Source organism: Leucoraja erinacea, chromosome 1 (genome assembly GCF_028641065.1).
Source record: "Leucoraja erinacea ecotype New England chromosome 1, Leri_hhj_1, whole genome shotgun sequence".
Taxonomy (NCBI): Eukaryota; Metazoa; Chordata; class Chondrichthyes; order Rajiformes; family Rajidae; genus Leucoraja; species Leucoraja erinaceus.
The window spans coordinates 77450272-77522360 of record NC_073377.1 but is presented as its reverse complement, the minus strand read 5'-3'; positions in this window follow the sequence as shown (position 1 = coordinate 77522360).

The window sequence follows — 72089 nt, the reverse complement described above, 5'->3', positions numbered from 1 at the left end:
CTTGATTTTCTCTCTCTCTTTTATCTTTTGTTAATTGGTTTCAGGTATAAATACAGAATTAAGTCCGTTTTCACATAACAAAGGGTTTTAAATTGTGATTCATTTCTGATTCTTGAAGGAAATTTTAAATCTCCCCTTCATACTTGAAATTTATATTCTTCTGTGCTCTCTCTCTCTCTCTCTCTCTCTCTCCTCTCTCTCTCTCTCTCTGTTTCTCTCCCTCTCTCTCTCTTCTCTCTCTCTCTCTCTCTCTCTCTCTCTCTCTCTCTCTCTCTCTCTCTCTCTCTCTCTCTCTCTCTCTCTCTCTCTCTCTCTCTCTCTCTCTCTCTCTCTCTCTCTCTCTCTCTCTCTCTCTCTGTCATATGAGGAAAGATTGGAAAGACTGGGCTTGGATTCACTGGAATTTAGGATGAGAGGGGATCTTATAGAAACATATAAAATTATACAAAACTGGACAAGCTACATGCAGGAAGAAAATTGCCAATGTAGTGTGTGTCCAGAACCAGGGGCCACAGTCTAAGAATAAAGGGGCGGCCATTTAAAACTGAGATGAGAAAAAACATTTTCACCCAGAGAGTTGTGAATTTGTGGAATTCTCTGCCACACACTGCACTAGAGGCCAATTCACTGGATGAATTCAAAGACATTTGGATAGGTATATGCATGGGAAATGTTGAGAGGGATGCGGGCCAAAAAAGGGATAAATGAAACTAGCTTAGATGGGTCGAATTGGACGTGTTGGGCCGAAGGGCCTGCTTCCATGGTGCATGACTTTATAACTAAGACCTTTCCTCTCTCCCCCTGTACATTCTACACCATTCTAAAATGTTCTAGTTCTCACAATAGAAACATGTGTACAGGTTCTGAAGCAAGCTACCATCTCAGGGTAAGTCCCTTTGTGGTGCAAGTTTTATTTTCACTTGGAATAGATTTCAAGAGTCAAGAGTCAAGAGTCAATTTAATTGTCATTTGGACCCCTTGAGGTTCAAACGAAATGCCGTTTCTGCAGCCATACATTACAAACAAATAGACCCCAGACACAACATAATTTACATTTTACATAAACATCCATCACATTGCTGTGATGGAAGGCCAAAAAAAAACTTATCTCTCCACTGCACTCTCTCCCCCCCCCCCCCCCCCCCGATGTCAGAGTCAAAGTCAAAGCCCCCGGCTGGCGATGGCGATTGTCCCGCGGCCATTAAAGCCACGTCGGGTGATGCAAGGTCGCACACCGGGTCTTGATGTTGGAGCCCCCGGCAGGCGATCGCAGAGTCCCGCGGCCATTCCAAGCCGCGCGGGGCGGTGATGTTAGGCCCCGCTCCAGGAGCTCTTCGACCCCGCAACTCGGGCGGGAGAAGTCGCCGTTGCAGGAGCCCTGAAAAGCGGTCTCCCTCCAGGGACCCGCGGGCTCCCGGTGCCGCCGTCCGCAGACCCGCAGTTGCAGCCTCCGAAGCAGCAGCAGCAGCAGCAGCAGCAGCAGCAGCAGCAGCAGCAGCAGCAGCAGCGCTCCACCCGCTCTGGACTCGGCCAGCTCCGCAATGGTGAGGTGAGTCGGCACCAGATTCCCCAACGACAACGGAGACCTGACAAGAAAAGGTCGGGTCTCCTGTGCAGGGAGAGATTTAAAAGTTGCCCCCTCCCTCCCACCCCCCCCCCCACACACACCCACCCGAACAAAAAATAACAAAAACTACGTATAAACATAGACAAAAAATAATAAAAACGCGGACGGGCTGCAGAGGCCGCTGCTGACGAGAGTCGCGCCGCCTACCGGAGATTTGACAATATCCAAAGAGAAGAATCCTTATAGCAGATGAGCAGAGGACTTTTGTATCTTCCACCAGAACTGAGTTCAAGGGACAGGTCTCTAAGGTATAGGCTCAGTTTGGTTATCAACTCCACCCTTCAATCTCCCCCATTCACTTGCTTCTTAATTAAGGAGCATACATTAAACTGTTTTGGAATTGTGGGGAAAAAAAATCCACAAGGACAGCAAACTCTTAAAGGTTGATTATGTTAAAATGACTTCCCACAGTCATAGCTGCCTGAGATTAATTAGATGTTTCATGAGGGTTTGAGCTCTCCACAGGCACTAGGTGTACCCCAGCAAAGTAATTAATTTCACAACTGCACATTTTCATCACCGAGACATCCATTAGTGCATCATTACAATTAGTATTCTTTAATTAAACTAAAAAATGCCATTCTCGTCAGATTTAATGTTACAATGCAGATTTTCAACCTGGTTCTCTGAGGACATAACATGCAGCTGCTATGGAAAACATAATGGCCCATCATTTGCTATAGCATAGTATCTAATGGGCTCTGCTGTTCGTCTCCTCTTTGTACATTCAGCATTTGAAAGTTTTTGCAATGAAAACTTGCCGAAAGTGTAAGCTAAAAATGGTGCAACAAGGGAAAAGGGAATTCCGTGAAGGGAAAATAACTTTGAAACTGTGATTACAAGGTGTTCAGGCAGTGTTAGTTTAGAGATTAGTTTTATTCAGCGATGCAGCAGGAAACAGGTCCTTCGATAGACCAGATCCACGCCAACCAATGATCGCCCGTACACTAGTTAGCCCAGTGTCACATCCTACACATCAAGGATGTATCAAGCACTGTATCTCTAAACTAAACCAAACTAAGGACAATTTACAGAAGCCAATTAACCTACAAACCTACACGTCTTTGTAATTTAGGAGTAAACCTGGAGAAAACCCATGCGGTCACAGGGAGCACATGCAAACTCCATATCGACAGCACCCGTTGTCAGGATCAACATGTGTCTCTGGCATGGTAAGGCAGTAACTCTACCGCTGCACCACTGTGCGATGTGTGTGTGCATATACTTAAAAACTGGGATTTTAAGTTGGCAAATTGAGCATTCCAGGCACTGATATAGTTCCATTGCTGCAAGGCAAGTACAGCACATGGCATTCATGTCCCAACGTAAACCTAAATACACAAATAATAGCATGTCTGTGAGTAAAACATTTTTTTTTTTTAAATCCAACTGCCTTTTACAATTTAAAACGTGAAATACAAGTAACTTTTCAATATACATACTTAATGAACAACAATAAATTTTGTCTAGTAAGTGTAGAAACAAAGAACTGTAGAGGCTGGATTACAAAAAAATACCCCATCACTTGTGGCATTTTTGTCTAGTAACCAGTTTTCCTGATAAAGCACCTATCCACATTCTCCAGAGATGCTACCTGACCTGCTGAGTTACTCCAGCATGTTGTGTCCTTTTGTGTATTGACCAGCATCTGCAGTTCTTTGTTTCTACTTCCTGATATCTGGATCCCAACCCAAAACATCACCCATTCCTTCTTTCTAGAAATGCTGGTTGTCCCACTGAGTTACTCCAGCTTTTTGTGTCTATCTTCATTTGAAACACAACTATTTAGGTTTAGATGTACTGTCAATCTGTACTATTGTCAAGTGTACTGAGGTACAGTGAACTTTTTTTGGCATGCTATCCAATCAGATCAGATAATACAATACATAAATAAAAAATTATCCAAAAATACATAAATATATGAATATTCACATAATCAAGGTCATAGTGTCCCTGTTATTTTCCTTCAAGTATAGATTAACCTTGACCATCTATCAATCTATCTATTTTACTAAAAGTCTGATCACATCCTGTTGTTCTGTATTTTCATTTTAGGAAAAACGCTGCCACTTGCGGCTGTGATTTTTGGCCATCTTACTCAGAGTCCCCTGCGCTGCACAGAAGAGGATTTTCCCATCAATGAAGAATAAAAGAGTTACTAGTGTTTAAAAAATGTTGAGATTCTCTCTACTGAAGGCCACGCCCCTTCCGGAGGGACTATATAACCCGAAAGTGTTGAGTGCCTCAGTCAGTCTCTGCAGGATGGGGGAGCGAGTAGGTCACGTCTCTCATTCTGAGCTGTGAATAACACTGAGCACATGTCTACAAAACTGTGAATGTGGTTTTACTTAATGTGGTTTGAAAATGAAAATTTGGTTGGTTTGAAGTGAGGAACTGTAAATGGCTGTTGTTGATTGTGGTTGGTTTGTGTGAAGCACTGCAAATGGCTGTTGTGATGGTGGTTGGTTTGAAATGAAGCACTGCAAATGGCTGTTTTTGGTGGTGGTTGGTTTGAAGTGAAGCACTGCAAATGGCTCTTGGTGGTGTTTACTTGACAACTTCCTGTTTGCATTTTATATTGATTTTAGATAAAACGCTAACACTTATGGCTGTGATTTTTGGCCATCTTACTCATTCCCCTCCACTCATCAGGTGCATAGGATACTTCCCATCACTAAAAGTGTTATTAATGCTTAAAAAATGTTGAGAATCTCTCTCCTGTCCATTGTGAAGTGAAGGCCATGCCCCTTTTGGTGGGAGGGGGAGGGATTATAAAACCTGGTTATAAAAAGTGTGGGTGTGGCAGTCTCTGCAAGATGGGGGAGGAAGAGGTCACGACTCTGTGTGAGTTGTGATTCAACTGAACACACTGAATGTCTACTGAACTGTGAGTGTGGTGTTCATGTGGTGTCTTGTGGTGTTGTGTGCGGTTTTATGGTGGTTTCATCCTGCTTGAAATGGTATAAAATTGCATTTGAATGTGGTGGCCTTGCTCCCTGCATGAAATGGTATGAAACTGCATTTGAATTTGGTTGCCTTGCACCCTGCTTGAAATGGTATATAACCATTTAACAATTACAGCACGGAAACAGGCCATCTCGGCCCTACAAGTCCGTGCCGAACAATTATTTTCCCTTAGTCCCACCTGCCTGCACTCATACCATAACCCTCCATTCCCTTCTCACCCATATGCCTATCCAATTTATTTTTAAATTATACCATCAAACCTGCCTCCTCCACTTCCACTGGAAGCTCATTCCACACTGCTACCACTCTCTGAGTAAAGAAGTTCCCCCTCATGTTACCCCAAAACTTCTGTTCCTTAATACAGAAGTCATGTCCTCTTGTTTGAATCTTCCCTATTCTCAAAGGGAAAAGCTTGTCCACATCAACTCTGTCTATCCCTCTCATCATTTTAAAGACCTCTATCAAGTCCCCCCTTAACCTTCTGCGCTCCAGAGAATAAAGACCTAACTTATTCAACCTTTCTCTGTAACTTAGTTGTTGAAACCCAGGCAACATTCTAGTAAATCTCCTCTGTACTCTCTCTATTTTGTTGACATCCTTCCTATAATTGGGTGACCAAAATTGTACACCATACTCCAGATTTGGTCTCACCAATGCCTTGTACAATTTTAACATTACATCCCAGCTTCTATACTCAATGCTCTGATTTATAAAGGCTAGCATACCAAAAGCTTTCTTTACCACCCTATCTATATGAAATTCCACCTTCATGGACTATGCACGGTTATTCCCAGATCCCTCTGTTCAACTGCATTCTTCAATTCCCTACCATTTACCATGTACGGCCTATTTTGATTTGTCCTGCCAAGGTGTAGCACCTCACATTTATCAGCATTACATTCCATCTGCCATCTTTCAGTCCATTCTTCCAAATGGCCTAAATCACTGTAGACTTTGGAAATCCTCTTCATTATCCACAACCACCCCCTTTCTTGGTATCATCTGCATACTTACTAATGCAATTTACCACACCTTCATCCAGATCATTGATGTACATGACAAACAACAAAGGACCCAACACAGATCCCTGAGGCACCCCACTAGTCACCTGCCTCCAACCTGACAAACAGCCATCCACCATTACACTCTGGCGTCTCCCATTCAGCCACTGTTGAATCCATTTTGCTACTCCTGCATTTATACCCAACAGTTGAACCTTCTGAACCAACCTTGCACGAGGAACCTTGTCAAAGGCCTTACTAAAGTCCATATAGACAACATCCACTGCTTTACCCTCGTCAATTTCCCTAGTAACCTCTTCAAAAAATTCAAGAAGATTAGTCAAACATGACCTTCCAGGCACAAATCCATGTTAACTGTTCCTAATCAGACCCTGTTTATCCAGATGCTTATATATATTATCTCTAAGTATCCTTTCCATTAATTTGCCCACCACTGAAGTCAAACTAACAGGTCTGTAATTGCTAGGTTTACTCTTAGACCCCTTTTTAAACAATGGAACAACATTCGCAGTACACCAAACCTCGGGGACTATTCCCGTTTCTAATGACATTTGAAATATTTCTGTCATAGCCCCGGCTATTTCTACACTAACTTCCATCAATGTCCTAGGGAATATCCTGTCAGGACCTGGAGACTTATCCACGTTTATATTTTTCAAAAGTGTCAGTACTTCTTGCACTTGAAATTGGATTCCCACAGTCTAGTATTATTACAAAACTTTGATCTTGGATGTTTATTTTTGGAATTGCTTGTTTGCCTGCTTGCTTGAACTTGTTCTTTGATTCCTCGAAAACCCGACGAGGTAACGGTGAATTTTTTACATATTCCGGAAGAGATTTACCTCATGTGTTCAGAAATCCCCGCATCTGAAAATTTGATCCATATTTCCCCAGTTTTGTTCGGGAAATAATGTTCATAACAACTAAAATTGTTCCCCAATCTGACATTTTTTAAATCTAACGTGCTGAAGCGAGCTGGATGATGTCACAATGCCTCTGCTCCACGTGGCAAGCTGCACAGAATTTCTCTCTCCCCCTTCCTCTCTCTCTCTCCCCCCCCTCTCTCTCCCTCCCTTTCCCTCTCTCCCTCCTCTCTTTCTCCCCCTCTCTCTCTCCCTCTCTCACTCCCTTTCTCCCCCTAGCTCCCTCTCTCCCCCTCTCTCTCTCTCTCTCTCTCTCTCTCTCTCTCTCTCTCCCCCCCCATCCCCCACCCTCCATCCCCTCCACCCACACCCTCCCTCCCCTAAACCTTCCCTCCACCCTCCTCCCCTCCCCTCCACCCCTTCCACCCCTAGCCCCTTCTCCTCACCCTCTGCTCCTCCCCTCCCCCCACTTCTACCTTCACCTCTCCCGCTCATTTCACCACCTCTCCCCCATCCCTCTACTTCCCCTACACTTCCCCCCTCCTTTCCCGCTCACTCACCCATCTCTCTCCCTCTCTCCCCCTCTCTCTCTCGCCTCTCTCTCTCCCCTCTCTATCTCCCCACTCTCTCTCCCCTCTCTCTCTCTCTCTCTCTCTCTCTCTCTCTCTCTCAGCCTCCCTCTCTCTTCTCCCCCTCTCTCTCCTCCTCTCTCTCTCATCCCCTCTCTCTCTCCTCCCTCTGTCCTCCTACACCCCCTCCACCCTCCCCCTCCCTCTCCCCCTATGTTGACCTCGCTGTCATTGTCCATCCTGAAAAGGACGCATGCTTCCTGTAACAATCAGTGGAAGCCATCACTTGTCGCAATAGATGATGATGGTAGCAGGATTAGCTCAGGATACTTCCAGTTTCCTGCCCCGTAATGGTGGGCACTACTGCTATGGGGCCATATAGACGATGATGTAAAGAGATATGAAAGATATTCCAAAAAGTTACGATGATAATGAAAATAAGCCATTGTTTGTTGTTTGCTGTTTGTTGGGTGAAAACGAGAAGCTGGCACGACTTGTTTGAGGGAGGGATGGAGAGAGAGGGAATGTCAGGGTTATTTGTAGTTAGAGAAATCAATATCACAGTATGAATACAACTACCTCCTCCAGCAGCTTGTTCCACACACTCACCACCCTTTGGGTAAAAAAAGTTGACCTTCTGGTTCCATTTAATCTTTTCTCCCTCACCTTAAACCTATGTCCTGTGGTTCTTGATTCCCCTATTCTGGACAAAATACTCTGTGCATTTACCCGAATTATTCTTCTCATGATTGTGTACACCTCTATAATATCACCCCTCATCAGCCTTAAGGAATAAAGCTCCAGCCTGCTCAACCTCTCCCTATAGATAAGTCATTGTCCTGGTAACTAATCTCCTGTACTAATGTCGAGTCCTGTTCTATGTCCTATTTTATATGTTCTAGGTAAGAACTGGGCGGCACGGTGGTGGTACGATGGCTTAGTAAAAATGTAAAATGTACAATTATCCCTAGTGCGCGTAGGATAATGTTAATATGCAGGGATTGTTGGTCGGCGCGGACTCAGTGGGCCAAAGGGCATGTTTCTGTGCCGTATCTCAAACCACATTAAAACTGGATAAATAAGAGGAAGACCAGTTAATGTGGGTAGATAATAATATGAAATTGCATTTTCAATAAGATTTATTAAGATCTTATTAACTGGCAGAGCAGGCTTGATTCTTGCTCCTAATTCATTTGCTTGTATGAATACTCAGTAGCTCAGAAGCCCAAATAAGGACAAAAAAGAAAACCAGCAGGATCTACCATAATGTCAGGTAACTTGTCTACTGCAGGAAGCAGAGTCACACTGATCTTACTGAGTGGCCATCTAAGAGGAGGTGAGGTATTCCCAGTGTTGTATGAATCATGACATTTACTCAAATGATTTCAGCAGGCGACTATTAGCACTTACATTGTTCTCTCTTTGAGGCCTAATGGGATGGAAGCACTTATATTATTTACAGATTTTTTCTTCACAGCTAAAATAAATCTAAAAAAATTAACCCATCAGGTTTTCTAGATGCCGCAGTTCACATTTATCTACTGCAAAGAACATAGAACAGTACAGAGCAGGAACACGCCTTTTGGCCCACAATGTGTGTGTGGAACATGATTCAAAGATAAACTAATCTAATTTGCCTGCACATGATCCATATCCTCCATTCCCTGCATATTCATGTTTAGTGTCTATTAATGTCAGATCTGTGGATAAACATTGACAACAGTGGCAAACTCATGGCTTTTGTAGTCTGAAGCATTCCCAAGATATAAAAGGCCTTTAGACCCATATGACTGAAGAAGGGTTTCGGCCCGAAACGTTGCCTATTTCCTTCGCTCCATAGATGCTGCTGCACCCGCTGAGTTTCTCCAGCCTTTTTGTGTAACCTTCATGTTTAGTCAGTTTAGAGAAACATGCCTTTCAGCCCACCGAGCGCGCCAACCAGCAATCCCTGTATATTAACACTATCCTGCACACACTAGGGACAATTTACATGTATACAAGCCAATTAACCTACAAACCTGCATGTTTTTGGAGTGTAGGAGGAAACCAAAGATCTCGGAGAAAACCCACGTGGTTATGGGGAGAATGGACAAACTCAATACAGACAGCACCCATAGTTAAGGCAACAACTCTACCGCTGCATCACTATGCCACCCACTATTCAAGTTATGTCTATCCAAAAGCTTGTTAAATGCCAATATCATCAGCCTCCGTCGTCATAACTAACATTTGTTACCAGAGACCCACCTCCCACTATGCAAATCTATTAATGTCAGTTCTGTGGATAAACATTGACAACAGTGGCAAACTCATGGCTTTTGTAGTCTGAAGCATTCCCAAGACATAAAAGGCCTTTAGACCCATATGATCAAACATACTTCAAACACTTATGCAATGTATGACATTTGATTTCATGGCGACTCCCATGTAAATGACAGAAAATAAGAATAATGCACTTAAATAGATAGTGGAGTGTGGATGGAAAATCTTTTCCAACGAATGTTCATGATATCGAAAGACAACCTGTGGAATTGCTAACAGCATTTGTATGGTCACTGAAGAAAACTAAATGGTTCCGCTGGTAATACGAAGAGAGATCCCAGCCAAAGATGGAAGGATAGTGTAACCCTGAACACCTCTGCTCAGTCTGCCTAGGCTTACCTGATCTCCCAGTTGCTAAACACTTTAACACCCCCTCAAATGCCCATATGGACCTTTCTGTCCTGGGCCACCTCCACTGTCAGTGAGGTCCAAAGCAAATTGGAGGAACAACACTTCATATTTCGCTTGGGCAGCCAACAGCCCAGTGGTATGATATATTGATGTCTCTACCTCAAGTAACTGCTTTCCCTCTCTCTCCATCCCTCCCCATCCTAATTCTCTGACTTGTTTCACTGTCCTCCTGATTAAATGTTACTGTTTGTATGCCTTGTTCTCACCTTCCCCTCAGTTTACAATGAACCATTCTACATTTTCTTTGAACAGTGTCTCCTTTGATCTGTCGTTTTCACACCGTACCCTTGCATATCTCTATGTCTTCCTCTCTCCTGACTCTCAGTCTGAAGAAGGGTCTCAACATGAAGCATCACCCAATCTTTCTCTCCTGTGAGATACTCCAGTATTTTGTGTGTACCTTTGGTGTGATCCATGGTGCCCACAGCATGGTCATACACACTAAAAATGAATAGTAAAAAGCTGGGGAACAGCAGGCAAAAGCAAAGTGTGGGTTCAATAAGATATGGAGATAGCAGCAGCATTAGCAGCTGTTGCAGGAAAAAAAAAAACATATGTTTATCACTGATCAGCCTTTCTGAGGGCCTTGCTTTAATGATTGATTTCAAAAATAAATGGTGACTCAAAAGTTTGTGGGTTTTTTTGCTTAAAACAATACAGAAGTTGTGCCTGTTCATCCATCTGTGAACTGTTGGGCTGGGAATTTATATAACGCTGCGCCTGCAAAAAGGGAATAGACATGCAGGCTTCTTGCAATGTCTGGTACAGAAATTAGTTGTGATTCAGCTCGCTGTCTATATCAACCATATGGCAGTTTTAGATAGCACTGTTTATTTCTACCAGGAATACTCTGTTCTTTTCTAGCTATGACCTTATTTGCCCTTGCGGGTCCTCACTTATCTCTTGTCCAGAGTCAGAATCAAAACAAGTAATTGGTGGTAACTAGAAGAACCGCCCTTTCAGGTTCTTCAAATACATCCCCTTGCTGGTGGGCAGAGTCCTAGGCTTATCTACTGTTCTTTGAGACAACAGAGCTCTGCATTGCTACACGCTTTCTGAATCCCTCATTCATAATTCTTTAAGGCTATCTTAAAATGCATTAAAGTCAGCCATAATCATGTCATAAGCATGAACTTTGACAGCTCAGTTGAGTCAGTGTTTGCTGAAAGGATGAGGCACATACTGCTCCTGAGCTTTGAAGCAAGAAAACAAGGGAATATGCAAAAGATAAGCATGTTGTTTGTGGTGCAACATCCCCCCCCCCCAGAAAAAACTTGCACTTCTATGTGGTGCCTTTCATGTTGTCGAGATGCTTAGAAATGGCCAATTAATTACGTGGGTTGCAGTGAATATTTTACAGGCAATTACATTAACCACTTTACAGCAATGTCCCATACACAACAACCAGACATAATTAGATCTGCTGGTGGAGAGATGAGTATTGCCCACTTTACAGGAGATCTCTCATGCAGAGAAAAAAGTGGTAAGACGCATCAGGATTCATGAATTTTAAACTCTGAAGTGCGGGCTTGCATCTGAAGATGAAAGTTAAATTGAAGGAGGTCAGTTTCTGCAATTAGAAGTTGCCTTGATATAAAGGTCAGACCAACAGCAAAAAGATCAGCACTTGAGAGCCTGTGATTTCGTACTGCATTATCATTTTGATGAATTAATCAAAAATTGAGTGAAGTAAACGGTGCCTGCTGCTGTTAATCTGTATGCTTACTTACTTCTTTGTAAAATGGGCTGTGTCATTAAAACTGGTCTGGTTTGTGACACTGAGGTCAACCAAGCTGCTGGAAGATCACAGCGGCATCTTCTGACAATATATGTGAATGGCATAAAATGTTGCCCTGCCACATGAGTGGCCAATTGTTACACCTTTTCACTATGTTATTAGAGATCAAGAAGATAAGGCTAACTATGAAATAGTCCGTGGGTAGGAAGGAACTGTAGATGCTGGTTTAAACCAAAGATACACAGTCTGAAGAAGGGTCTCGACCCGAATTGTCACTTATACCTTTTCTCCAGAGATGCTGCCTGAACCGCTGAGTTACTCCAGCTTTTTGTGTCCATCTATGAAATACTCCAGATTGACTATACCACCCACACTGAAGACAAATCTCAGGCAAGCACAAAGTTTTGCAACAAATCCCATAATGGCGGCTAAAATTTAAGCCAGTGTGCAATGTCTTGCTGACATTGAGGAAGAGGTTAGTGTTCTGATTCCTTGTTACTAAGTTATCTATCTCCTTTCTGTACTCCGTCTCATCATCTTGATACTAGTCCAGAAACTTAACCATTATATGATCATACCTCTATGTTAACATAGAAACATAGAAAATAGGTGCAAGAGTAGGCCATTCGGCCCTTCGAGCCTGCACCGCCATTCAATATGGTCATGGCTGATCATCCAACTCAGTATCCTGTACCTGTTACATGTTATACTTTTTGTCAAATGATATACATCTATTTGTATAATTACACATTGTTCTGCACTGTAAAATATCAGTCTTAAGACCCTGTCCCACTTTCCCGAGTTACTCACGAATTCTCCCACATTATCCCCTTGATTCGAACTCGGAGAATTATGGTAATAACCATTCTTAGGTACTCGGGGCTATTTTTTTTAACTCGTGGACATTTTTCAACATGTTGAAAAAACGTCCCGACTTACCTGATGCCCCCAGTTCCTACGGCTGGCATTAGGAGCCGCTATGAAACATCTATGGACTCCTACGGGCTCGCTACCGACATTACCCGACATTCCCCAAGTTCAAATCAAGGGGAAAACTCGGGAGTTCGTAAGTAACTCGGGGATGTGGGACAGGGCCTTTAGTCTTTTCAATTTTATTTGCAAACTATTAGATCGTCTCACAACCGTGCTCTATTCACAATTTAATATTTTCCACATTTTCGTCTCCAGATTATTGATAAAATGAATAAGAAGGAGATCCTTAGAATAACCTTTGTGACATAACTCTTGAGATGCAGTCACATTTAAACTTAATTTTCCTTCCAGTCCTTTAATCATGCAGAGATTAATCTCATGATATCAACCCTGACACCACCAGATTTAATTTTAAAGCAAAATGGCATTTTATTGATAGCTTTTCTTTAGACAATTCAATTAAGTAGCATCCAGGGTATCTTCAGGATCTATTGCTCCAGCGACTTCTTAAAAAAAACCTAAATCTAATTTGTCAAATATGACCTCTATTTTCTTAAGCCCTGTTGAGTGAAACCTTATTAGGCCTGATACTCTAATTGATCACTAAGAAGATTTTCTATTAATTTTCAACCGCTGTGATTAAGCTCATAGTCTATAGGTATCCTGTTGTGACTTTAATCTTTTTTTTCTTAATAAAGGCACCACATGTACCTTCAACACTTCCTCAGTTCTCAGCGAATCATTAAAAATTGCTTAGTAGGACAGCACCGATAATCGTTGTCATTCTTTGAGTGCCAGGATAAATTAAATGTAGCACTGAATTGAATTTTTTTTTTTTTTTTGAATTTCCTTATTGTCATTCAGACCTTACGGTCTGAACGAAATTTTTGTGCCTGCAGTCATACATACAATGATACAATAATAAACAACAATAAACACAAATTAACTTCCACCACAGTGAGTCCTCCAAACACCTCCTCACTGTGGTGGAGGCAAAAATCTTAGGGTTGTAGTCTCTCCCTCTGCTCCCTCTGCGCTGAGGCGATTCCCCACCGGGCGATGGTATAAACAGTCCCGCAGCTCACCGAACCCCGAGAACGGGCCGTTTCAAACACTGCGGCCGGGGTGGTCGAAGCCGCCGCACCTCCAGTCCAGCACACGCAGCCGCCGGCCCGCGGCTGAACCCAGGACTCTGGACACCGCCGCCAGAACGTCGTCCCAGCCACCGGACCGGATCGCCCTCACGTGAGTGCCGTTTCTCCCTCGGGCTGGGCCACTCCAGCGGGAGTGCCGTTTCTCCCTCGGGCTGGGCCACTCCAGCGGGAGTGCCGTTTCTCCCTCGGGCTGGGCCACTCCAGCGGGAGTGCCGTTCTCCCTCGGGCTGGGCCACTCCAGCCCCTCACCATGCCGCTCTCACGGGAGCACCGTTCCATCCCGGGCTGGGCCGGGAGCGAGCCCAGGACAAGTCCTGTCAGCTGCCTCCAGAGTCCCGAGGTCGCCGGCTCCGCTAGGCCTCAGCGTAGACGGAGAAGGGGGATACGACAAAAAGGTCGTATTCCCCCCAAAGGGAGTGACAGCAGCCCCCGTTTCACCCCCCACCCCCCCTCCCCACATAAACACAGCCTAAAAACCAAAAACATAACTAGACAAAAACGAAAAAAAACAATACAAAAAAGTAAAAACCAACGGACTGCAGGCGAGCCGCTGCTGCCAGGGCAGCGCCGCCACTTCCGGAAAATAACTGGTGATTATTCTAACTGAATATCTTTATGTTTGCTGACATTAGTTCTCTGGAGAAATGTGAATAACTCATTTGGATTTTATTTGTAATAATCCAACACCTTCAATTTTAAAAAGTGAATCAATATGCATCAATTCATTTCTGTAACCCTGCCTTGGCTTCCATTAAAAGGTTGGCCTTTGTGGTTTGACATGTGGACCAATGAGACCGATAAACCTATAAGACATTAGACCTATACTTAGTGTTTTGATGTATCACCGTTATCTAAAAATGGCTTGCAAAAAGTCAAACAGTGCAAGAATTAATATGGGGGTAGAAAAAAACATTGACAAGCACACATTGCAGCATAAGTGCACTGTCATCTGTTTCTGAAACCCAATTGACTTCAATGGAATTACATTTTGAAAATGGGGAACCATGTGTATAGTTTACTTTGGGCTGAGTCATGCAGGTCTGGATTTGTTTTCAAATACTGAAACTTCAGTATGCATCAGATTTGTACATGAGTGCTGCCAAATGCTATCGTGGGACAGGGGCCAACGCAAGGAGTCCAATCTTGTTGGGATTCCCCAGTATCTCTCTGATTCAACACGTCCAATGTACCCTCAGTCTGCAGTCCTTATTGATTTCAGTGGGAAATACTGTGAATTTAACAATGTTTCTCAATCTCTTAAAAAATAACCTCAGCATTTCTCTTTTATTTCTCACCCAAGTGGATAACCTTACATTTTCCACCTTGCAGTGCACCTCGCCTACCCACAATTTACACACCCAACTTGTATATATTCCCCTGAAAGCCTTTTGCATCCTCCTCCTTATTCACATTCCCACTTCATGTCATTTTAGTTTAGTTTTGTTTAGAGATACTGTGCAGAAACAGGCTCTTCGACCCGCCGAGTCCACACTGACCAACAATCCATGAATACTCGCACTATCCTACATACTAGGGACAATTTACAATCTTTACTGAATCTACAAACCTGCACATCTTTGGAGTGTTGGAGGAAACCAAAACACCCAGGGAAACCCATGCAGTCACGTTAAGAACATACAAACTCCACACAGACAGCACTCGTAGTCAGGATTGAACTCGGGTCCCGGGTCGTGTCGACCATGCTGCGAGTATGTGTCGAGGGCAAACTCGCCAGAACTCGCGGATTAGGTTGCTGCAGTGGGACAGCCCCTTTTGCCCTCGACTCATACTCGCAACATGGTCGACACAAGGTCCTAGGAGGTCTTTGTAACTCTCCTTCATGTTCGAGAGTACTGCCCGCGTACTCGAGGCCTCAGCTAGGTTGTCGCGTATTTTTCAACATGCTGAAAAACGCCCGCGAGTAAAAAATCGTCGCTATGGAAAAAAACAATTTTTTTTTACTCGTAGGTTTAGTCGAAGTAGGTCATAGTAGGTCAGCATGTTATTCATAGGTAATCAAGGGTAGTCAAAGGTAATTGAAGGTAGTCATAGATAGTCTTCAACATAGTCGAAGGGAGGTCGTCTTCACTCTCCACTATTCGGTGTCCAATTTTCCTGAAGCTAGTTGAAGCTAGTCTTCAACATAGTCGAAGGAGGTCGAAGGCGGTCTTCTATATTTCTATATAGTCGAAGGAGGTCTTCAACATGACACTTTTTCAAACTCTCCTAAACTCTTCTAAACTCGCCAATTAGGTCGCCGCGGTGGGACAGCCCCTTAAGTATTGTTACTGTTCCTGTCCACCACCACTTTCTCTGACAGGTCATTCCAGATAGCAACTATTCTTTCTGCTGTGAAAAATATTCCCATTATCCCATCCCCCCCCCCCCCCCCCCCCCCCCCCCCCACATTAAAGCAATGTTCTTTAATTTGAGACACCGTTATGATGGGAAAAAAACTATACCTCATTATTTTATAAACCTTTTATCATGTTACCTCACAGACTTTTTTGCTCCAAGGAACAAACCCAGGCCATCCAGTCTCTCCTGATGGTGACCATAATGGTACAAAAAACACCATATTGTGAGCCTAACCAATATCTTGCATCGTGTACAGGTGAAAGATGATGCCCCAACTCTTGTAGTCTGTGCCTTGGCTGCTGAAGGCAAGCATGACATATGGCATCTTCACCACCCTGTCTACCTGTGTTGCTCCTTTCAAAGAACTAGATTTGTGTATGTCTACCTTTCTCACCTCCAATGCCCCTCTCCCCAGGCCCTGTCTTTCACTGTTAATCTCATGCTATGTTTACCTTTCCATGATGCATAATTTTGCACTTTTATGAGTTAGGCTGTGTGTGTGTGTGTGTGTGTGTGTGTGTGTGTGTGTGTGTGTGTGTGTGTGTGTGTGTGTGTGTGTGGGGTGTGTGTGTGTGTGTGTGTGTGTGTGTGTGTGTGTGTGTGTGTGTGTGTGTGTGTGTGTGTGTGTTGTGTGCGTAACTAACTCCCAAAATGCATCACCACACTTGTCCCAATTAGTATGTGTTTGTGTGTGAATATCCATGTAGAAAAGAGAGCTATGCTATATTTCCAATCAGCTAATGATATACACTATTTCAGGATATGATCATGTCAAAGTTAAACAAAATATTGGGCCATATTTGGTCACAAAAAAAACTCAGGGGTTGTTCTGAGTATCCAAAATAATTGGATAGTTGACTGCGCCACAAATGCTCAACATTTCCGTTTAAGTCATAAAGTTATAACTATGATGCAGAAATTAATTATACTGCATTGTTGTGCAAACATTTAAGGACGGACTTCCAAGTAATACGGATGTCGACAAATAGTAGATCTGGATTTATAGTAATACGGTTGTCAATAAATATTAGATCTGGATTTAATCTGTCAAATAGTTTACAAGACCTACACCAAACCCAAACCAATTAGGAGCAGACGAGGGCATTCGATCCAATTTGTGATTCCAGCTACCAAGACAGATGTGTACAGCAATTCATTCTTCCCCCGCACAATTAAAGCATGGAATAATCTCCACCCTACCATAGTTACCCAACCAGTTGCAACAACATTTAAGTTCTTTCAACATTTAAGCTCTTTCTTCCCAATAACCCTTTCTGGCTTGTCCTCCCTCCACAACCTCCAGTTTAAATTCATAATTTCAAACATTCCAAATTCAGTTTGGAATATTTTGGAGGACCAAGAAACCAAGTATCAAGAAGAATAGTGGCTGTGTTGCATCACTATCTATAGCTGATGAATACACAATGCAATCCCATCACAAGAAACGCCAAAGAGTTATGTCATGAGAAGCTGTTGAAAAAAGGTAATTCTGCATGTTATCATTATTCTGCTTCCGGTGTTAATGGGGAGTATTATATCAGATAAATTTATATATATTATATATATATATATATATATATATATATATTCCAGAACTGACAGCCACACTGAGCCTCAGAACGCCATGGAGTATAGTTTCGTTGGTGATTTTGTATCAAGGCCCAAACAATATAAGAATTAGCTATTTAAAGATGTACCTTGCCACATTAGGCCTTATTGTGCTTCAATTTGTGGAAAGCAATTTACTGTGGTGCTGACTATATAATTGTAGTGACCTTATTTATTGTAAATTAACGATCAGGGTTGATATATTCTAAGAAATAGCTTTACACAATAGCTGTTTGTGGAGCAGATTGACACAAAATCTGCATGAAATTCAAACAGTTTTGCTCTTTTTTTGTGTTATGTGAGATGTTATCCAATTCAATTTTACTCCTTGAAAATGACTGCATAATGTAATTTCTTTAGGCTTGTCTGTCAGGTGAAAACAAAACAGTTTGTTTATTTACATGTTACTTTGAACAATGTTGATGCTAGCACTTAACACAAAATGTGTGGCAATTCATTACACAGGGACAACATTTGGCATTTCAAGTTGGCAGCATATCATATTTCCTAATATAATGGGCTTTTTTCTGTAAGAATTAGAATCTATACAAAAATTGTATTGTAGTCCTGAATATGATGAATCCACACCAATTCTGAATGAGAAAGTATTAATGGGACTAAATGTTTATCTTTGCAGCCTGAAACCTAAACATCATAGCACTATCCAATATAGATGCCCTATAGCCATCCTTCTCACAATGGGTAGGTTTGACAATAGATGAACAATCCAGAATGTGAAGTCCATTGTTCCCCAATGTAATTGATAGCCCCAATTTTAAGAGAGAAGACTTATGTTACAGTGCCTGCCATAATGTTTGGGACAAAGACCCATAATTTATTTATTTGCCTCTGTACTCCACACAATTTGAGATTTGTAATTAAAAAAATCACAAGTGGTTAAAGTGCACATTGTCAGATTTTATTAAAGGTATTTTTTACACCTTTTGGTTTCACCATGTAGAAATTACAGCTGTGTTTATACATAGTCTCCCCATTTTAGAGTACATAATGTTTGGGACACATGGCTTCACAGGCATTTGTAATTTCTCAGGTATGTTTAATTGCCTCCTTAATGCAGGTATAAGAGAGCTCTCAGCATTTTGTCTTTCCTCCAGTCTTTCCATCATCTTTGGAAACTTTTATTGCTGTTTATCAACAAGAGGACCAAAGTTGTGCCAATGAAAGTCAAAGAAGCGATTATGAGACTGAGAAACAAGAATAAAACTGTTAGAGACATCAGCCAAACCTTAGGCTTACCAAAATCAAGTGTTTGGAACATCATTAAGAAGAAAGAGAACACTGGTGAGCTTACTAATCGCAAAGGGACTAGTAGGTCAAGGAAGACCTCCACAGCTGATGACAGAAGAATTCTCTCTATAATAAAGAAAAAAACCCAAATACCTGTCTGACATCAGAAACGCTCTTCCGGAATCAGGTGTGCATTTGTCAATGACCACTGTCCACAGAAGACTTCATGAACAGAAATACAGAGGCTACACTGCAAGATGCAAACCACTGGTTAGCCGCAAAAATAGGATGGCCATGTTACAGTTTGCCAAGAAGTACTTAAAAGAGCAACCACAGTTCTGGAAAAGGTATTGTGGACAGATGAGACGAAGATTAACTTATATCAGAGTGATGGCAAGAGCAAAGTGTGGAGGACAGAAGGAACTGCCCAAGATCCACAGCATACCACCTCGTCTGTGAAACACGGTGGTGGGTTGTTATAGCCTGGTCATGTATGGCTACTGAAGGTACTGGCTAACACCTTCATTAATGATACAACTGCTGATGGTAGTAGCATAATGAATTCTGAAGTGTACAGACACATCCTATCTGCTCAAGTTCAAACAAATGCCTCAAAACTAATTGTCCGATTGTTCATTCTACAGCAAGACAATGATCCCAAACACACTGCTAAAGCAACAAAGGGGTCTTTCAAAGCTAAAAAATGGTAAATTCCTGAGTGGCCAATTCAATCACCGATCTGAGCCCATTTAAGTTTGCCTTTTATATGCTCAAAAGAAAACTGAAGGGGACTAGCCCCCAAAACAAGCATAAGCTAAAGATGGCTGCAATACTGGCCTGGCAGAGCATTACCAGATAAGACACCCAGCAAATGGTGATGTCCATGAATCGCAGACTTCAAGCAGTCATTGCATGCAAAGGATATGCAACAAAAATACTAAACATTACTACTTTCATTTACATGACATTTATGTTTCCCAAACATTATGGTGCCCTGAAATGGGGGACTATATCTAAACACTGCTGTAATTTCTACATGGTGAAACCACAATGTATAAAAATGGCCTTTATTAAAACCTGACAATGTGCACTTTAACCACGTAGATTTTTTGTATTACAAATTGCAAATAGTGCAGTACAGAGGCAAGTAAATAAATGATAATAATAATAATAATAATAATAATAATAAGTTTATTTATATAGCACATTTATAGTCAATTTTCATTGACCCCAAAGTGCTTTACATAATTTAAAAATCAGTTCCATACAAGGCATAAAGATGGGTTAACAAAATAATAAAATGCATAAACAGGACACAACATGTAACATAAACATCCACCACAGCATTCATCACTGTGGTGGAAGGCACAAAATCATTTTGGCCGTCCTCCTCCATTCCCCCCCCCCCCCCCCCCCTCCCCCCCCCCCCCCCCCCCCCCCGTGGACAAGACCAGAGTCCAGAGTCCAGTCCAGGATCGGTCTTTCCTCACCGGAGACCGCGGCTTCAAGATTGTGTAGGCCGCAGGCCGGCGGTTGAGATTTAAAGTCCCCGCCGCAGCCAGAAGCACCGTAGACTGCAGGGCCGGCGGTCGAAGCTCCCCTCCAGGGGTGATGGTAAGTCCATGCCGGGCCCGCGGTAGAAGTTATCCGCGGGCCGGCAATGGCGGCTTCTTCTTCCCCCGGGTCCCCCACGAGGGATCCCGCCCGGGCTGTAGACGCCGCAGCAGCTGGAACTCTGCAGACCGCGCGCGGCTTCAGGCTGCGACTTCATGCCGCCGGCTTCCCCGGGCCAGTGAAACGGAGCACTCCCCTCCAGCGAGCCCCAGCGAGGGCTCACCCGCTCCACGCCGAGTCCACGCTGCGCCCGCCGCTGAAGCCCCGGGCACGTCTCTGGGAAAGGCCGCGCCGATCCTTGATGGTAGGCCACGGGGGAGGCGAACTGGAAAAAGTCGCCTCTCCATGGAGGAGGCGACCGAAGCGGTTTCCCCCTTACACCACCCACACCACCCCCCACACAAATCACAAAAAACCCCACTAAATACACACTTTAAAACATACTAAAAATAAAAATAAAATTGAAAGGCTGACGCGCTGCTGCCATGGCTGCCGCCAGAACAGCGCCCCCTTCAGTCTTTGTCCCATACATTTTGGAGGGCACTATACATGGGGTGGTATTGGTGGGTGTTGAGGGGTGGTGTGGCGGGAGGGTTTGCAGAGGGACAGAATGGGATGTCCAGATTACCTCTTAACCTGTGCTGCTCCAACATTACATCATCCATCCATCTTTTTACTTTTCCAGGATCCATCTCCTTCCTTCAGAAGATGACATGGTGGTGCAGTGGAAGAGCTGCTGCCTTATGGCATCAGAGACCCAGGTTCGATCCTGACCACAGGCACTGTCTGTACAAAGTTCCACCTTCTTCCTGTGACCGCACACGTTGCAATGGACCTGGTGGATTTATTAGGTTCCCGGCATTTTTAGTTTTATTTTAAGAGATATAGCGTGGCAGCAGATCCAAGTCCCTGCTGACCATCAAATACCCATTCACACTATTTATAGTTGTCCCATTTTCTCATCCACTCTCTACACATCAGACAATTTTACAGATGCCAATTCACCTACAGACCCACATTCTTTGGAACGTGGGAAGACGCCAAAGCTGTCTGGAGGAAAAACACGCAGTTACAGGGGAACATGCAAACTCCACACAGACAGAACCCGAGGTCAGGATTGAACCAAAATCTCTGGTGCCATGCAGGTCTGCCAGCTGCGCCAATGTGCCACCCAATGCCATTAATTTCTCCAGCATTTATTTTCGCCAGTAAAATGCTAATTTCCCTTAATTCCTTATTTTCAATAGGTTCTTGGTTCCCCAGAATTTCTGGATGTTTATTTATGTTCCATGAAGAGAGAACCAAACTATTTGTTTAATTGGACTGCCACTATTTCAATTTCTTGCTTCACACTGGAAGCGTTGTCCACAGCCAGACTCCAGATCCATTGATCACAAAATATTTATTCAACCTTACATAAATGAAGATAATTGAAATTGAGCATTAGAGGTGTAGCATCAGCAGACTGCGATTTCTGCACTGTCAATTGTCTTTCATGAATGTTTTAATGTATTTTGAAAACATCATTAGCATACAGCCTCATTCTGTGACTCTTTGAAGGTTATATGATCCAATCCAAATATGAGCTTTGAAGGTTATATGATCCAATTTTAATTTCTGCAGGTTAATTAAGAATGGTGAAAGGAATTTGCAGATTGGGATATGCTTGTAAATTCAGATCAGTGGAAAGCACCATGTAAAAATATTATTGCATGATATTTATCTGTTTAATGCATAAATCTGAAATATGAAGGGTGGCAGCTGTGTGTTAAGATGAATGATCTTTGTTATGTGATAGGTAGAGCAATTCAATTAAAAATCTTAAATCTTAAAACACAGAAAAATAGAAAATAGTTGCAGGAGGAGGCCATTTAGCCCTTCAAGCCTGCACCGCCATTCATTGGGATCACGGCTGATCATCCACAATCAGTAACCCGTGCCTGCCTTCTCCTTATATCCCTTGATTCCGCTAGCCCCTAGAGCTCTATCTAACTCCCTTTTAAATTCATCCAGTAAATTGGCATCTACTACCTTCTGTGGCAGAGTATTCCACAAATTCACAACTCTCTGGGTGAATTTTCTTTGTTCTCATCTCAGTTTTAAATGGCTTCCCCTTTATTCTTAGACTGTGGCCCTTAGTTCTGGACTCGCCCAACATTGGGAACATGTTTCCTGCATCTAACTTGTCTAGTCCTTTTTATAATTTTATCTTTTCCCATAAAATATCCTCTCATCCTTCTAAATTCAAGTGAATACAAGCCCAGTCTTTCCAATCTTTCATCATATGACAGTCCCGCCATCCCGGGGATTAACTTTGTGAACCTACGCTGCACTGCCTCAATAGCAAGGATGTCCTTCCTCAAATTAGGAGACAAAACCTGCACACAATACTCCAGATGTGGTCTCACCAGGGCCCTGTACAACTGCAGAAGGATATCTTTACTCCTATACTCAAATCCTCTTGTTATGAAGGCCAACATGCCATTAGCTTTCTTCACTACCTGCTGTACCTGCATGTTTACTTTAATTGACTGGTGAACAAGGACACCCAGGTCTTGCTGTGCTTCCCTTCTTCCTAATCTGACACCATTGAGATAATAATCTGCCTCCTCGTTCTTGACGAAAAAATGGATAACCGCACATTTATCTACATAATACAGCATCTGCCCAATCACTCAACCTGCCCAAGACACCCTGAAACCTCCTAGCATCCTCTTCGCACCTCACATTGCCACCTAGCTTTGTGTCATCTGCAAATTTGCTAGTGTTACTTTTAATCCCATCATCTAAATCATTGATATATATTGTAAATAATTGCGGCCCCAGCACCGACCCTTGCAGCACCCCACTAGCCACTGCCTGCTATTCTGTCAGGGACCCGTTTATACCTACCGTTTATTTCCTGTTTGCCAACCAATTCTTTATCCATGTCAATACCCTACCCCAATATCATGTGCTCTAATTTTTCCCACTAATCCCCTGTGGGACCTTATCAAAGGCTTTCTAAAATGCCAGATACACTAGATCCACTGGCTCTCCTTCATCCATTTTACTTGTCACACCCTCAAAAAATTCAAGAAGATAGGTCAAGCAGGATTTCCCCTTCATAAATCCATGCTGACTTGACCAATTCTTTTACAGCTATCCAAATGCGCCATTATAATTGACTCCAGCATTTTCCCCACCACCGATGTCAGGCTAACTGGTCCATAATTCCCCATTTTCTCTCTCGCTCCTTACTAGAAAAGTGAGATAACATTAGCTACCCTGCAATCCACAAAAACTGATCCCGAATCTATAGAACATTGGAAAATGATCACCAATGCATCCACAATTTCTTGAGCCACCTCCTTGAGTACCCTGGGATGCAGAACATCAGGCCCTGGGGATTAATCAGCCTTCTGTCCCATCAGTCTACCAAATACTATTTCTCGCCTAATGCAAATGTCTTTCAGTTCCTCTGTCTCCCTAGATCCTCTGTCCTCTATTACATCTGGGAGATTGTTTGTGTCATCCTTGGTGAAAGAACCAAAGCATCGGTTCAACTCTTCTGCCATTTCCTTTTGCCCCATAATAATTTCACCTGTTTCTGCCTTTAAGGGACCCACATTTGTCTTTAATAATCTTTTTATCTTAACATACCTAAAGAAGCTTTTACTATCCTTCTTTGTATTCTTGGCCAGCTTACCCTCATATTTCATCTTTTCACCCCATATTGTCCTTTTTGTTACCTTCTGTTGCCCTTTGAATGTTCCCCAATCCTTTGGCTTCTCGTTATTCTTTGCTATGTTATACACCTTAACTTTTAGTTTTATTCCATCCCTAACTTCCCTTGTCAGCCACGAATGTCTCTTACTCCCCTTCGAATCTTTCTTCCTCTTTGGAATGAAATGTTCCTGAATCTTCTGGATTATGCCCAGAAATTCCTGCCTTTGCTGTTCCACCGTCATTCCTGCAAGGATTATTTTCCAGTTGGCCAGCTCCTCTCTCATGTCTTCTTAGTCCCCTTTGTTCAACTGCAACACTGACATTTCTGATTTAACATTCTCCCTCTCAAATTGCAGATTAAAACATCATATTATGGTCACTACCTCCTAGCAGTTCCTTTACTTTGACTTCCCTTATTACATTTGGTTCATAAGACAACACTAAATCCACAATTGGTCGGTTCCAGTACAAGCTGCTCTAAGAATCCATCTAAGAGGCACTCTACAAACTCCTTTTCTTGGGGTCCAGAACCAACCTGATTTTCCCAATCTACCGACATATTACAGAGCGCCTGCTAATTCTGAACACATATTCGTGACTCTAGCTAACCCTCCGGCAAACAAATGAAAAGGTTCTTGTTAACCGTGTACTTTGGAACAACATTGTGTTGTTCCTTTGACGTATGTTTTGCAAATTCCTCATATAGAAACATAGAAACATAGAAAATAGGTGCAGGAGTACGCCATTCGGCCCTTCGAGCCTGCACCGCCATTCAATATGATCATGGCTGATCATCCAACTCAGTATCCTGTACCTGCCTTCTCTCCATACCCCCTGATCCCTTTAGTCACAAGGGCCACATCTAACTCCCTAATCTTAAATATAGCCAATGAATTGGCCTCAACTACCTTCTGTGGCAGAGAGTTCTAGCATGCATTTCAACAACTTCTTATCATTGAATAAGGTATTTTTCATAGTTAAGTGTTCTGATATTTCTATAAAGCCAGGTAAACTAGCCACACTCAGATAAAATGCCCTATTGACAGCTTTCCTTTCTAAGTCAGATGTTGAATTTATTATTTTATCTGTTCTTGGACTTTAGGGAACAATATAATGAGAACTAGACTAAGTGGGACCCGTTGGGTCACATGTTCACATGGGAGGGCTGGTCCCCCAACACAACATTCCACCTCTCCACCAATTCCAATATTGGTGGCCAGTGGATGGGTGGGAGGGGGCGCACTTTCTGGAGCGCTAGTATTGGTGTTGTGGGCTGAAGGGACTGGTTTTCAGAGGGCTAGTATGAACATTATGGGCCAAACGGATTCTTGCGGTGGCAGCTCAGTCACTCAAGCCTGATGTGCTGGCAGCTCACTCACGGCTGGTGGGCTGGCAGTTGACTCATGGCTATTCCATGAAATTCCATTTCAAGCAGGGTGCAAGGCCACCAAATTCAAATGCAGTTTCATACCATTTCAAGCAGGGTGCAAGGCCACCAAATTCAAGTGCAGTTTCCTACCACTTCAAGCAGGGTGCAAGGCCATCGAATTCAAGTGCAGTTTCCGACCACCAAGCAGGGTGCAAGGCCACTGAATTCAAGTGCAGTTTCATACCACTTCAAGCAGGGTGCAAGGCCACTAAATTCAAGTGCAGTTTCATTCCACTTCAAGCTGGGTGCAAGGCCACCAAATTCAATTGCAGTTTCATACCATTTCAAGCAGGGTCCAAGTCCAGCAAACTCAAGTACAGTTTCATATCATTTCGAGTAGTGTGCAAGGCCACCAAATTCATTCAAATGCAGTTTCATACCATTTCAAGCAGGGTGAAACCACCATAAAACCACATAAAACACCACAGCAGACATTCCGTGTGTTTAGTTGATTCACAGCTCAGACAGAGTCGTGACTTCTCCCTCCCCCATCTTGCAGAGACTGAGCCACACCCACACTTCCGGGTTTTATAATCCCTCCACCCTGAATGGGCATGGCCTTCATGGTGTGATTGACGAGAGAGATTCTCAAAACATTTTAAACACTAATAACACTTTTATTTTTCATTGATGGGAAGAATCCTCTGCACCTGATGAGCTGAGGGGGACTGAGTAAATGGCCTTAAATCACAGCCGTAAGTGGTAGCGTTTTATCGAAAAACTATATACAGTGCAAACAGGAAGTGGTCAAGTTTCCACCACCAACAACCATTTGCAGTGCCTCACTTCAAACCAACCACCACCAACAGCCATTCGCTGTGCTTCACTTCAAACCAACCACCACCAACAGCCATTCGCTGTGCTTCACTTCAAACCGACCACATTTTCCTTTTTAAACCACATTAAGGGCACTCAAGGTCAGTAAAACCACACTCACACTTTAGGAGACATGTGTTCAATATTATTCACAGCTTAGACCGAGAGACGTGACCCTCTCGCTCCCCCATCTTGCAGAGACTGACTGCAGCACTCAACACTTCTGGGTTTTATAGTCCATCCGGAAGGGGAGTGGCCTTAAGGAAAGAGAATCTCAACATGTTTTTAACACTAATATCTCTTTTATTTTTCATCAATGGGAAAAATCCTCTTGTCCTGCACAGCGGAGGGGGGCTGAGTAATATTACCAAAAATCGCAGCTGTAAGTATCAATATACAGCACAACAGGAAGTGGTCAAGATCAGACTTTTAGTAATATAGATGTTCATGGTGTTTATCCCATCTCTTCTGGCTGTCACCTGCATCTGGAATGATATTTGCATGGTAATATATATAATAATGCTGTACCAGGGGATGCACTGATTTCAGTAATGCAGGAGATGGCAGTGGGCATTACTGCGTTTTCCCATTCTGTTTCAAAACTGCAGGCATCATATTTTAACTTCAAATGGAGGGAGTTGGTGAACACTAAAGCTATTGATGAAACAGTTTTTTAAAAGGATGGTCATTCAGTATTCCTGCTTGTACAATTTTTATTGGAATGGAATGGAATACTTAATTGTCACATGTGACAAGGCACAATGGGATTCTTTGCTGCACACCCTATATATACAAATACTGTAGCAGCCATCTACAGCACTGACAGAGTTACAATGTACGCCGGTTCCTCCTTTTGTTCTCCCCCCACTGTCCCAGCAGTTCCCCCACGCCGGGCCCAGATTGTCTGTTCTTTCCCCCATCCCCATTGTCCATTTTTCTTCCCCCTTCCTCTCGGCGGGTCCCCCATGCCGGGTCCTACATTGTTCCATCCTGTCCCTCACTGTGGGTCTACCCGCGAGGCTTCACCAACGCCGAGGCCCAATTGCTATGTGGCTTCCCCACTGCTGCCGCTGTGGCCCCACCACTGCCGACGTCCTTACTTCACGTGTCCGTATTAGCCTTCGGTTGGCGCCATCATCGGCCGCCGCTCCAACCTCTCTACATACGCTGACCCGGGGTCAGACACTCGAGGTGAGACTCCTCTGACCCGCGACGCCCCTGTCGGTCTCCGACCCGGGCTATTCACGGCCACCCCCGAAGCCTCGAAAAAGGTCTCCGGCCGAATTCTCAGCCCGCAGCCATGGCCCGGCAGGAAGCCTGCCACGTGGCCGAGTAGGAAGCCTGGGTGTTTTGACAAGATGTACAAATGATACATATAAAAAGGGTGATTTGTGAAAAAAGATGTCAAGAAGCAAAGTCATTAACTTTAGATCTTAAAATGCTTCTGCGGTGGTGAATCATTTGCTCTCATCTTTGGAGAATATTTTAGAAACCATGTGTTAATTATAAAATAAGAAAACATTAAACATATTTATGCTGTATATGTTGAGTAATCTCTGAGTCCCACATTCAACAGTGATGGAGCAAGTGGTAATTATTTTAATCTGGGCCATTTTCCTTAAAATGCTGACTGTGGTACCCCCCATGGAGGTAATGAACACCAGTTTGTGATCAAGCTTCATTGTTGTTACACACATGGTGAAAGAGCTGTAGAAATACAGCAGGTTTGAAAAAAAAAAAAGATTTTTAATAAAATCAAGGACAATTAAGATTGAAAAATAATATCATAGACATCAAAGACATTCTAAAAGTGAATTAGCAAACTTAACACAGTGCTTCAATTAAATGTTAAAGCCCACAAAACATACTAACAGGGGTAAAAAAACATAGGAAACTGGATTTTCAATGTAAAAGAAGAACGAGCCAGAAATGGAGAAAACAAAAAAAATTATTAACATATTTCAAAATGCCCACATGGCAATAATTTGTTTTTCTTCTGTCTGATATGTGATGGGGATTTAATTCTGCTATAGAAAGCCATTTAACAAATTCAGCAGTTAACTGGACTTGTTTGCGCACATTTAGGTTGTGTGACAGCTTGAAGGAAATGCAAGTTGTTCACAATTCAATGAAGCTGGCAAGGCATCTGGGATTTGAGTGAGCAGAGTAAAGGAGGGTAGATAGAGTAGGTGAATCAAACATCAGGTCTGACACAGAAAAAGAAACACAGAGAAGGAGAGAATGTCTGATTTAACAAAGAGAGAAAAACAAGGCTTTCTTTTTTAAAAGAGGCTCATTTTAAAATAATATTATTTTAAAGATTTCAAAATTTATAAAATTTGGAGAGCTAAAACTTCACAATATTTGCAGATACTCACATAAGCACAATGAAGGACTTAAAAAATCACTTTACTCAGAGGGTGACAATAATATTGCACTTGCTGCAAAATGGATTGATTGACTTCAATACTGAGGGCATTTAAGAAAAATAAAGAAAAAAGAGTATTAAAGCAGTCAAATGAAAAATTGGAGGACTAATTTACTAATTTACAAATTATTTGACTTGTCTACATTCATTTGGTCATTTTTGCTCCCTATTAAAAAAACATTTAAAATTATGTGCTGTGACATGATGGATGTTCTTTACCGATCATATTACATTAAATAAATGTTCATGAAAAATGCCCCAATGGTTATGCAGGAAAAAGTAATTCATTGTCAGATTTACAAATCGTTTGATGAAAATACTAGCAACTTGTAGACTATGTGTGGATATATTTTCAAAAAGGTGGCTATTTTTTAGCATAACAATTACATTACCGGGAGTCCACTCTAATGAAGGGTCTCCAACCCGAAGCCCTAATTTTGTTCCTATTAGGACAGGTGCTGCTTAGCTTGCTGAGTTCCTCAAGCACTCTGGGGTTTTTTGCTCACTATTTTAACTATGTTTCTGGGAAATTCATCACTGGTCACACGTTCTATTGTTTATCCAAAAATCATTCCACTGCTGTCAATGGAACGAGAATTTGGAGGCAGAGTAAAACATTGTTGCCTCTAAATGTTGTGTTTCAGCAGTAGGAAGCAGAGATGAATTTCTAGGTGAATTCAATTAAAAAGATTGCACATGTTGGTTATCGGAAACTAAAGCAGAAAATGCCCCTTAATTCAAATTCCCCATTTTCCCTCTATTCCCTCTCTTCCCCCATATCCCTTTCTCCCAAACTCTCTCCTTCTGGCTTTATATATCACTCCTCTTCTTTCCTTATCTGGTGCTCTATTTTCTCTATTTCACCTCTACTCATTATTGCCTCCTCCCAAGATAGACACAAAATGCTGGAGTAACTTAGCAGGACAGGCAGCATCTCTGGAGAGAAGGAACGGGTGCTGTTTCAGGTTTAGACCCTTCTTCAGCCTGTCCCGCTGAGTTACTCTGGCACTTTGTGTCTATCTTCGGTTTAAACCAGCATCTGCAGTTCCTTCCTACAAATTATCTCCACCAACGGCCAATTACCCCCCTCACTTGTATCCACCAATAACTTGCTAGTTTATGCCCCCACCCATTCTACTCGCCTGATGTGAAGCACAGCGAATGGCTGTTGGTGGTGGTCGGTTTGAAGTGAAGGGACTGACCCACTGCGGCGACCTAATCCGCGAGTTCTGGCGAGTTTGCCCTCGACTCATACTCGCAACATGGTCGACATGAGGTCCTAAGAGGTCTTTGTAACTCTCCTTCATGCTCGAGAGTAGTCCCCACATACTCGAGGCCTCAGCTAGGTCGTGGCGTTTTTTTTCAACATGTTGCAAAATGCCCGTGAGTAAAAAAGGTCACCATGGAAAAAATGAATATTTTTTTTACTCGTAGGTTTAGTTGAAGTAGGTCGTAGTAGATCGTCATGTTAGTCGTAGGTAATCGAGGGTAGTCAAAGGTAATCGAAGGTAGTCAAAGGCAGTTGTAGATAGTCTTCAACATAGTTGAAGGGAGGTCGAAGGGAGGTCGAAGAACTCCACTATTCGGTGTCCAATTTTCCTGAAGCTAGTCGAGGCTAGTCGTCAACATAGTTGAAGGAGGTCGAAGGAGGTTTTCTACATAGTCGAAGGAGGTCTTGAACAACATGTTTTCAAACTTTCCTAAACTCTTCTAAACTCACCAATTAGGTCACCACAGTGGGACAGCCCCTTCTCATTATCACTTTTCTCCCATCTACTCCACCAATCAGAATAAGTTCCCAACGTAACACATTGACTACCAATTTTCCTCCACAGATATCAACTGGCCTGCTGGGATTGTCCAGAACTTTGTTATATGCTCAAGATTCCTGCATCTCAGTTTCTTATGTCTCCACAGTTAAAGTGCTCTAGTCCAAACAAATTTCATAGAATATTACTTTGACTGTCGTGTTCCATATGCAGAGTATAAGCACAGCCTCCAAAGAGGTCAGAGATCAGGAATTTAAAAAAAGATGCAGTCACCATGATGGGATTATACTTTCGGCTTCCCAATAGCCACCAGCAGGTGGGGAATTGATATGCCGTTAGATTACAGAAAGACGTAAAACCAAAAGTTATTGTAGTGGAGCCGCAATGGTTCACAGATACTGAAATCTGGAGGAAAAAAAAACTATAGGAAAAACGTAGCTGGTTAAACATCTTCTGTGGAGGCAAAGGGATGTTTGAAATTTCAGGTCCAGACTCCTTTAGTGCAATGAACTTAGATGGGGCAGAACTTGTTTGAGATTTGACAGAGATCTGTGTATCCTATGTTGGTAGAAGTCAAGAGAATAGCTAATATCATTCCTGTGTTAAAGAAGGCCAATAGGAATAATCCAGGAAATTATAGGTCAGTGAAAACAAAGTGCTGGAGGAGCTCAGCAGATTAGGCAGCAACTCCGGAGCGAAGGGGACAAACAACATGCTGAGTTGTGACAATGGTAGGAAAAATATTGGGAAAGATTCTTAGGGAATTGATATGCTGGCATTTGGGAGAATAAGTCGAGTGGCACGGTGGCACAGGGTTGCTGCCTAACAGCGCTTGCAGCGCCGGAGACACGGGTTCAATCCCGGCTACAGGTGCTGTCTGTATGTAGTTTGTACGTTCTCCCCATGACCGCATGGGTTTTCCCAGCGGTCTTCGGTTTCCTCCCACACTTCAAAGACGTACAAGTTTGTACACATAATTGTTCAAGTTCAAGTTCGTGAGGTTATTGTCATGTGTCCCTGTATAGGACAATGAAATTCTTGCTTTGCTTCAGCACACAGAACATAATAGGCATTTACTACAAAACAGATAAGTGTGTCCATATACCATGATATAAATATATACACACATGAATAAATAAACTGATAAAGTGCAAATAACAGAAAATGGTTATTAATAATCAGAGTTTTGTCCGAGCCAGGTTTAATAGCCTGATGGCTGTGGGGAAGTAACTATTCCTGAACATGGTTGCTGCAGTTTTCAGGCTCCTGTACCTTCTACCTGAAGGTAGCAGGGAGATGAGTGTGTGGCCAGGATGGTATGGGTCTTTGATGATACTGCCAGCCTTTTTGAGGCAGCGACTGCGATAAATCCCCTCGATGGAAGGAAGGTCAGAGCCAATGATGGACTGGGCAGTGTTTATTACTTTTTGTAGTCTTTTCCTCTCCAGGGCGCTCAAATTGTCGAACCAAGCCACGATGCAACCAGTCAGCATGCTCTCTACTGTGCACCTGTAGAAGTTAGAGAGAGTCCTCCTTGACAAACCGACTCTCCGTAATCTTCTCAGGAAGTAGATGCGCTGATGAGCTTTCTTGATAATTACATTAGTGTTCTCGGACCAGGAAAGATCTTCAGAGATGTGCACACCCAAGAATTTGAAGCTCTTGACCCTTTCAACCATCGACCCATTGATATAAATGGGGCTGTGGGTCCCCCTCCTACTCCTTCCAAAGTCCGCAATCAGTTCCTTGGTTTTGCTGGTGTTGAGGGCCAGGTTATTGCGCTGGCACCATATGGACAGTTGCTCGATCTCTCTTCTATACTCTGACTCATCCCCATCAGTGATACGTCCCACAACAGTGGTGTCGTCAGCGAACTTGATGATGGAGTTCGCACTGTGACTGGCTACGCAGTCATGAGTATAGAGTGAGTACAGCAGGGGGCTGAGCACGCAGCCTTGAGGTGCTCCCGTGCTGATTGTTATCGAGGCTGACACATTTCCACCAATTCCACCACTCGTTAGAGACGATCAGTGTGGGTCTGTGTGGGGGGAGGTCCTGTCTCTTAAATTTGATTCAGGTTTCCTCTGCAAGAGGATTGATGAGTGTAAGGCAATAGATGTTGTCTATATGGACATTAGTAAGGCATTTGACAAGATCATGCATGGTAGGAAAGTCTGGAAGGTTAGATAAGAGGGTATCCAGTGTTAGGTAGGCAACTGGTTTCAATATTACTTTGGTGGATGGTAAAAGAGGGCGGTGGTATAGGGTTGTTCTTTTTTTTCTGATTGGAGGACTTTAACCAGTGGTGGCTAAAGGATTTCTTGTTTATTATCTAGATTAACAATTTGGATGACAATGTTGGTTAGTAAATTTACAGATGTCACCAAAGTTGGCAATATAATGGACAGTGAGTAAGGCTCAGATTAAGGCCAAAATCCAAGGCAGGACTTACACAGTAAATGGTAGGAGCTTGAAAAGTGTTGTGGCGCAGATAGTTTAGGGCTACAGGTACACAACCCTGATCCTGTTACCACAAGTAGAGTGGCCGCTGAAAAGGTTTGGTACGCATGCCTTTATTGTAAGGGTATTGAATACAGTAGTTGGAACATCATGCTACAGCTGTACGTTACATTGGTGAGATTACTTTTGATGTGTTGTGTGTAGTTATGGTTGCCCAGCTAAAGGAACAATGTCATTTAGCTGGAAAGGTTGTAAAAAGGTTTCACCAGTATGTTAACAGGACTCAAGTTACGGTTCACCAGTATGTTAGCAGGACTCAAGCCTGTCCAATCTCTCCTTGACGGATGGACAGACTCAGACGTTTTGTCCTGGAATATAAGAGGCTGTGGGTTGACTTTATAGAAATATACAAAATCATGAGGCATTGATAAGTTGATTGGCCATGGTCTTTTTTTCTAGGGTAGGTGAGTCCAGAACAAGAGGTCATAGATTTAAGGTGAGTTGACCTGAAGGAAAATTTCTTCACTCAGAAGGTGATCACATGTAGAACAAGTTATAGGAATAAGAGGGCAGCACGGTGGCTTAGCAGTAGAGTTGCTGCCTTACAAGGTTTGATCCTGATTATGGGTGCTGTTTGTATGGAGTGTGTACGTTCTCCCTGCGACCACGTGGATTTTCTCTGGGTGCTTTGGTTTCCTCCCACAATTCAAAAACATACAGGTCTGTTGGTAAGTTGGCTTCAGTAAAAAAAATTGCAAATTGTCCCTAGTGAATAGGATAGTTCTTATGTATGGAAATCACTGTTTGGCGCTGCCTTGGTGGGCCGAAGGACCTGTTTCCACTCTATATCTCTAAAGTCTAAAGCTGCTAGAAAGGCGAGTGCAATGGCAATATTTAAAAGCCATTTATACAGGGGTGTGGATAGGAAAGGTTTAGAGGGATATGGGCTAGGGAGTAATTCAGTATGAAACCTGATTGATATGGACGATTAGGCTGAAGAGCCTGTTTCTGTGCTGTATGACTATGACTCTAAGGCATCTGTAATTACCTGATTCTGGAGAAAATCCATGATCTTGAAATATAAATTCTGTTTCACTTTCTCTATTGAAGCTCTCTAGCCTTTGATTATTTCCTGTGCACTCTCTGTTATTTCAGATTTCCAGATCATCTGCAAGTTAGCTGAAAATCACTTCAAATTTATCATTTACTACAGTATTCCAGACCATAGAGAAAAAGCACCTCCATACCAAATGGTCGAAAGTGTGGAATGCAAGAGAAATGTCCCCAGTAAACATGATCAGTTACATTTCACTAGTTAGCAGCGCCTACTCGTTAGATCACATATTATCTCGGGTTTGTCTCAGCTGTTCTCCATGAATATTGTATACCCCTGAGCACGATTAATGAAGTTTGACATTTGTCCCCATTAAATACCTAGTTAGCTGCTTCAGATAGTCTCACTATTTTAGATCCGTTATGATCGGCTGCTGTTTTTTTAAGTCCAGTTCTGTGATTGCATTAGGAATTGTACTAAGCTCTCACGGTGTTTCAAATGACTCTTCAATCAGAATGGCAAACAAACATATTACCGTTTGTTGAAAGAAGAAAATATAACACATCTTGCAATAGAATTCACCAAAAACTTTTGATACCACTACAAGAATGTGATATATTAGGCAGAAGTAATATTTATAACATATTTCATGCAGAATGTTAATTATATCCAGAGAGGATTCAGCTATCAGATAGGAATTTAAATTGATCCAATTACATCATTTTACCTTCAATGATCCGTGAAAGTAATCTATGGATGATTTGTTACAAATCCATAGATTGAACAGAAAGCGACCTTTGCTGTATTTCTTTAATTATCAACTCCATCATTTGTGAGTTCTTTTGATTTTAAGACAACAGTAACAATATCCCTCAAGACTGGAGGTAAACATCAATTGACAAGCTGATATATCAAACAGTAATGGAATACGTTACTACAATACACTAAGAGTTTCATAATAAATGTAAGCATAACTGTAACAGAAAATAGTTGTGACTGGTGCTTTAAATTATATTATCCATATAGTTCATGTGGAATTTTATAAATTAGAGTGATTTTTTTATAATATAATTTATTATTTTGGATAAACAAAAAGTAGTGGGATTATTTCACAACTTCTCAAAAATAAAATGAAGGGATTTACTTTGAATGGATTAAAATGTGCAGAACTATTGTTCCTCTAAGGTTTTTAAGGTTGACAGGGGCTTAAGATATTCATATGAACGAAAGGAGTTTACGCAGACAACGCAGTGAATATTACATGGAACATGGAACAGTACATGTTTATGGAACAAGTCCTTTACAGTCAGAGAAATAGTTCCGACCCGAAACGTCACCCAGCCTTTTTCTCCAGAGATGCTGCCTGACCCGCTGTTACTCCAGGACTTTATGTCTATCATTGGTATAAATCAGCATTTGCAGTTCCTTCCTGAACATGGAACTGTACAGCACAGGAACAGACCTTTCGGCCCAAAATGTCTGTGCCAAACTATTCTCAATTGCCTGCACATGGTCCATGTCCCTCCTGCCCTGTATACCGGTATAACAATGAAATTACCAGCTTCCAACAATGATCTCCTTTCTGCACTCTTTACTGAGTTAAATATTCATTTGCACTATATATCCTTCCATGTCTAACTTCAATAAATCTCAGGCAAGTGATTGTCTTGACAGGAAATGCTGGCAGATTTTCTTCAGTGGAGTGAGAAGCAATTTCATGGGTGCATTTTATGTCAAATGCTGGTGCTGCTTATAATAATATACTAGACCAAGTGCAGACCCTTTTACCCCATAACCATCCTATCTACCAACGCATAGCCACCAACTTGCAGTCACATCTAGAGAGGGGGGGGTGGGGGGAGGGTGGTAGAGAGTGAGGTCAGAGAGAGAAGGGGCAGAGACAGAGAGAAAGAGACAGAGGCACACAGAGAGGGGCAAGAGGGAGAGGAGGGGGGAGGAGTGAGGAGGGGAGGGGAGAGGGAGAGAGAGGGGCGGGGGTGGGTGAGGGGGGAAAGGTGGGGGTGGAGGGGAGGAGAGAGAGGGTGAGAGTGAGGGGTAGAGAGAGGATGAGAGGGGGGGCTGAGAGGGGTGTGAGGGGGAGGAGGTGGGGAGCAGGGGAGGGTGGAGGGAAGAGAGGGTAGGGGGAGGAGGGAGGGAGGGAGGGGGGAGGGTTAGGGGGGGGGAGGGAGGGGAGTGTAGAGGGAGAGAGAGGAGAGGGGAGGGGGAGGAAGAGAGAGGGGGATAGGGGGGGGGGGGGAGAGAGGAGGGGGTGTAGGGGGGAAGGGGGAGAAGAGAGGGAGGGGACAGGGGGGGGAGGGGGGCTGAGAGGGGGGGGAGAGAGGTGAGGGGGAGAGGTGGGGGAGAGGAGGAGCAGGGGGGGGAGGAGAGGGGGAGGGAAAGGGGTAGGGGTGTGTGGAGGGGGAGGGGATGGAGGGGAGGGGGGGGAGGGGGAGAAAAAGACGGGAGAGAGGAGAGACAGGAGAGATAGAGGAGGGGGGAGGGAGGGGAGGAGAGGGAGGGAGGAGAGGGGGGAGAGGAGAGGTGGAGAGGGGGGGGAGGGAGGGGGGGGAGAGGAGAGGGGGGGAGAGGAGGGATGGGGAGAGGAGAGGAGAGGGGGAGAGAGAGAGGAGAGGAGGAGAGGAGAGGGGGAGAGAGAGGAGAGGGGAGAGGAGAGAGGGGGAGAGAGGAGGGAGGGGAGAGAGGAGGGGGGGGAGAGGAGAGGGGGGGAGAGAGAGGAGAGGGTGGAGAAAGGAGGAGGGGGGAGGAGAAGTGGGGATGGGGAGAGATGTGGGGGATAGAGAGGGGGAGAGAGAAAGTAAAAGGGAGAGAGACGGGGGAGAGAGAGAGAAAGAGAGAGGGATAGGGAGAGAGAGATGTGGGGAGAGAGAGGAGAGAGAGAGAGAGGGAGCCTTTTTACTTCAACCCAAACCCCCCCAAACAACCATTTGCAGGCTGTGCTTTTTTACTTCAAACTAACCATATTTTCATTTTCAAACCACATTAAGGGTACTCACAGCTGTGTAGACATTTGTTCAGTGTCATTCAGAGCTCCATCTTGCAGAGACTGATTGAGGCACACCGCTTCCTGGTTTTATATTCGCTCCCCCTCCCACCAGCAGGGGCAGCAGAGAGAATGGTGAATTTTTAAAAAACATTAATTTCTCTCCGATTTTTAATCGATGGGAAAAATACTCTCGTCCAGGAAGGCAGACGTGGGCTCTGATCGAGGTGGCCAAAAATGACGGCCGTAGGTGGCGGCGTGCTCTCAGAAAATGCAGCACAGTAGCCAAAAGCGGTCAAGATCAGACTTTTAGTAATATAGATAACGAATTATATTTACAATAACTTTTGCAGCATGACAATCAGAGGAAATTACACATCTCAATTCTCATCCAGCATCGCTTTCAACCACACTTATAAATAAAGATTAAAGATCAGTACTTTAATAATTTTCTTTTCACCTGCCCTTTTCATTGTATGATTGAAATTAGCTAATTTCTAAAGGAACAATAATCATTGTCATTGAGACATGTACCATGGAAACAGGCCCTTCGGACGTACTTGGCTATACCGAACAACATGTCCCATCTACACACGTCCCACCTGCCTGTGTTTGTTCAATATCCCTCTAAACCTATCCTATACATGTCCCTCTAAATGTTTATAAAATGTTGGAATAGTACCTGCCTCAATTACCTCCTCCGGCAACATGTTTTATATACCCACCACCTTTCTGTAAAAATAGTTACGCCTCAGGTTCCTATTAAAACTTTACCTGTCACCTTAAACCTATGTCCTTTGGTTCTTGATTGCCCCACTCTGGACACGAGACTCTGTGCGTTTACCCAATCTATTCCTCATGATTTTGTATACTTCCATACAATCATCCCTCATCCTCCTGCAATCCAAGCAATAGAGTCCTAGCCTGCTCAACCTCTCCCTGCACCTCAGCCCCTTGAGTCCTTGCAACATCCTCGTATATCTTCTCCGCACCCTTTCCCGCTTGACAACATATTTTCCTATAACACAGTGCTCAAAACTAAACCACATTACTCTAAATGTGGCCTCAGCGACATCTTATATAACTGCAACATGACTGCCCAACTTCTGTACTCAATATTCTGACTGATGAAGGCCAATGTGCTGAAAGTGTTTTTGACCACACTATTTGCCTGTGACACCATTATCAAATAATTATGTGCTTGCAAGTCTGAGTCTTTCTTACTTACAGGAGAGATTCACCCATCAATTAAGTTCCTCCAACGCTTTGTGTAATTACAAAGTTTGGTCAGTTCTTCTCGCAGTACAACTATTTGAGAAGGTTAACACAATGCTTTCATGTGTTAAATTATGGTCACATGCTTTAACTACATAGTAATTAATAATAAGATTCTGCCATGGAATATTCTTATAACATATTCACATACAAAATGCAGAGGGGTGTCCATGGGTCATTTCACTCAGTTCTAATTAAATCTTTGTGATTTGTACTTCTTTTGATTACATGCATTCAACTGAAAACGGTCTAGAAATAATATTTAACTGGAATAGAACTTTGTGCATATAAAGAACTAAATTTAACATTTAATTGAAGATATTGGAGTGATAACCAGCCTCTCAAGATTTGCAATATGAAGTTTCATTTCCAACTGTCTATTAAAATACCCCTAGGAACAGTCTTGGATATCTCTAATGTAAGACAGAATTAGAAAATGCAGCAATATTACATGTTATTCTCCATCCACGGCGCTATGAATAAAATAAATTAAGCTCATTACAATTTGTTTTAATTAAAGTATGTCAATTCACCATTGAAATTCATTAGTTATCCATGTGATTACGAGTATGAAATCCCAGATATAAAGCTTCTCAGTGTTTAATTTCACAGTTTCATCTTCTGAAACCCCCATTTTAATAACTGGAGGCTTCAACTTTGTTAAAGCATTGTAAATTATCCATCATTTAAGATTACACATTATGGGTGTAGCAAATGATTAAAAAATATTTTTCCACTACAGGTCCGTGAGAAAAATGCAGTCACTGAAAAAGGAAAATGTTTGACAAATCAATTATTTGAAAAATCTGACAAGATTGAAATTATTTGTCAACAATAAAGCAACCATAATTGCATTTGGTGAATAATGTACCGTGGTGAAGCGGTAGAATTGTAGAATTGCTGTAGATATTGCATCAAAGAAGGGACGTAAATTATATTGTTCCAAGAGATGGTCTCTACCACTGTCTAGTCAGGAAACAGTTTATATATGGCTGGTTGTCAAGTTGTAAGATAAAACAGCAAGTAAGGCATGTGTGGAAATCCAGATTTTGTGGTACAGAAGCCTAATGGGGCTTTTTCACGGGGCGACTTGACGCAAGATGTGACCAGAGTGAAGTGGTCGTGGTCTAGCACGATATCATACGATATAACGGGGGGGGTAGACAAAGAGTTCCCACGGTACTCGGCATTTCTGTTATTTGTGCGAGTGACTTGTCTGTCTCCCGAGCTTTCCCGTTAAATCTTGAATGAGCATTGTAAACTGTCAAGTGCAATTAAATCATCACGTGGCACAAATGATGTCATAATTTATTTTATGGCTCTTAGAGACATGATTCCAACCTCAAACACAGAGGGTGTAAAAGCTGTCTGCGACTTTTTTACTTTGCAGCTGCAGGGCACAGACAGACCTATAAGAGAAGTTTAAGTTAACTGCAAAAACAACACTTTTACATCTATAGCATTGTATGTTTTTAAATCTTGGATAACATTAAATGGTTCTCCTGTTGATGAACTGATATATTGTTATATATACTCACATGAGCACCCGGGATACACCGCAGCCTTCGTCTCCAGCAGGTTCCGTTTTCTCTCCCTGTTTCTATAATCCTCTCTGGATTTATCATAGAGATTCTCGTTAAATTGGTACCATTCTACAAGTTCCCCCTCTTGTCCCCTGGAGAAGTTATATGGCCTTACCTTCTGCCATCTTCCCTTTACATAAGCGTCTGTAGAGGCTATTCCTACAACGGCTACTGGGGAGGTAATCTGAAATCCACCTTGCTCACCCTCTCCCTGCTCCAAGGAGCCCACAGGCAGTGTTATCTCTGGCATCTCCTGTTGCCTCTCCACCTGTCTCTCTTGCTGCGTCTCCTCCTCATTCTCCTGCATGGCAAAAACCTTTCTGACACGCTTTACCCCCTTTCTTTGAGCTTTTCTGGGAGCCATCTCTGCGTGTTCCTGTTAAAAAGATTCTCCAACAATGACAATGAGGTGGGACGTCCTCGATGGACACATGTTCCATTGGCAACATTGAGAACACCTTTTTTACTCACCTTCTGTCCCCTCTGTCCAGCTTTCGGGTTTACCGTTCGCAGGAGTTCCCACGGTAACCGCAAGAGTTACTACGGATATCGCACTGGCCACTACGTTCATAAAATGTTGCAATACTCAACCACAAGTGTACAAGTCACTCTTGGAGAAATTCAAGCTTGCTTGAATTTTCTCCCGAGTACCCAAGTTACACGATTACCTGCCGTTAGCGCCACGGTGGTCCACGAATGCCGTACTGTTATCGCACGAGGTTCCCACGATGTTAAACTCTGGTTACCTATTGCTTCAAGTTGCCCCGTGATAAAGGGGTTTAAGCCTTTAACCTTGAAAACTAAGTTAGGTACTAAGAACATGGAGGATGGTCAGTCTTTGCAATACTATGATTACACACTGGCCATTCAAGTGGAAGAGTGAAAAGGTAGAGGTGTGGGTTTGGAGAAACTGAGGTATGTGTACCGATACACTTCCTGAAGTTGATCACTATATCTGTCCTGCTGACATTGAGAGAAAGATTGTTGTCTCGACACCAGGACATGAGGTTCTTAAGCTCCTTCCTGTAGTTACTATGCCCCTAACAACCCTCACCAGCTTCTATAGATGTGCTGTAGAATGCATTTTATCGAGATGCATCACAGCTTGGTTTGAGAACAGCTCCATCCAAGACGACAAGAAATTGCAACAAATTGTGGACACAGCTAAGACCATCACACAAATCAACCTCCCTTCCATTGACTCCATTTATATCTCACACTGCCTCGGCAAGGCCAGCAGCATAATCAAAGTCGATCGATTGGCCACTCCCTCTTCTCCTCTCTCCAAACGCGCAAAAGGTATAGAAGTTTGAAAATGCACACCTCCAGATTTTGGGACAGTTTCTTCCCAGCTGTTATCAGGCAACTGAACCAGAGATCCTACTGTAACCAGAGAGCAGTCCTGAACTACTATCTACCTCATCTGGGACCCTTGGATTATCTTAGATCGGGCTTTACTCATTTTACCTGAACTAAATGTTTACATCGAAGATAGACACAATAAACTGGAGTAACTCAGCGGGTCAGGCAGCATCTCTGAAGAGAATGAATAGTTGACGTTTCAAGTCGTGACCCAACTTTAGACTGAGAGTTAGGGGAGAAGGAAACGAGAGATATAGAAGGCACATTGAGCAAATGAATGAAAGATGCTAAAAACAACAATGATCAAGGAAAGGTGGAGCCCACATGAAACAGTACTATCTTCCTGAATTGGTCCATTGTTGGCTGTGGGGAAGGTGATAACGAGTGATACTAACAGTGTAATTCAGCAGGATGACAGTAAAACTAGTTAACTGTAGTCTTGCTGAGTTTCACTGTATCACTCATTATCACCATCCCCACAGCCAACAATGGACCAATTCAGGAAGATAATATTCCCTGAATAAATTATTCACTCTGTTTCATGCACTACAGCAATGACAACCACACTTCAAAGAATACTTCATTGGATTTGAGACATTTTTGAATGCCTAAAGGCATGTAAAATGCCACATATAAAGATGGGTCTTTCTGTCTTTTTATGTCATCCATTTTCCTCAATGCAGCATTTTTTTGCTGAAAGACCACTTCTGAATTGCTAGTTAATGATAATTGCACTTTCCTCAAAGTTAACATTTCCATAAAAATGCCTTTGATTTCAGATATCATCCGCACTTGCTGAAGAACGTCGATGATATTTGAGAACCCTTCACATTTAACAACTGTGACACACGTCAGGTTTGTCTTCCTGTCAGCAGGATTTCAACGAATACATATAATAAAAAATTGATTTGGCTATCTAGACTCTAATCTTTCTCCCTTGGGCACATTTCTCGACACATTTGCAGAAAACAATAAATTTCAATAATTTAGCTAGTAGTAAAATCCACTGCCAACTCTTCTAAATCTCCAAACTTCTCTCTTTAATTATCGATGCCTTCTTTGGCAGGAGCATGGCCTACTTTCAGTGCTAATATTTGAGGATGCAATTTTTATTTTTTCCATGTTTGAAATGTAAATGTTTAGAAATTGTATGAGCCCAAAATATGAGCACTACATTTTGGGGGGTATCGTAAAAATCTACAATTCATTATGAGACTGTAGCAAAGCCCAGATCCCTGAAAATAAAAATTAATACAAAAAACGTTTACAAATGGTTCCCCATGGTAGGATGATCCAGAAGATTAAGGGACATGGGCTCAAAGGTGACCAGGTAGATTGGATTTAAAATTGGTTCATTGCAAACATGAGGTAGTGATTGGAGGTCTATGACTGGTGATGTTCGGCAAGGATCAATGGTGGGGGCTCTGTGAGGCAGATATTTATATCTGTGATATAAATACATTATTTGGACAACAATGTAGAGGACATGACATGTAACTTTTCAGATGACACAACATTGGTTGTGGTTTGGATGATGAAGAAAGTTCACAAAGAATACAATCGGGTATAGCTCAGATGGAAATATGCATGGAATAATGGCAGATGAAATGTAATCATGACAAGGGTGAGATGTTGTACTTTGGAAGGCTAAAAGTAAGAGGAGCATTGATGTACAGAGAGATCTGGGGCTGTAATCCACAGCTCGCTAAATATAAAGATGAAGATAGGTGAAAATTAAGGTAAATGGCTTGTTTGCCTTCATTGGTTGGGGCATTGAGCATAAAAGTTGGCTAGTTATATTGTAACTATATGAAATTTGGTTAGGCAAGAGTATTGGATGAAATTTTGGTTGCCGCATAACCCGGAAGGATGTGGAGGGTTTGGAGTGTATGCAGAAGATGTTCACCAGATGCTGCCTGAATAAGGGAATATTAGCTATACTGGAAAAACTTGGATTACTTACTCTGCAGTGTCAGAGACGGCGGAGTGATGTGAAAGTATATGAAATTATGAAAGGCATAGTTCCATTCCTGTACTGGTCTATATTCTATAGAAACATAGAAACATAAAAAATAGAAACATAGAAAATAGGTGCAGGAGTAGGCCATTCGGCCCTTCGAGCCTGCACCGCCATTCAATATGATCATGGCTGATCATCCAACTCAGTATCCCATCCCTGCCTTCTCTCCATACTCACTGATCCCTTTAGCCACAAGGGTCACATCTAACTCCCTCTTAAATATAGCCAATGAACTGGCCTCAACTACCTTCTGTGGCAGAGAATTCAACAGATTCACAACTCTCTGTGTAAAAAATGATTTTCTCATCTCGGTCCTAAAGGACTTCCCTCTTATCCTTGAACTGTGACCCCTAGTTCTGGACTTCCCCAACATCGGGAATAATCTTCCTGCATCTAGTTTGTATGTTGCCTCCAAGGGGTTGCTCTTACATGACACCAGTTCACAATCAACAGACCAAGTGTCTCCTTCTAAGCTGTAACCATTCCTTTATTCTGTGAAGCATTTAGCATCAATGACCTTTACCATTAGCTACAGGCAAAACTATGGAGTTTTCTGAATCTACATCATGTTTTTCTTGGACTTCATTGGCATCAAAGGCAGCCTTGCAGCGCAAGAGATCCAGCTTTAATGCTGACTATGGGTGCTGACTGTACGAAGTCTGTACGTTCTCCCCATGACCGCGTGGGTTTTCCACGGGTGCTCCGGTTTCCTCCCACACCCTAAAGATGTACAGGTTAGTAGGTTGTGTAGGAAGGAACTGTAAATGCTTTAAACTGAAGATAGACACACAAAGCTGGAGTAACGCAGCAGGTCTGACAGCATCTCTGGAGAAAAGGAAAAGGTGATGTTTCAGGTTGTGACCCTTGTTCAGACTTTGGTGACATTTCGGGTGAACACCCTTCTTAATTGGCTTTGGAAAAAATTGTAAATTGTCCCTAGTGTGTAGGATAGCATTTGTGTATGGATCGCTGGTTGGCGTGGACTCGGTTGGCCAAAGGGCCTGTATCGCTAAACTAAACTAAATAAACTAAACTTGGAAGAAACATGCTGCATCTTCCCTTGCATCTGACCAGTTAATGAGAGTCTCCAGGGTAGCACAGTGGTGCGGCTTGTGGGGATGCCATCTTCACAGCTCCAAACTACAGCTTCACAATCACAATCACAACCACAATAATACTTTATTAGCCAAGTATGTTTTGCAACATATGAGGAATTTCATTTGCCAAATCAGTCACATAAATAAAAAGCAACAGAACACACAAAATACAACAGCAAGTGGAAAGGTGGACATTATGCTGGCTTCCACTGCTTGGAGATTAGAATACAAAAATAAGGAGATGCTTACAGATACGCAGCAAGTTCATTTGCAGGACAGGAGTAAAATAGTAAGATTAAACGAGAACTTACCAGTTTGAAGTTTGATCTGTATTTTATGAGGAGTTACGATGAGGGATTACGTGAAGAAGCCCGCTCAGGGCGCAGGCGCGGCATGCTTCCAAGCAGCGGTGTGGAATCACAGACAGACACGTATTTGAAGTAACATAGTAAAGAATAAAGAGACATCAATTATCAGTTTGATCCATGTAATGAGGGTGGGAGCGGAGGGCACGTAATCCCTCATCGTAACTCCTCATAAAATACAGATCAAACTTCAAACTGGTACGTTCTCGTTTAATCTTACTATTTTACTTCGGAGTCACGTGAGTGACTTCGTGAAGATTTCAAAGCTCTGTGATTTCAAACCGTGTAACAGTTTTACTCACTCACTACCGAAAGCTCTTGAGGAAGGAAGTGTTATTGTAATCAACCAATGAATCTGTTTTGAAAACAAAACGGTATTTATTAACAACAACAAAACAAATAGCTCCCCCGGGCTTTAAATTAAATATTTGCAGTTTCTAAAATTCTGGCTGCAAATACATCAGGTTTCACCAACGGCTTATGATAAAATGTTCGGAATGTGGATTCCCTTGACCATCCTGCTTTGTTGAGGATAATGTCAATAGGCACATCCATCCTTGCTGCCGATGATGTGGATGCTGCCCTGGTGGAATGAGATTTAAATACATTAATGTTTATCCCAGCAGCATCCAATACCTGTTTTAACCATCTTGAAATGGTCTGGCTTGTTACCCTGCCATGTGGCTTTTTGTGGCTGACCCATAAGGCTCTCTCACTTCCTCGGATATTATGGATTGTGTCAATGTAAATGTTTATGTGGGTCACCACACACAATCGTGGCTCTGGTGGGTAAGCCCGGAATGCCACTAGCGTGTTGGATGTTCCTGGCCTGGATTGCTTTATCAGACCTTGTATTGTGAAGGTTATCTGATCTGACGTTGTTTCCATGCTGTCCAGTCGAAGGTTATGTAAAGACTGGACCCTCTGAGCAGATACTAAAGCCATCAGCATGAGCGTTTTTAAAGTCAATTGCTCTAAACTGAGAGATCTTGCTGGTGGTCTGTCCCGAAGGTATGCGAGCACAATACTGACATCCCAAATTTGGGTATATCTAGGGTTGGGGGGCTTGCTGTTAAATATGCCCCTCATTAGTTTGACCACCAGCGGATGGGACCCCATGGGCTGATGTCCTGCAGGTTTGAGGTAGTTGGAGAGTGCACTACGTGCCGTGTTGATGGCACTGTAGCTCATATCTTCACGATGATGTAAATCGGCCAGGAACTCTAGAACATTCGCTACTGTGGCTGTTTCGTAAGCAGTCCCCGTTTCCTGGCAGTACCTCTCCCATTTCCTGATGTTGGTTAGGTACTGCCTCTTTGTAGATGTTCTCATGGATGCTGACATGGTGGTGATGGTTTGTTGCGATAACCCCAGGTCCAGGTAAGGTCGGTCTAGAATCTGCAACCCAGGAGATTGATGTCTTGATGGCATGGGTGGCTGATGCCTGATACTGGGTGAGTCAGTAACCCTGGATGACTGGGGAACACCATAGGTGCTTCCACCTCCATGTCATTGAGTATTGGGAACCATGGCTGTGTAGGCCAGTCGGGCACTACCAAAATTCCAGATGCTGAATCCATCTGGATTTTTCGAAGTACCCGACTGATGAGGCAGAAGGGAGGAAAGGCATAGAAAACAAACTTTCCCCAATCCAGCGTGAATGCATCTACCGCTGCTGCCTCCGGATCTGGTTCCCACGCGACATAGATAGGTAGTTGGTGATTCAGTCTTGATGCAAATAAATCTATATCTGGCTTCCCATATTGCTTTACAATTTTAGCGAATGTTTTAGGATTTAACATCCATTCGATGTTGTCATTGAATTTACGTGACCTGGTGTCCGCCACTGTGTTTAGCTTACCTGGTAGATAGGTAGCTGAAAGCCAAATATGTCTTTCTACACACCATTGCCAAATCGTATTGACCAATTTGTCGCATGATAAAGATTTTATGCCGCCCATATGGTTAATGTAAGCCACCACCGTTGTATTATCTATTTGTAATCTAACATGCAAGTGACGCATATTGGATGCATATGCTTTCAAACCATAAAAGGCGCCCAACATTTCCAAAGAATTAATGCCCAGTGTAGATAGTAATGATGATTCTAAGTTAGTCCATCTACCACCTGTGCTGGATATGGAGTTAGTTGCTCCCCAGCCTTGAGCACTAGCATCTGTTTGGAGTACTAAAGTAGCATTAGTAATAACAATAGGACTATAAATGTGCCAAATATTTTGTATCCACCACTGTAGCTCTGATATTGCTTCAGGGGGTAAAGTCATGACTCAGTCATAATGACCTCTGTGTTGTTTTAGTGCCTTTATCTTTGCTCTTTGTAAATTTTGATAGTGCAAAGGTCCAAATTGGATAGCTGGAAATGCTGCTACCATTTTGCCAATTACTGCTGCCACTTGTCGAATAGTTGGTCTTTTGTTTATCTTTAAGTTATTACATGATTGTACCAATGTAATCATCTTTCCCCTTGGCAGGGTAATAGTCATTTGGACTGAGTTAATTGTGAAACCCAGATAGTCCATAATTGTGGATGGATTTAACTTGGATTTATCTGGATGTAAGACAAAGCCTAGAGTCTCTAGGAGCTGTTTAGTAGCTGACACTGCTGCTACAGCCAATTCCATAGTTTTCCCAACTATGAGGATGTCGTCCAAATATGCCATGACTATATGGTTTTGTTTCCTTAACGTTGCCATGGCTGGTTTTAATATTTTTGTAAATATTCTTGGAGCTGAAGTAAGCCCATTAGGCAGTGCTTTATACTGCCGTAGCTCCCCATCCAGATAAATTTAAGATATCTGCTATAATGCTTATGTATAGGTACTAGATAGTAAGCATCTTTGAGATCAATGCTGGCCATATAGTATCCTTTGGAAATCAGTTGTCTAGCAGTCACAAATGTTTCCATTTTGAAATGTATATACTTAACAAATTCATTCAGGGATGTTAAGTCAATGATGATGCGACATCCACCATCCTTTTTACTTTTAGTAAATATGTTGGAAACAAATTCCAAGGGCTCATGACTAGTTTTTTCTATGACCCCATTGTTTATAAGCCTCACCAGTTCAGCTTGTCCCTCCTGTTGTTCCTTATTGGAGAGTACAAATACACTTTCGGGCACATGTTGAACTGGCGGTATTTTTGAGATAAATTCTATTTTATACCCTCGAATACTATCAAGTATATATTTATCATCAGTGATCCTTCCCCATGCATCTTTGAACAAGTGTAACCTTCCACCCGTTAGTAAGTCCCCCTTATTCTCGATATGCGGGTAGGAACCAGATCCACCTACCTCCATGGTTATTGGCGGGGTTGTGGTTTTTTCTTTCGCAATGTTCTTCCCTGTCGACGTGCTGGCGATGTTGGGGGGAGGCGCATTTTCCAGGGGGTCCGCGGCGGGCCCTGACCTAAAAAAGGTCTCTGGGGATAGTGCGGCCCCAAGCTTTGACCAGTCGCATATTCGGGACGCCGACTGGTAGATACAGTGGTGTGCTGCCGCCTGGGTGTAATCAAAGGCTTTGGTATGTTCGTCGCCGGTACTGCCCTCATGAGGCTAAAGGTCTTGGACGCCTCTTCCATCTCTTTTAGCTGTTTATTCAGGTCCTTCCCGAATAAGAATGAGTCGGTCTCGACTGATGGTGTTTTGCATAACCCTGCAAACTTTGGATTGAGGGCCGGCCGGATATTCTCTCTACGCAGATTATTTAACTCTTATTGAGTTGTGCACATTAGTGCAAGCACATCTTGTTGGTGAGTGGTCATTTCCTCCGTCTCGACACCCCGCGCATAGGCTGTTATTGCCGACGTTAGCAGGCGAAGTATGCGCTGAAGTTTGACTTCCTGAGCCCGAATTGGTCCCCCCACATTGCCCCAAATTTGAGGATTGAGACTCTTTACTTTGAGAGCCTCACAATTGTCCGGGGCTGTGTGCTCCTCCAGCACTTGGGCGAGCACCTTCTCCTGAAGTGGTTTATTGGAGAGATGGTTAATGCTGACAGCCATCCTTGGCTCCAGCGGTGCTCCAACCCGTGGGGTAGCGACAAATCGGCTTACAACACCCAGCAGCTGTTCTTCCTGCACACCCTGCTCTCTTTCGACTCCTTCCGCCTGCCCCATACTCAGACCAGCCCTGACCTGGTCACCGATGCTGACCTCCCATTCCTGGTCCGAGGTCGCAAAGGGAGGTGCCTGGCTCGACACCATGGAGGGGGCGCCTGTCCTGTCTGTCCGAGAGCGCTGCTGCTCGCGGTAGACCATCCCCTCCAATAGCTGCTGGATGCAGCTTAGGCGGCTGTCTCTCCCCCGCTTTGGGGTGGACATTTCCCCCTCCGACGAGTCGGAATCGACCGGCCGGTTTGTCTTCCGGGTGGCTTTCCCAGCCCGCCGTGTAGGCTCTGGCGTGACTGGGACCGGCTCGGTCTGGGCAATTTCAAACCGCTGTTCAAGCGGTAGTACCGCCGGTTGCTGCCCCGCTGGAATCGACTCCTCCGGTGGAGTTAACGCACGGGCAGGTCTTTGAGCGAGTTTTCTGCGTTGGGACATGTTTCCTAACAAAGAACCAACAACAAACTCCCTCCGGTTTCCCAACGCACCGTTCACTTACCTGATGGTGCGTTTTTAAAGTGCAGCTGGAGAGCCTGACTCCAGCTGCCGCCGCTGTTGCACTGCTGGGCGTAATGCCGCGCCTGCGCCCTGAGCGGGCTTCTTCACGAAGTCACTCACGTGACTCCGAAGTAAAATCTGGATGTCTAGATTACTGATTCAGAAACCTAAGTTTAAATCCTTCAATGGCTGCTGGGAGATTGAAGTTCTTTTTTTTTTTAAGTGTCCTCCGTAATGAAGTAGACAGAACAAAGTCAGGTTATTTTTCCTTGAACATAAGTAGCTTAATTCTTGAATAAACATAAGCATTTACGTAAAAATGATAATATTTTTAAAAGGAAATAATCTGTACCTGAATGATGTCTCATTATATCTGTGGCATTCCCAATAAATTTCTGCAATGGGATTTTCTCTGCAGCTGCATTAAACACCTTCATATATAAAAACAATATCAACATATGAAGAAGGCTAAACAGTGACACAGCGGTAGAGTTGCTGCTTTACAGCGCAAGAGACCCGGGTTCAATCCTGAATACGGATGCTGTCTGTACGGATTTTGTACGTTCTTACCCTGATTGCGTCTGAGTTCTCCAGGTGCTCCGATTTCCTTCCACAGTCCAAAGACGTGCAGGTTTGTAGGTTAATTGGCTTCTGTAATTTTTTCATTATCCCTAGTGTGTAGAATAGTATAGGTGATCACTGATTGGCACTGACTCGATGGGCCGAAGGGCCCGTTTCCGTGCAGTACCGCTAATGTCTAACGTCAAACATCTGATTCAAAGTTTTATAAAAGAACATTTAGCAATTACCTTGTTATCCCTCTTCCTGGCAGCAAAACAAAAACAAAAATAGGCTTTTATTTTAGTATTTACTAGACTAAGTGGGACCCCGTTGGGTCACGTGTTCACATGTGTAGGGGTTTCGTTTCCCTTTACTCCACTTCGGGCCCAACTGCCCGAGTTATTCTCTCCTTTGTCGGAGGGTCAAACGGCCACCACTCCACTCGAGTGGTTTCCAAGAGAGAGAATACAACAAAAGGGATTCCCCTAGGTTCTAGACCTCGGAATTATGGTGGGATATGATCAAAGGTTTAATTGACCAGAGTGTGCTGATGAGAGAAAACAGAAACCAAGATGGACTCAAAGCAAGTCTAAAATTTACAGGCTTTATTAAACAATGAGAAATCGAATCTCACCAACACTACATAATACGTAGCTAAACTTATGCTTTAAACTAAGACTATGGACGGAAAACTATCAGGCATGTCGTAAAACTTACTTTACACAATTTTACCCCCCTTTCCCTTTCATCCCTGAACTATCCTATTTCGGGAACTTCACCAGGTCACCAGGATACTTACAGCTAGGTCGATCGGTTGGGCTCACGAGCCGTCCAGCAGAGCAGAAAGAGAGCGAATTCTGGCTTGACTCCGGCTTTTATTCCTGAGTTTCCTTTGAAACCCCCAGGTGGTCCTCTGGATAAAAGGGTTCTTTTGATGATTCCCAATTTTGAACTGGCATGAACAATAGGCTTCCGATGATAAGGGGTTTGCTGATATCATGATCCCTCAGCCTGATCGTTATCCCATCGCCTGGATGGGCTCCCATTGTCCCGATGGATGGGTCATCCACGATGGTGATTGTGCTTGCTGCTGGCCTGTTTACCACCGTCTGCTGAGGCTTGGTACCTTCCTTTGTGTTTACAAGATAATCTTGTTATCTCCGTCTCAGCCTTTGCTGCCCACACCATTCGCTCAGTTGTGTGATGCTCAAGTCCACAGGCCAGACAGGTTTGAAACTTGAAACTGATTCTTTCTTTGTGGCTTTGGGGTTTTTCCGTTGCAGCCAGCAAATCTGTCTTTTTAAAATGCCCATGTCCTTATCTGAGTTCTTCCATAATTTTGTAGGATTTGCCCCAATAACTTACACATGGAAGGGCTGGTCCCCCGACGCAATATTCCACATCCAGTGGGTGGAGGGAGCTTTCTGGAGCGCAGGTATGGGCGTGGTGGGCTGAAGAGGCTGATCTCCAGAGGGCTAGTTTGGACATTGTGGGCCAAATGGATTCTTGGGCTGGCAGCTCAGTCCCTCAAGCCTGGTGGGCTGACAGTTGACTCACGGCTATTCCTTGGAATTCCATTTCAAGCAGGGTGCAAGGCCACCAAATTCAAGTGCAGTTTCATACCACTTCAAGCAGGTTGCAAGGCCACCAAATTCAAGTGCAGTTTCATACCACTTCAAGCAGGGTGCAAGGCCACCAACTTCAAGTGCAGTTTCATAGCATTTAAAGCAGGGTGCAAGGCCACCAAATTCAAGTGCAGTTACATACCATTTCAAGCAGGGTGCAAGGCCACCACATTCAAATGCAGTTTCATACCATTTCAAGCAGGGTGAAACCACCATAAAACCACCATAAAGCCCACACAAAACACCACACTCACAGTTCAGTAGACATTCAGTGTGTTCAGTTGATTCACAGCTCAGACAGAGTCGTGACCTCTCCCTCCCCCATCATGCAGAGACTGAGCCACTCACACAATTCATGGTTTTATAATCCTTCCCCCTCTCACCGGAAAAGGTGTGAGCTTCATGGCGTGATTGACAGGAGAGAGATTCTCAACATTTTTTAAACACTAATAACACTTTTATTTTTCATTGATGGGATGAATTATCTGCACCTGATTAGTGGAGGGGGACCGAGTAAGATGGCCAAAAATCACAGCCATAAGTGGTAGCGTTTTATGTAAAATCAATATACAGTGCAAACAGGAAGTTGTCAAGTTTAGACCAACAACCATTTGCAGTGCTTTTTACTTCGACCCAAACCCCCAAACAACCATTTGCAGTGCTTTTTACTTCGACCCAAACCTCCCAAACAACCATTTGCAGTGCTTTTTACCTCAACCCAAACCCCCCCCAAACAACCATTTGCAGTGCTTTTTACTTCAACCCAACCATATTTTCATTTCCAAAAGAAACCCACATATTATTTTACTTTACTTTAATGCAGAAACCTTACAGGTCTGGCGGATGAACTCAGTATGGGATTATGATATTTGAACTATTATAGAAACATGGTTGAAGGATGGGCAGGACTGGCACATCAGTGTTCCAGCGTATTCATGTTTGCCACATGACTGGTGGTGGATGAAAGAGAAAAAGTGAATTTGCACTATTTATTTTAGGATAACACCGCGGCGGCATTTGGAGAGGATATCCTGGGGCGATCTTCCAGCCGAGACCATATGAGTAGTAGTGGATAACCTTACATTTATCCACATTAAACTGCATCTGCCATGCATCTGCCCACTCGCCCAACCTGTCCAAGTCACCCTGCATTCTCATAGCACCCCCTCACAGTTCACACTGCCACCCAGCTTTTATCATTTGCAAATTTGCTAATGTTACTTTTAATCCCTTCATCCAAATCATTAATATATATTGTAAATAGCTGTGGTCCCAGCACCGATCCTTGCGGTACCCCACTAGTCACTGTCTGCCATTCTGAAAGGGACCCGTTAATTCACACCTTTTGTTTCCTGTCTGCCAACCAATTTTCTATCCATGTCAGCACTCTACCTCCAATACCATGTGCTCTAATTATGCCCACTAATCTCCTATGTGGGACCTTATCAAATGCTTTCTGAAAGTCCAGGTACCTACATCCACTGGCTCTCCCTTGTCCATTATCCTGGTTACATCCTCAAAAAATTCCAGAAGATTTGTCAAGCGTGATTTCCCCTTCGTAAATCCATGCTGACTCAGACTGATCCTGCTACTGCTATCCAAATGTGCAGCTATTTCATCTTTTATTATTGAATCCAGCATCTTCCCCACCACCGATGTCAGGTTAACTTTTTTCTCTCTGCCGCCATTCTTAAAGGGTGGAACAACATTAGCCACACTCCAATCCACAGGAACTGATCCTGAATCATGGGAAAATGATCACCAATGCGCCCATGATTTCTAGAGCCACTTCCTTAAGTACCTTGGGATGCAGACTATCAGGCCCTGGGGATTTATCAGTCTTCAGTCCCAACAGTCTACCCAACAACATTTCCTGCCTAATGTGAATCTTCTTCAGTTCCTCTGCTACCCTAGATCCTCTGGCAACTAGTATATCAGGAAGATTGTTTGTGTCCTCCTTAGTGAAGACGGATCCAAAGTACCTGTTCAACTCATCTGCCATTTCTTTGTTCCCCATAATAAATTCACCCTTTTCAGTCTTCAAGGGTCCAACTTTGGCCTTAACTAGTTTTTTCGTCTTCACATACCTAAAGACGCTTTTACTACCCTGCTTTATATTCTTGGCTAACTTACCTTTGTACCTCATCTTTTCTCCCCATATTGCCTTTTTAGTTATCTTCTGTTGCTCTTTAAAAGTTACCCAATCCTCTGGCTTCCAGCATCAATTTTGTGTTATATTTGTACAAAATATTGAAATATTGTGTGCAGTTCTCTTCAGCACACGGTAGGAAAAATGTGATTAAGTTTGAAAAGGTACAGAAAAGATTCACAAGAATGTTGCCTGGATTGAGGTGCCTAAGTTATCAGGAAAGACTAGATATGCTAGTTATATTTTCCTAAGAGCAAAGTTCAGGTTGGGGGGAGTTCCCACCGCCACGGGTACCATGTAATCCCGTGCTACCTGCTCCATGGTCGGATAGTCGGCGACTAAACCGTCTCCACTGCCTGGTTTGCCAGGTGAGGAAGGGGCTGTGGACCACCTGCAGGACCAAAAACAGACCGGTCAAGGGGCGGATGAGCTCCTAGCGAGCCAACGGCCATCCACACTGCAGTAGAAGTTGCAATCACTGTCATACATATCATTATAAGGCACTGTGCCTGTTATTGTTTTCAACGATGATGATGATGATGATGATGATGATGATGATAGAGCAAAGGAAATTGAAAGGTGATATGACAAAGTTATATAAAATTATGAAATACATAGATTTTTTCCAAGTGAGGGGTATCTAAACCTAGAAGGCATAGCTTTTAGGTGAAAGGGAAGGGATTTAATGGATATTTGTGGGTGGATCTTTCACACAATGAGTAGTTAGTACCTGGAATAAGCTGCTGGAGGAGGTGATGGAGGCAGGAACAGTAGATGTTTAAGAGGTATCTGGGCAGGTACTAGGATGCGGAAAGCAGAGAGATATATAAAATTAATGCAGGCTAGTTGGGTTAATACAGTTAGATTTGGTCAGCATAACCATGGTGGGCCAATGTTTCTTAGCTGTACAATCCTATGGCTCTATAAAATGTAAGAGTGTGTAACTCTGAACACTTGAGGTATTGCATTTGTCGATCTTTCTTTCTCTCCCCCTTTAGGGTCCCTGCCCTGTCGCCTGTGGTGGTCCTGGACCACATGCGGTGATGTCACCGCAGAAGAACCAAACACACTGCAGAAGTGAGTGTCAAGTGTGTATGTGGTCCTTTGAATCATTTTAATCTGAAGTGTATGCAATGCCAGCAGCTGCATTTTTGCTAATTCCTCACAAAATATAGTTAAAATATTAGCAGAGCTGCAGACGGCACTTGTGAACCAATACATTGTGTTTTCCTGACGTATTTTGAAAGGATGACGCCAATGGTTCTTAACTTGTTTCACAACAGTGGGCTGGTTATGATAAACAAGTTAAAGTTGGTACCGTTAAATTTCCTTGGAGCCACTCACTGCCCATAATTGGTACTCGGCTAGCCTTAAACTGGAAGATAAAATTAAGTAAAAATAAATTCATACATTTCAGTCTGAAAGTATATAAATTTCCTGCTGCCTACCCCTCTCCATTATACCTGTTCCCTTTTATTGAAATGAAAGTTCTGAAATTGCATTTGTTCTAGCCTGGTCAGTGTTGGGGCACAGTTAAAATGATAGTGGCATGTTAAATCCAGACCATATGTTTGCAAAAAATTGTACAAAAATCCCAAACTCCTGCACAGTTACAGTGGTGGATGCTGGCAATCCAACATGGGCTAACTGTAGACATTTGGGAAATTATAAATTAATGAAAGGGCTATTGTGATAAAATGTGCTGTTTGGGAATTTTAGTGGCTCAAAACTTTTAAATCGAAAATAATGTATAAATATGTGATATAGGAAAGGATTATCATAAAATGCAATGCTTTTAACCGATCGCGTTCTATAAGACTGCTTCACCTCTCCATAACTATTTTTTTCATTTGAAGTAAAATTCTGCATTCATGACAGCTGATGACAAATTATAATGAAACAACTTTATGTGAAATCAGTCGGATCAATGTTTCTAGTTCACTTTAACAATGGGAATCTTCCATTGCCAGCTGTGCATATTGGAGAAATTAAAGACATGCTGTTCCTGAATTTCTATCTATTAAAATGAATTGACAGAAATTCACAGGTGGCATGGTCAAAATTTTCAAAGTGCATTGCTGCTGGGTAATTTTTGCCACAAACACAGCCTCAGAAAATTGCTCCCAGTTTTTTTTTTAACATAATTCTCTCTAAAGTATAAGCTTGCCTGGCTTCAGCCTTTCTATAGTTTTCAATCTGCATGTGCAGGATAAAAATAAATATATTCTATTAAAGATATAAATACCCCAGTCCATAAGTAAATCAATTTTGTCAAATACTCCCTGTGGCAGAAAAAAAGTTGCCTTTACTTTAAATAAAATATTTCCTTTTACTTGAATAAATTGAGAGTGATTTTTTTGTTGAGGTAAAAAAGCCTAACCAGAGAGTGATAATATATCTGTCAGGAGATAATCTGTGCCTTTGCAATGTTCCATAATATTTTTGGAAATTGTAGAACTCTAGTAAATTAGTGCAATTGTTTAGTTTAATTTAGCTTAGTTTAGTTTTGTATATTGTCACATGTACTGAGGCACAGGGAAAAGCTTTTTCATTGCGTACTATCCATTCAGTGAAAAGACTATAAATTATTACAATCAAGTCATCCATAGTGTACAGATACAAGAGTCCCCGAGTCTGGAGGTATGCATTGTGAAACATCTGTGAGCCTTGCATGCTGGGAGAGGGGAGAAGAGCGAGTGTCTGAGGTGAGACTCAGCCTTGATTATGTTTTTCTCTGAACGTGTGTTCTGCATTTTTTTTAAATTGAATCAACACATAATGCGAATGAATGAATGAATGCATGTATGAATGGATGAATGAATGAATGGATGATTGAATGAATGAATGGATGAATGAATGTATGATTGAATGAATGAATGAATGAATACGTTTAATGGTCAAGTATTCACATACAAGGAATTTGCCTTGGTGCTCCACCCGCAAGTGACAACATGACATACAGTGACATTTAGGAATTACGCAAAAAATATTAAACATTAAACATGCCAGCAGCTGCATATTTACAAATTCCTCACCAAAAATAGTTAAAGTATTAGCAGAGCCTAGACGACACTTCTGAACCAATGCATTGTGTTTTCCTGACGTATTTTGAATGGGTGACGCCTTGGTTATTAACTTGTACTGTTGGTACTGTTAAATTTCCTTGGAGCCTCTCACTGCCCATAATTGGTACTCGGCTAGTCTTAAACTGAAAGATAAAATTAATTAAGAATAATTTCATACATTTCAATCTAAAAAATATATAAATTTCCTGCTGCCTACCTCTCTCCATTATACCTGTTCCCTTTTATTGAAATGAAAGTTTTGAAAATGCATGGTTATCCCTCAACCTGGTTGCAAAATAAAATTTGCCCCTTAGAGCTTGTGTGTTCAGAGAGAAAAATGAAAGATCATACTTAAAGCTTTGTAATTTGTAATTTCATTCATTTTGAATCCCACATTATATTTCACAGTTGATGCAACACTTCATGAAATGCAGTCAATGTTCTAAATTTAAAAACTAATGGCCAGTGGTTATGTTTCATATTGTGTTTTACAATTTCAGAAATAACTTTTAATTTCCTTTTACTAATTCAATCTGCTACTTTGTGACTTGTTCCTTTCTAGCAAGAATGTAATGTGAGCCACGATAAATGTTCAACATTTTTAACACTTCCTTTAAAATTGTCAATAGTCCAATACAGAACACAGCAAAACTTATTCAAATTGCAAAAATATTGTTCTTGTTATTCTTGTTTTTAAAAAAGAATTCAACTTTAACACTTAAGCATTAGTATCATTTTCAGGTTACAGTAGTAGATTCATAATTGAAAAATTAATTCAGGTGCTAGCTGTAAGCATGCAAAACAATTAGAATCTTGAGAAGCAAATCTTGAATGTAAGTCCTCATATTGGAAAATAACTCCAACCGGCACAACAGCAGAAAGGGGGCAAATATTTTGCTCTAGCTAAAGTGAAAACAGCTGGTAAATTAGGTATTCAAATTGAATTATCTGGTCTAAAATATAGTTAAGGAGATCCCACTAACTCCAAAAGTCCTGAATACAAGATGATCGTGTCTCAGAAGTTCTATATATTTATTTAAACAAAGTTTGAATTGTTTCATCCATCAGGCCTTCAAAGATGTCCTGATTAAAATCCTCACTGATTTTGCTTTCATTGGTATCTCCTCTGTCCATGGCTACTAATTGGAGAACCAGAATGGCAAACATGTACTTTAGTCACCTGGAACTGTTTATTTCACTCTGCAACATAACAACATTAATAGGTCATTATAAACTTCATTAAGAATGTCCAAGGCATAATGGCAATTCATACTGAAGGTATATCATTAGTTTATGTTCTTTTATAAAAAATACACCGTCTTTGCCGTGTGACTATGAAGCAATTAATCATATAGGCAAAAGGACAAAGAAGAGGGATCAAATTAATTAATAACTTGGACTGCAGCAGAAAATAATGAGATGCAATAGCTTGCTTTTATGAAATGAACAGGTTTAGAGAGAGAGGGTGGAGTATCTGGGAAGGAGACATTTAGGTTCATCACTTCCATGCTATGCAAAAACTAATCTCCTTGAGATACTGCCATGACCCAGTTCTTGGTCTGTAGTCCTGTAAGTCAGTGTTCTTCAAATAATTGGGCAAACATATTTCCAATGTGATGAGGTTTTCTGAATTCATCACTTTCCATGCAAGGAACAGCAGACCCTCACACCATTTAATGTTTTATTTTCCTTCTCATCTTTTTAATCCTTCTACAAATTAATTTGTACCCAAATTCTATTGTTATTTACCTCACTGTAAACTTAATACATATATGGATGGCATTGTGGTGCAGCGGTAGAGTTGCTGCTTTACAATGCCAGAGTGCCAGAGACCTAGGTTCGATACTGACTACGGATGCTGTCTGTTTGAGGTTTGTGCGTTCTCCCCGTGACCTACGTAGATTTATTCCAGGATCTCCAGTTCTCTCCCACACTCCAAAGGCATATAGGTTTGAGTGTTAATTGGCTTGGTATAATTATAAATTGTCCCTAGTGTGTGTAGTGTTAATGTGTAGACTTGGTGGGCCAAAGGGCCTGTGTCTGCGCTGAATCTCTAAATTAAGCAAAGCTATCCCTGTCCATTCAGCCCAAGTTTCCCATCATTTTGTGCACCTCAATTAAAAATGCCTTTTGTTTAAAAGGAAACAATCTCAACATCTATCTATCTATATAACTAAAAGTCTCATCTTGACCACTTCCTGTCTACGCTGTTAATTGATTTTAGAAAAAATGCTGCCCTACATTGTTATGATTTTTTGTCATCTTACTCACAGTCAATCTTCCTCCGCTGCAGCAGCCTCTAGGATTTTTCCGATTGCTGAAAAATAAAAAAGTTATGTATGTTTAAAAAATCTTGAGACCAGCTGATTGGTCCTCTAGCCTGTCAATCACCATGATGAAGGTATTGTCCCTTCCGTGGGAGGGCAGGTGTATAAAACCCTGGATGCCTGGACATGAGTCAGTCACTCTGGAAGATCGCGAGTTAGAAGACACAACTGTAATTGGTTAACCATTTATGTGCTTGCAATAAATGTTTTGTTAACACGCAATGTGGTTGCAATAAATGATGATTGGTTAACCCTTTATGTGCTTGCAATAAATACTTTGTTACCCTGCAATGTGGTTGCAATAAATTATGATTGGTTAACCCTTTATGTCCATGAACTTGACTTGACTGAACTTGACTTGAAATGGATTGACTTGACTTGACTTGAAATGGATCAACTTGATTTGAAATTGATTGACTTGACTTGACTTGACTTGAAATGGATTGACTTGAAATGGATTGACTTGACTTGAAATGGATTGCCTTGAAAGGATTGAGTTGACTTGACTTGACTTGAAATGGGTTGACTTCACTTGAAAAGGATTGACTTGACTTGACTTGACGTATCTTGTATCTTGAAATGGATTGACTTGCCTTGAAATGGATTGACTTAAGTGTTTAAGAAAGAACTGCGGATGCTGGAAAATCGAAGGTACAGAAAAATGCTGGAGAAACTCAGTGGGTGCAGCAGCATCTATGGAGCAAAGGATCTGGAGCATCAGTCTGAAGAAGGGTTTCGGCCCGAAACGTTGTCTATTTCCTTCGCTCCATAGATGCTGCTGCACCCGCTGAGTTTCTCCAGCATTTTTGTGTATCTATGGATTGACTTAACTTGACTTGAAAATTCATTGACTTGACTTGATTTGAAATGGATTCTTGACTTGACTTGAAATGGATTGACTTGATTTGATGACCTGAAATGGCTTGACATGACTTGACTTGACTTGAAATGGATTGACTTGACTTGACTTGAAATGGATTGATTAGATTTGACTTGACTTGCGCGGTCTTTCTATTTGCGCAAAAACGGTTTGCGATAGCGCTACGTTTTTTGCCATTTCACTCGCCGTTCTCCTGTGCTGTGAGTACACCAAGTTTTGTTCCGATCGGTTGAATGTCATAAAAGTTAGTGAGGTATAGAAATCTTAAAAACTGTGCTTGCGCAGATCGATCTCTTCTCCTGCCAGTCAGCGCCACGTCGATTAGTCTCTTCTCCTGTCACTCCCTGAGACAGTCTGCCCCTTCCTGCGTCATCACATCCTTACTGGAGCTGAGGATGGCCTGCGGAGGTTTACAACCGGACTTTCCGAGAGACTTGCAACAGCCCAGCTCCACCCCAAGCATCAGCCAACCCCAAGGAACAGCTCCGCCCCAAGCAGCAGCTCCGATCCAAACAGCAGCTACACCCCAAACAGCAGCCTAGTGTCAGAGACCTGATCCAACCCAGCGTGGGAGACCCAGCCCAGAGTCGAAGACCCAGCCCGGAATCAGAGATATCGCTGCTGTCACCAAACGGAAAGCGGAGACTCCGATCCCAGCAGAGGAGAACAACCAGTGCCCGCTGTGAGTCTCCATCGCACCAGCATTTCCAGCCCTTTGGTCCCCCTCGCTGGCTCTTCCCCGCCCCTCCCCGTGATGCCCCCCTCTCCTCCATGGTTCTTCCCCCATCTTTTCCCTGAGCTCACTCTCCCACAACTCCCCCCTGCCCACACACCCCTCTCCCCTCCACACAACCCACCCCGGCCACACACCGCTCTCCCCACAAGCCCCTCTGCACACACATCCCCACACCCACACACACCTCCCGCCACACACACACACAGCCCCCCCCACACACACCCCCACACACACACCCCACGCCCACACCCCAATGTATCCAGAACCCCGCCCCCACAACCCCCCCACCCTCCCCAACCCCAAAACTAAACTCTCAATTCTGATACTATTAGCAAACTTCTTATTCTTAAACACTGCAAAGAAATCCAGAACAACTGAAGAACCTGGTGCCAAGCCATATAAAATATCCGTGTACGCAGTATTCGATACGATACGATAGCACTTAATTTATCCCAGGTGGGAAATTGATCTGCCAACAGTCATAGATACATGAAACATGAAATTAAAGTGACGAGTGGAAAGAATTGGGGATGTGGGGGGAGGGAGGGGAGGGGAGGGGAGTCAGTCATTCCAGTCATTAAAAGCCCTATTGACATATGCTCTTCACATTATCTGCACAAATTATAGTCCAACATGCCCTCTGTGGCCCATTTCTCTGCTTTGTCTGACTGAACAATTTTTAGTCCAAGTTGTTTTCTTGGAAAGGTTTAATGTTGGTGGTGAAAGGTGCAGCATTGAACTTGTTATGCTGTGACACATAAGGATCATGCATGCATGTATGGATATTGGTCTAAATTAGTGACAGTCACAATTTCAACCTGGAGATGATTGCTAACGTGACTGCTCAGGGTATATTAAACATGTTTTCCCTGGGTACTGAGAACTAATCAACCGATTTCTAATCTCGTGTTCTTTGTCAGGGTTATCTTTAGCATTCTGCAGTCTCCGTGCTTGCTCACCAGATTGTTCATACTTAAAACTGAGCCACCAACTGAACCATTCAACTTTTCTGCATTCAAACTTCCATTGGGCTTCTGACTTGACGTAATGCTTCTCCTTATGAATGTTTTGGAAATGGTGCACCTGGTCTAGAAAATTACCAGATTTTCCTTTATTAGTCTTTTCTTTATGTATATATAATGGCTTGCAAAAGTTTTCATACCCCTTGAACTTTTCCACATTTTGTCACGTTACAACCACTAACGTAAATGTATTTTATTGGGATTTTATGTGATAGACCAACACAAAGTGGTGCATAATTGTGAAGTGGAAGGAAAATGATACATGGTTTTCAAGTTGTTTTACAAATAAAAAACTGAAAAGTGTGGCGTGCAAAAGTATTCAGCCCCCCCTGAGTCAATACTTTGTAGAACCACCTTTCGCTGCAATTACAGCTTCAAGTCTTTTGGGGTATGTCTCTACCAGCTTTGCACATCTAGAGACTGAAATTTTTGCCCATTCATCTTTGCAAAATAGCTCAAGCTCAGTCAGATTGGATGGAGAGCGTCTGTGAACAGCAATTTTCAAGTTTTGCATGAGATTCTCAATTGGATTTAGGTCTGGACTTTGACTGGGCCATTCTAACACATGCATATGCTTTGATCTAAACTATTCCATTGTAGCTCTGGCTGTATGTTTAGGGCCGTTGTCCTGCTGGAAGGTGAACCGCCGCCCCAGTCTCAAGTCTTTTGCAGACTCTAACAGATTTTCTTCCAAGATTGCCCTGTATTTGGCTCCATCCATCTTCCCATCAACTCTGACCAGCTTCCCTGTCCCTGCTGAAGAAAAGCATCCCCACAGCATGATGCTGCCACCACCATGTTTCACAGTGGGGATGGTGTGTTCAGGGTGATGTGCAGTGTTAGTTTTCCGCCACACATAGCGTTTTGCATTTCGGCCAAAAACTTCAATTTTGGTCTCATTTGACCAGAGCACCTTCCTCCAGATGTTTGCTGTGTCCCCCACATGGCTTGTGGCAAACTGCACACGGGACTTCTTATGGCTTTTTTTCAACAATGGCTTTCTTCTAGCCCTTCTTCCATAAAGGCCCGATTTGTGGAGTGCACGACCAATAGTTGTCCTGTGGACAGATTCTCCCACCTGAGTTGTGGATCTCTGCAGCGCCTCTTGGCTGCTTCTCTGAACGATGTTCTCCATGCCCGGCCTGTCAGTTTAGGTGGACGGCCATGTCTTGGTAGGTTTGCAGTTGTGCCATACTCTTTCCATTTTCGGATGATGGATTGAACATTGCTCCGTGAGATGTTCAAAGCTTAGGATATCCTTTTATAACCTAACCCTGGTTTAAACATCTCCACAACTTTATCCCAGACCTGTCTGGTGTGTTCCTTGGGCTTCATGATGCTGTTTGTCCCGACATCGCGCGGGGCTCCGAAAAACTGACACTGTCCAAAAATTCCGCGCGGCAATGGCCTGCCGGCCCGCAGCCGCATTGAGGCCATACTCACCCCCTCGACGGGCGTGCGCAGCATTTCAACGCCTACACAGCATCTTGATGCCGTACGCAACATCTTGGCGCCATACGTCACGCGCGAACTTCCCGCGGACTTTGCTCGAACTTCGCGTCAGGTCGTACGGGATCACTCGACCTCCGCGCGGCCCCCACTTCCGGTTTGGTCGCGCTCGCCGCATGCAGTCGCATGCTGGTGGGACAGGCCCTGTACGGGGATCACTCGACCTCCACGTGGCCCCAGCTTCCGATTTTGTCGCGCTTGCTGCATGCAGTCGCATGCTCGTGGGACAGGCCCTTAAAGAATACCTGTATATATTGCTTAACAGTAAATCCTTTCACATTCTTTAGTCTGTAATCTAATTGATTTGCAATCTGATTTGACACCTGCATCATGTAGACTGGTGTTCAGTAATCTTGAGACCAAACTTGACCTAACAATCCCACGTCAGCACTTAATTCATTGTGAACGTTACAATCCACCATCAATGACTTGGGTGGCTTCTGTAAAATTTGTTAATTCAGCAGCATCGAATGGCAATAAATACAATGTATTTTTCCTGTCAATTCTGCCCACCGTTAAACACAATATCTGAGGAAGTATTGACCTTGGATTTACTGCGACTAATCCCAATATATTAACTGAACTTAATTAAATTGATTCAATAAAAGAAAACTAGGCTTGATGCTCAGCAGTCAGTGAAAATATTGCAGTGTTTTCTCTGAGGGTTCCATTGCTGTAATGTATTACTGGTTTGAGATTTGGGGTCAGCCTCAGGACTAATTCCATCAACTGAATGTGAGAAATCCAATGACCTGTTGTAGGAACAGCAAGAGAATAATGAATACATGCAGTGATAAAGAAACAGGTTTGTTTATAGCAAAGAAATTGTGCAATAAACAGGGGGAGATTGATGGGAGTTCAGGGCTTTATGTTAATATGTTCATAACTGTTCAAGTATCCAGTGAATCTAGCCCATCTGTATAATCCAGTGACCATTTAAATGGAATGAAAAATGGATGTTAACGGCTTTTGCAACACTATGATAAAAGAACATTGGATATTCTCTGAAGATGGACACAAAGCGCTGGAGTAATTCATGGGGACAGGCAGGATCTCTGGAGAGAAGGAAGTGGTAACGTTTCAGGTCTAGACCCTTCTTCAGACTGGTTAGGGATAAGAGAAATGAGAGATATGGAAGATGATGAAGAGAAATAAAGAACAATGATTAAACAATATGCAAAATAGTAACAATAACAAAGGAAACAGGCCATTTTTAGCAGTTTGTTGGATGAAATTGAGAAGCTAGTGTGACTTGGGTGGGGGAGGAATAGAGAGAAATGGAATGCCAGAGTTACTTGAAGTTAGAAAAATCAATATTCATACCACTGGTATTCTCATGTTCGGCTCAGAGTCCACACCGCCCATCAATCAGCCATTCACACAAGTTCTATGTTATCCCACTATACCCACATACTAGGGCAATTCTTATAGATGCCAATTAATCTACAAAAGCGCATGTCATTAGGGATGTGGGAGAAAACGAGCACCTGATGGAAACCCACATAGTCAGAGTGACAAAATGCAGAGACCCTTCTACAGACTGCCAGGAGAGAGCAAAACTAGAGATATGGAAGCTTACAATGAATGTGAGGTGTGAAAATGACAATTCAAAGCAGACGATGATCAAGGAAGTAAAATGTTTAAGAAGGAACTGCAGATACTGAAAAATCGAAGGTAGACATAAATGCTGGAAAAACTCAGCAGGTGAGGCAGCATCTATGGAAGGAAGGAAATAGGCAACATTTCGGGTTGAGACCTTTCTTCAGACTGATGTGGCGGAGACGGGGGCGGGAAGAAGAAAGGAAGAGGCAGAGACAGTGGGCTGTGGGCGATCTGGGATGGGGGTAAGAAAGAAGGAGAAAACAGGGAGTACCTAAAATTGGAGAAGTCAATGTTCATACCACTGGGGTGTAAACTACCCAAGCAAAATATGATGTGCTGCTCCTCCAATGTACGGTGGGCCTCACGCTGGCCATGGAGGAGGCCCAGGACAGAATGGTCGGATTTGGAATGGAAGGGGGAGTTGAAGTGCTGAGCCACCGGGGGATCAGGTTGGTTATTGCGAACCGAGCGGAGGTGTTGGGCGAAGCGATCGCTAAGCCTACGCTTGGTCTCACCGATGTAGAGCAGCTGACACCTGGAGCAGCAGATGCAATAGATGAGGTTGGAGGAGGGGCAGGTGAACCTCTGCCACACCTGGAAAGACTGCTTGGGTCCTTGGATGGAGTCAAGGTGGGAGGTAAAGCAACAAGTGGAGCATTTCCTGCAGTTGCAAGGGAAAGTGCCAGGAGACGGGTGGTTTGTGTGGGAAGGAACGAATTGACCGGCGAGTTACGGAGGGAGCGATCTCTGCGGAAAGCCGAAAGGCGAGGAGATGGGAAGATGTGGCCAGTGGTGGGATCCCGTTGGAGGTGGTGAAAATGTCGGAGAATTATTTGTTGTATGTGACGGCTGGTAGGGTGGAAGGTGAGGACAAGGGGGACTCTGCCCTTGTTACGAGTGGGGGGATGGGGAGTGAGAGCAGAGTGACAGGGTATAGAATGGTTCATTGATGGCTGAGGGTAAGATTAACTGATGGAAAGGCATACAAATGGTAAAATTAATTAGGAGGACAATGAAACTAGTCACTAACTGAGGTAGGAGAGGGACGGAGAGAGAGGAAAAGAAAGTGGTTACTTGAAGTTAGAGAAATTAATACTCATACCGCTGGGTTGTAAGCTGCCCAAGTGAAATATGACGTGCTGTTCCTCCAATTTACATATGGCCTCACTCTGACAATGGAGGAGGCCCAGGACAGAAAGGTCATTGTGGGAATGGGAGAGGGAGTTAAAGTATTTAGCACCCGGGAGATCATGCAGGTCCAGACAGACTGAGCAGAGGTGTCCAGTGAAACAATCACGGAGTCTGCGCTTGGTCTCACTGATATATAGGAGTCCACACTTGTAAAATGGATACAGAAGATGAGGTTGGAGGAGGTGCATTTCCTTGCTCATCATCTGCTTTAATCTGTCATTTTCACAATTTACAATCTCGTTGTACCCTTCCATATCTCTAGTTTTTCTCTCCCCCCTCTCAGTCTCAAGAAGTGTCTTGATCCAAAACGTAACTCATTCCTTCTCTCCAGAGATGGTGCTTGTCCCGCTGAGTTAATCCAGCATTTTGTGTCTATCTTCAGCATCTGCGGTTCTTTTTTCCTGTTAGAAGCAAAATGACTATCATCAGATCATTTGAAGCAACACTTCAACGTACTGGAAATGAAAGAATGGCTACATAATAAGACCTGAGTGGAGCTAGAGGATAAAATTGTTTCTTGATTAAATTGGATAATATCCAACCCCAGTTATGTAAACTAACAAATATTATGCAGAATTGCAAGCAACAGACCAGCTATAAATCTGCTGTTGGTAAAACGATTGTGAAAAGTATTCATTTACATTTTCATTAATTGACTCCCTACCAAGTTTCAATTCACGAAGATTCATAAAAATGCAGCAGTGAACTAGAGTTGTTTGGAGAAGAGTAGACACTCAAAAGTTATGGGAATTGTGAAATATTAGCATTTCAGGACTGTACGAATGTTATGATAGGGTGATAAAAATCAAACTGTTTCAGTAGGTGACAGCATGCCTTTCCAAATAGTTTAAAACATGTTCATCCTTTCAATTTTATTAATCACTAGACCAAGTGGGACTCATTGGGCCCCGTTCCCCCAACACAATATTCCACTACTCACCCATTCCCCCAACACAACCCGTTTCGATAACTCACCCATTCCCCCAGTGCAACCCGTTCCCCCAATGCAATATTCCTCCACTCACCCATAGCCCCCAACTGCGCAGGCACGGCTCATTTGCTTCATCCCCCAACACTCCCTCCCCCTCCCCCTCCCCTTCACCCTCCTTCTTCCCTCTTCCTCTTCCTTCTTCTCTCCCCGCTCACCCACTCCTCACGTCTCCCCTATCACTCTCCCCCGCTAAACACAATGTTTAATTAACATTTATCCTCCTTTCCTCCCCCAATCCCTCCCTGTCCTTACAACAATGTAACAAATCTCTCATTGCACTGGGTGGAATACTGTTGATGGGCAGTCTATGTAAATTAGATCCCATTGTGATGTCATTGTCGGGTGGGGCACTGTTCACAGGCAGTTTATGTAAATGAGATGCCATTGTGACGTCATAGCTGTAACTACCAGCAACTGCCAGCACAGAGTTCAAGTCATTCTTTCGCAAACTGGATTTTGTAAAGTTAAAAATGTGAATAACTTGTAAAGTATAACATCAATCTGAACGAAACTTGATTAAAAAAAAACACACCACAAGACAATTGTGAGTAAGATGCTGTAAACATTATCGTGTACTGTTTTGCCATAATGTCAGGATCTTACACACACACACACACACACACACACACACACACACACACACACACACACACACACACACACACACACACACACACACACACACACACACACACACACACACACACACACACACACACACACACACAATCATTGTTATACTACAATCAGGAACGCATATCGCTCTGTTCCCCATACGGCTCTGAGACTCTGATCATTGTTTAGTTCACCTTATTCCAACCTACAGGCTGAAACTAAAATCTGCTAAGCCTGTGTTCAGCACAATGAAAAAGTGGACAAGCGAGGGAATTGAAAACCTACAGTCCTGGTTTGACTGCTCTGATTGGAATGTGCTCAGGGAAGCAACCACAAGCCTTGACGAATATACAGATACTGTGACTTCACCTGTCAGCTTTTGTGAGGACAGTTGCATTCCCACTAGGACCCGGATCAGGTTCAACAATGACAAGCCTTGGTTTACAGCAAAACTCGGACAGCTCCGCCAGTCTAAAGATGAGGCCTACAGGAGTGGGGATGCAGACCTCTCCAGGCAGGACAAGTACAAGCTGAGAAGAGGAATCAGAGCTGCCAAGGAAAGGTACTCTGAGAAGTTGAGGAGCAAGTTCTCAGCTAATGACTAAAGGAAGGGCTTGCATGAAATCACCTGCTACAAGAGGAAAACCCCCCGCTCCTTGGACAATCGTCAGCTGACCAATGACCTGAATGAGTTCTACTGCATGTTAGGTAGGCAGAAACATAACTCTGGTACACCCTCCCTCCCACTCCTTCCCAATCACCATTATACATCTAATTACAGCCTGACTCCAGTCTCCATAGACTGGACCCTTCCCCACTAACTGCTCCACAATCACTGCTTCACTCCCACTTACTCCTGACTCCAGTCTGCAAAGAAGGGCCCTCGTCCACTACCCACCCCTCCTTGCTGCCCAACATCAGTCTGGCCACTTCTCCAACACTAACAATAGCAATTGAGGAGGTGGAAAAGCTATTCTGGAGACAGAAAAGCTGGAAATCTCCAGGATCGGACAATGATTCACCCCTCTATCCTCAAGCTCTGTGCTGAAAAACTGGCACTGGTCTACACAGATATTTTGAATTGGTCCTTGCAAACATGTACTGACCCTGCCTGCTTCAGTCTCCATTATTGTTCCATTATTGTTCCAGTACCCAAAAGCCAAGGATTACTGGTCTTGATGACTACAGGTCTGTCGCACTGACCTCTGTAATCAATAAGACCCTTGAAAGTCTTGTGCTGGCCCAGCTGAAAAATATCACCTGCAAAAAGATCCCCTGCAGTTTGCATACCGAGCAAATAGATCAGTGGATGACGCAGTCAACCTAGGCCTGCACTTCATCCTCCAGCACCTAGACCGCCAGGGAACATTCGCAAGGATTTTGTTTGTGGATTTTATCTCTGCATTCAACACCATTGTGCCAGAGCTACTACATTCAAAACTCTCACAGTTAACTTGGCCTGAACCCCTCTGTCAGTGGATCATCAACTTTCTGACAGACAGGAAGCAGCATGTGACTCAACAGCATCTCGGACCCGCAGACCCTCAGCATAGGAGCACCGCAAGGCTGCGCAATATACCTTCTCATTTACTCTCTTTACACCAACGACTGCACCTCCACTGACTCCTTTGTCAAGCTTCTCAAATTTGCGGACAATACGACCCTGATTGGGCTGATCCAGGATGGGCAGGAATCTGCCTACAGGAAGTGCCACAGCTGACATCCTGTTGCCATTGCAATGGAGCTCAACGCTCTTAAGACGGTGGAATTGATTGTAGACTTTAGGAGAGCTCCCCCGTCCCTTCCCCCACTCAGTATCAAAACACCACAGTCACATCTGTGGAGTCATTTAATTTCCTTGGAGCTATCATCTCCAGCAACCTTCAATGGAAGGCCACCAGCGACTCCTCAGTCAAAAAGCCCCAACAGAGGATGTAGTTCCTGCGGCAGCTGAGAAAACAACAATCTGCCACATTGAGTCTGACCTCACATTCTCCATCATGGTCTGGCCTCATGAAGGCAACTTCAGATTGTCAAAGCCGCTACAGCCAGACAAAAAACAACTTTTTTCCATGAGCAGTAGCTCTACTCAACAGCCAAAAGTCTGTAGCCTCCTTTTGCTCTAGTATTTTATTTCATTCTTCACGTTTAAATTATAATGTTTTATTCTTAATTGTCCACTGTATATTGTGTTGTTACTTGCAAACAAAGCACCAAGGCAAATTCCTTGTATGTATACATATTTGGCTAATAACATTTATTCAATTGAATTCATGTATTTTGTCGTGACTTTAAAATTAATTCCCTGCGATATCTGAAAAATATACATCTTCTAGATGCGCTGGGATGCATCCTCAGTGATGTGACCTGGGGTCATCGGGTGCTTCGGCTTTCACAACATCAGACACCCTCGCCCATCCAACCCAGTCGGGGTTGATCAGGACCCGACTTGCGTCCCAGCAGCAACTACCCACGGATCAGCCATCTTAATAACTACACTGCAGGGGTTGGGAGACTCTAGTACATGGAGGGATTGGGCTCTGTGGGGTGAATCCCGGCCGGTATCCTCCTGCGTCTCACCAGGTTCAAGTCCTGTGCGCTGCACCTCTTTCTCCTTCTCCAAGCATTTATTTCTCGCCTGATGGATTTTTAAGCATATTCTTGAATCACAAGACTATGGGAAAATGTGAGGATCTGTTTTTTGCTCTTGAAAATTAGCTGTTTTTTTCAAAAATTTCAACCCAATTCAGTTGTACATTCTCAGAAAAGAAAATGCTTTTCGAGCTTCATGGGGTAAAATTATCAGCAAATAAACAAGTGTGGTACTCACACGTTATGGGAATAGAATTAGCCCATTTGGCCCATTGAGTCTACTTGCTGTACTCACTGGATGAAGGTTAATTACCATTGAAGATACCCAATGATACCATCTACTCTTTAATAAATAATTCCTTGCAATCCTTTCCAACCAATTCGGATAGCATAGTGTGTTTCACTGTATTTACCCTGCTGAAGATTCCCCAAAATGTAACAATCTTCTTGGACAAAAGTCAAGTCTCGTAAGCTGTATGTTGAGGTATTAGGTGATTTCTCTGCCTCAGAAGGCAGTGGAGGCCAATTCTCTGCATGCTTTCAAGAGAGAGTTAGATAGAGCTCTTAAAGATAGTGGTGTCGGGGGATATGGTGAGAAGGCAGGAACGGATGTGGATGATCAGCCATGATCACATTGAATGGTGGTGCTGGCGCAAAGGGCCGAATGGCCTACTCTTGCACCTATTGTTTATTGTCTATTGTCAAATCTTAAATTAACATCTTAATCACTTGAATACTATCAATTACTTCTCTGAGAGTCGCTACCTTGTTGCTGTGGAGAAGTTTGCACAAGACTTAGAGGGGGAGCTAAGGCCATCTGGACATATGCCACTGGCATGGTCACCCATGCCAGGCAAGTTGAGGGGAAGATTCCTGACAGTGGGTCCAAGAAGAAGATATCAACAGGGAAACAAGTGGATGATGGTTGGCCGGATGGTAGAGCACCAGAACGGCTGAGAAGGCAGAGGAAGGCTGCAGCAAGGAGAGACTCCCATTTGTAATGGAATCTGTATTTGTCAAGGATAGTATGATGGCTGTCCATGCACCATCTCCTCACATTGACTGCTATCGTGTATGGAAGTCCTCCTAGAGAGATATATAAAGGACCCACCAGGAGGACAATCATACTCAACTTCGAATTATCACCGATCATGATGATGACTATCACTGACCTAAGGTTGACGTGATTAGATTTTTACAGGTACTGTTGGATAAAAATTAATGAGGTACAATCATTTTAGAAAGGTATGCTAGACTAAAGGCCCTGTCCCACTTTCCCGAGTTATTCACGAATTCTCCCGAGTTTTCCCCTTGATTCAAACTCGGAGAATTGCGGTAATAGCCAGCCGTAGGTACTCAGGGTATTTATTTTACTTGTGGACATTTTTCAACATGCTGAAAAAACGTCCCGACTTACCTGATGCCCCGAGTACCTACGGCTGGCATTACGAGCTGCTACGAAATATCTGTGGACTCCTACAGCCTCCTACGGGCTCCTACAGACTCACTACGGACCGAGTTTGAATTAAGGGAAAATCTCAGGAGAATTTGTGTGTAACTCGTGAAAGTGGTCAGCAAAGGTGATCAACTAAAACCACCTATGACTACCTCGACTACCTACAAATACATGGTGACCCCACTACAACTGCACCTACGACTACAAGATTATCGATTATCTCCATGGCGACCAAATTTTGGTTGCAGAAAATTTTTTGAAAAATTTGCGGCGACCATAATGAGGCCACGACTAGTCCCCAGAATGCAGGAACTACTCGTGACCATGAAGGGGACTCACCA